The sequence below is a fragment of the Ochotona curzoniae genome, unplaced genomic scaffold (genome assembly GCF_017591425.1).
Source record: "Ochotona curzoniae isolate NIBS_2020 unplaced genomic scaffold, NIBS_Ocur_1.0 contig_46, whole genome shotgun sequence".
NCBI lineage: Eukaryota > Metazoa > Chordata > Mammalia > Lagomorpha > Ochotonidae > Ochotona > Ochotona curzoniae.
Genome location: NW_024466340.1, coordinates 3,363,383 through 3,435,471, shown reverse-complemented (window position 1 = coordinate 3,435,471; position 72,089 = coordinate 3,363,383).

The window sequence follows — 72,089 nt, the reverse complement described above, 5'->3', positions numbered from 1 at the left end:
TAGGATGGGGCATTGAATTGGGTAAAGAAGAGGAGTTTTGAGACATGACCAAACCGAGTCCAAATCCCAAAGTGTTAGGATCTCTCCTGAAGTGTTGAGGGTCTCTCCAATATGGTCTTATCTGTGAGATGCGGTAAAAAGACCCACCTAAAGGGATTGACTTGAAGACTGAATGAGAATGATTGCAACAGGAACAAGCTTTCTGACCATCGTGTTGGAGGGTGGACATGGAATAAGCATGGGTTGAACTCATGAGCTCATCTGAGTAATATTAGATCCCCAAGGCATTTCTTCCCCTGCCTCACTTCCTTTACCATCTTGCTAAGCCAAGCTAGAGATGGCATAGCATAGAGTTCAGAACACGGGGCAAGGTTGGTCTTGCTCCTATGGCTCCATGGGTGACTTCATGGAGGCTGTCCCATTGTGGGGGTGGGTAGAAATAACAACTGCTGCCCAGCCTACTATAGAATGGGTCATCTTGGAAGGCTCTTCCAACAGTTCCTAGAATAATCAGTCTGGTTTTTCTTACCACTGCTCTATTCAGACATGGTAGGCCAATCTGGGCAGCACTCTGCTCCTATTCTTGCTGGCATCTCCCACCCCTTGTTCAGAAGAGTCAAAGTTTTGATATTTGAAGATCTGGGAATATCTCTTTTCTAACTAAATCCTCAGTGGCTCCCTGTGGCTCTTGACTCTTAACATAGCCCATAGGGTTAGGTGGCTGATGGCTGACTTCTCCAGCCACTTTCATATTGGAACCACTCTCATATTCCCTCAACTGGTTTGTTGGATTGTTCCAAAGAGTCATGTTCCCTACTGCTACAGGGGCTTGACACATGCTGTCTCCACCCCTTGGCTTATTTTTCCTGCCTTACACGTTAGTTCTTTGGGGCAACCTTCTATGGCAATCAAGTTTGAGGCTGTCCTATTGAGTATAAACATGAAGCACCTGCTCCTTGAATAAGCATTTCAAAACAGATAATACCCCTTTTTGGATGTTTGCCCATTTCAATGCTTAAGTCCATGCAGGGAGGCTCTACCTCTTGCTTGACCCTGGTCTTAAAATCGTTTGTCCACAAACAAGGAAACTGGACAGTTAACCTGGAGCAGCTTCAGCCAGTGGATGGTGGGAGCTGCCAGCTGGATAGAACCCCCAGCTCATCTGCCCATTGAATAGGATGACTGGCATTTGGGCCCCAAAATTTCTCTGGGGAGGTGTTGAAACTTCATCTCAGCCATGGGAAGCTGGTACTTAATAGTATAATCACCTTTCCATGCCTCATCTCACTTCCCTACTTTTCTATGAATATTTCTATCACTTAATATGTAACTTTCAAACCTTCATCCCAGCATCCATTTCTGGGGGAATCCAAAACTAATCCAATGAATGACTATATGAATGTATACATGAGTTGAACTTCACGATTTTTATTTTTGCCTGGGTTTCTCCTAAATGTCAAATGCAGCCATTGGGAGTTCAGGGACAGTGTGGGAGGCTCCTAATTGGACTGTTTGTTCCAGGGGCCCAGCTTTGTCTTCCCACAGAGGATATTTGTCAGTTTGGGGAGACATCTTTTTGTTATTACAGCTGAGGCGAGTGGGAGGGGCCGTCCTAACGGTATCGGGCTGCTAGAGGCCAGGGATGTTGTGCAGTGCAGCCCCCACAACTGGGGATCCTCTCAGCCCAAGATGTCAACAGAGCTAACACTGGGAGATCTCCTGTAGGTCTAAAGAGGTTTAGTAATACAGAGCCCAGGTCTTCCACCCTAGATGCTAGCTTGTAAAGCACTGAGCTTTACAGGTGCTCAGTAACTGACTCATCTATTCAGTGTATGCTTCTCACACATTTGACTCAAAACATGAGCATGTGTGTCTTGCCATCGCTGGTGCACCATCATGGTTTTACTGAAGAAGTCTTATGTGTGGGGTTCACTTTGCTTGGATGTGTACTTCATGGGAAGTACTGCACAGTAGAGCACAGGGCTGCACAGGGGCCCTGGAGGTACTGTGGACACCTTAGGAATCGATCTACGCTTGACCAGCTTGCTTCGTTTTCCCACTGGAAATTCTAATACGCAAAAAAGGCACTGTATTTTCCTTGTTCTGACACAAATCCTTATTTGGCTAACTGTACCCGCCAACAAAGCTCAACACTCCCATAGTCTGCCCAACTTAAATAGAATTTGGGCTCTTGAGATGATCTCCCCCAGAAACCTAAGATACAAGCTGGTCTATGTATTCACCACCTAAGTCTGGCTCTGGTAACTTGGGCTTGTCTGGTCATCTGATAGGAAAGGCCACACAGCACCCTCATGAGGATCCGATGGAGGGGTTTACCTAATCTCCCGCTTCTGACCCAGCTTCCTACAAATGTGCACCATGGAAAGAAGCAGACAGCTGGAGGAGTTGGGTTCCTGCCATCCACATGCGGGAGACCTGGATGGAGTTCTAGCTTCCTGGAGTTGGATCAGTCCTTGTTATTAACAAGCATGTTAGGAGTAAACCAGCAGACCTGTTCTTTTCTGTTTTACAAAAACAATGAATTTTTAAATGTAAATTTTCAGTACAGCATTTTCTGTGTTCTCTCCTTTGAATCTGTTCAACGATTTTGACACCACACTGTAGACATCAGCATAGGGCAAGAAGCAACTGTTTTCAGGGTTGAAATTCTAGGAGTGGGAAACAGAAAACAAAACTCAGATGTATCAGGGGACTGGTATGATAGAGGCGAGGAGGGAAAAGCTGATTTTGGCAGTGACAGAGCTGGGCTTGCATTGCATTTCTCGTATTCCGAGATCAGGAGTCCCTCCATAAGGCTCCAAGGGTGGGAGGGAGGCTGGAGGAGAGCCATTGCAGCCAACAGAAGACATTGCAGGTACAAAGATGAAGTCGCAGCCAGAAGGCAGCTGTGACTGGGTCACAGGGACAGTGGCTTGAAGTGCCCTGACTCAGACGGACTGGCAATTCTCTGGACTGGGGAGGGACATTATCGGGTGCCTCTAATTCCTCATACAAGGACTCTTGCCTTGTACGCACTTTGTTTCTGTCCCTTTTGGTTCCCCCACTGCTTTCTATTCCAGCCCCTGCCCAGCGCTGGACAGAGCTGACACAGAGCAAAGGAAGAAAAAAATCCTGTAAGTTGAGCAAATGAACACCCCTGGCTCAAGCAAGACCAACCAATGAAAATCTACCCTCCACTCGGCAACTTTGGCCAAGGCATTTAGCATCTTGAGCCTCAGTTTTCTTAGCTGCAAAATGAGGGGTCAAGATCCCTTGGTGTCTTTTGTTAAGGACAAGACATGCTAGCAGCATTCTAACGTAACCCCGACCCCGTGCAACAGGCTCTTGGCATCTTAGCGATTTGTCCAAGGTCCAATGCTACTAAGTGGTGGAGTTGGTTAAGGCGATTATTGACACAACACAAACGAATAAACAGCCCACAAAGGGTTGCAGTGGCTATCTTTGACCTTCATTGGCTGGAGTTACTAGTAATGGCTACTCCAGGTGTGATGCCTGGGAACAGCTGGGCAACCATGCCCCTGTTGGAGGATGGGTGAAGACCCCTCCATATTGGAGCTCTGAACAAAGAAAGCAGGGGTAACTGCCTGCTGTACCTCCCGAGGGCCCAGCCTGGCTTAGAGTGGGCAAGTGGATAGAGAAATGCTGAGGAGAAATCTGCCCTCTCCACCCCCAGCCTCGTAAGCCAGGCAAACCACACACCCCCAGCTGAGGAATCGCATATCCATGGCAGCTGTCCAGAGCTGAAGAGGCCCGCACCTGTTTGCAATGTAATTTAGCTATTATCAGCCATCACATGGAGCTGAAATTCAAAGACTGCAGAATGGGGGGGGTGGGTAAGCGTGGGGGCCACTGCCTGGGTTGGGGGAGGGGGTTGGCTAGGAAGCTGGAAAGGTAAGAGGATCAAATGTCCTAAATTGCCTTCACTTGAATGCCTTCTAGAAAAATTTCCTGTAACGCATGTTACCATAAATAAGCAATTGCTGAACAAGTCCAGAGCAAGATGGTTTTCTTGCTGAACTCTCCCAGAGGGACCGCTGAGAGCCAGCCTGGTTCTGCCCAACCTCTAAAATGATCTTGATCAAATGATCAGAAAACCTAGCTCTTGGAGACCTGGGTTTCCCGAGCTGAGCTCAGCTACATCTTGTGTTTTGCACAGGACCAACTGCAGATTCACCAATCAGGGGAGTGGGGACCCCAAACTACTGGGCCGCATCTTTGCTTAAAGATCAGTGAGCAGATGGGGCTTGTGAAACCTCTGCCCTGGAGTTCTCACCAGCCAGCCTACCTTCATCCAAATCTAAATTGACCTGTCAGGGCTGGCAGAGACCGACGGTCTAATCCTTGATGCTGGCCCCAAGGAAGTTAGCCAGATATTAGGGTCAGTGGGGCACAGTTTGACAGTTCTTGAGGAAAAGTGTGCAGGATGCACCTGGCCAATTGGTCCCAGTTTCTCTCCAGGGAAAGATGGAAGAGGTAATTTCCTTGTTAAGAATCAGATGCCACTGCTGGTTTACTGTGGGCCTGCTGATTACCCAGGAATTGCCTTGGAGTCTAAGTAGTGATAACCATGAGGATGATAACAGGAGCAAGAGCAACACTACGAGTGTTCACTGCACACTCTTTGCGTATACTGTACAATGCTCACAACAACCCGGAGAGCCAGATACACTTATCACAGATGAGAATGAACTGAACATGGCTGCAGCTTGTCCAAACTCACATGTTCCATGACTTTGTCTCGCTCCAACCCCTGGGCATCCATGTGGATGCTGCCCAATGGACAAGTGCTTTCCAGCGGCAAGCACCGCTCTGGGCCACTTGGTTATGCAAGTGAAATGATGGCCAAGGTCTCTTGGCCACATGCAGCTCAGATCTTCACTAAATTTCTTCAGACAGAAGTTACATGGAGCTTTCCTGCACTGTGATCCTAAACTCATTCAGGCATTGGGACAATTCTGTGCGCTGGAAAGTGACCTGGCCTACTGAGGACAGTGTAGTCATGTTTACTCACTTTGGGCTACGGACAGGCTGTCGTTTTTCTTGGGCACTTCATCTTGCAGCAACTTCATTAGAATGTAAAACAAGGAAAGAAGTCCATCTCCCTCCACCACCTCTCATCCATTTCGAAGTTTTGCCCGGAGTGTGTGACTGGAAGAGCTTGGGTCACCTCTCAGTTCCCTGCTTACAAGCGATGTTGGAACAGCAAGAACTTGCCATTTAGCTGCTGTGGAAGTAAGGTGGTCTCTGCTTTTTCTCAGAATTCCTAATAACCAGAAGATGAGAAGGCCTTGTGTGCATACAGGGAAGCAAAATCAAACTTGGAAATAAATGGAGTGTTAGGTCTACCAAGAGGTGGCTTTGGGGCCTGGCGCGATAGCAGAGTCCTCGCCTTGAACCTACCAGGATCTCATATGGGTGACGGTTCTAATCCCAGTGGCCCTGTTTCCCCTCTGGTTCCCTGCTTGTGGCCTGGGAAAGCAGTCAAGGACGGCCCAAAGCTCTGGGACCCGGCACCCATGTGGGAGACCCAGAAGCTCCTGGCTTTGGATTGGCTCAGCTTCAGCCATTGCAGCCGCTTGGGGAGTAAACCATCGAATGGAAGATCTTCCTGTCTTTCCTCTGTATATCTGACTTTGCAATAAAAATCTTAAAGGTAGCTTTGATCCTCCTTGTCTTGCCTCTGAAGTTCTCTGCCATCCACACTCCTCTGCTGTAAGGGCAAACCCCAGGCCTGATGACAATACACAGCTGGGTGAATGAACACTGTCTCCTGCACTCCATGTATGCTGAGCAGGGGAGCCCAGCAGTGCCAACCTGAGGCCACTTCCCTGTGCATGAGCAGGAAGTCCTGGGGACAGATCTATGATACATTGCCATCTATCTGTTCATCAATTCCTCAAACTGAACCCTGCCCTGCAACAGGCTTGGCTGAGGCATGGGCATGCTCTAGCCTGGCCTTCACGAGGCACTTGGCCCACAGAGAGTAAGTGGCGGCACTGTTGTGGCAGCATGGACATGGTTGTATGTGCTCCTGCATGTTAGTGCCTGAGTTTAAGACCCAGCTCTGCTCTTTGCTAGGAAGGGGGCTTTGGCCCAAGAATTCCCCTCTCCAGGCCTGTCTCCTTGTTGGTGAAATTGTTAATCACTAATAAATCACTCATTAATGAAACTGATACGGCCCACCTGCTGAGAGGAGCACAAGGACTTCTGGAGAAAGCACAAACTTGAGCAACCAGGCACCAAATGCATTCAATAAATGTCATTAGTATCTAATGGAAGAGGGAAGCCTAGAAGACTGTCACGTGTGGTTTAAAGATTTTTATTGGAAAAGCAGGCTACAAGAATGATCTTTCATTTGGTTTATTCCCCACATGGCCACAATAGCCGGAGCTGAGCTGATCTGAAGCCAGGTGCCAGCAGCTGCTTCTGAGTGTCCCATGCAGATGCAGAGTCCCAAAACCTTAGACCATCCTACTGCTTTCCCAGGCCTTAAGCAGGGAGCTGGATGGGAAGTGGAACAGCTGAGATACGAACCAGTGCCCATAGGGGAGGCTCCTGGCATGTGTAAGGAAAGGATTTAGCCACTGGGCTACTGTAGCAAGCCCTGCTTTTTGGTTTCTGCAGTTCTCACTTTGAGAAAATGTCTTTTTCATCGTGCAAGTCAGAAGGCAGATACACAGGGTTAAAGTGAGAGGGCGGAGATCTCATCCAACGGTTCTCTCCCCAGATGCCCAGAGCAGCCAGAGCTGGGCCAGGCTCAAGTCAGAAATCCAGGACTCCATTCGGGTATCCCATTTGGATGGCATGTTGAAACACCCAAGCCATCATGTTTCCTGCAAGGATGCACTAGTGAAGCTCAATTGGGATTTAGACTGGCATTGCCGTACAGGATGGGGGCATTACAAACAGAAAATAGCTGTGCTGCACCATCCCTACCATGCAGGCTTTTAATTGACTTTTTCTATTGCAAAGTCAGATACAGAGGAGGGACAGAGGAAGATCTTTCAATGACCCACAGCCCAAGAAACCACAATGGCCAGTGCTGTGCTGATCGGAAGCCAGGAGCCAGGAACTTCTTCCAGGTTTCTCACGTGGGTGCAGGGTCCCCTGCTTTCCCAGGCCACAGGCAGGGAGCTGGATGGGAAGTTGGGCCGCTGGGATTAGAACCGGCATCCATATGGGATCCCAGCGCATTCAAGGCGAGGACTTCAGCTGCTAGGCCACCACGCCAGGCCCCCTACCATACAGTTTTCACTCGCCACACCCTGCCAGGGCATGCCTTGTCTAGGGACAGTGAGGCTAAGAAATGTGTTAAAACATTAGTCACACAATAGCTCTAATCATTGAACCCTTGAGATCATGCCCCAGGCTGAACTTCGCTTAAAGTCTTTAGTAAGTCAGGTTCCCTGACCCAGCAGTATCTGCATCCCCCAGAATCTCAGACCTCAGCCAAGACCCAACCATCTTCCAACATCCTGGAAAATGGACGTTTCTAGGCCACTTGCACCCTTTGACAACGAAGAAAAGTGGATTCTGGCAGGTGAATATACAATGGTTTACGGAGACTTAAGGCATTTCTTGTAGCTGTAAGTGTAGGCATATTAGACCAGAAATACAAAGTAACACTTGACCCTCTAGTGCATAGTAGGTACTCAACAAACACATGCTGAATACATCAAACAGGTATTTGACCAAACGGACAAAAGCCAAGCTGAGCATCCCTGAGAATTGCCCTCTAGTATGGAAGCCAGACTCAAATCAGCAAGTTGCTCAGCCATCAAAATAATTTACAGCAGCTGTTCCCAACTGCTGGTTGTGAACACAAAGGAGCAGGATCCATCCATTAACACACAGAGCTGTAGGTTCCTGTGCTGTACACACAATTGATTTTTTTTTTCCCCTTCTATCTACAGTGCAGTTTATTATGACTGCTTCACTGTAACAATAGCACACCAAATGGTGGTCGTGACGTTTCTATTGATTTCCAGTAATTTATCGGCCACTTCACGGTTGAAACACTCCCACTGGAAGAGCTGCTCATAGGGAAAATTGTCAGAGGTGAGCCCTGCTCCAATTCCTTTTCCCGCTGGGAACAGTCGGTCTGCCGCACGACGAAGCTGGCTTCATCCGTCTTTAGAGATCAGAGAGACTCATCCTTTGAGGAAAGCCAGGCTGGGCTGCAGGAGAGGGGCTCTGCATGATCTCAGCGTGAGGCTCCATTGTCCCCAGAGAGCGGGGCTGCCCTTTTAACCAGCGCTTCATCTTTGGTGTCTGCAGCACAGACAGTTGGCGCCCGTTCTGCCATCCCTTTCTTGGGCAGCTCTGAGAGGGGCATCCTTCTGGATCAAGACTTTGAGCTCTAGGAAGCTCATGGGCTACCCCTGTTTAGTGATGATCTTGTATTTACTAACGTGGGAGGCACCGTGGAAGGGAGAGATGGGCAGAGGGAGAAGGGAAGGAGGAAAATAAAGGAAACCAGGGGATAAAAGGAAGTGGGGAAGGATAGCTCTCCAGGCTTACCTGTATGTTACTTGGTCTGGCCTGTGTCTCAGAACTTCCCAGGCCTTACACAGTGGAGGGCATTGGTAGGAAATGGGATGGTGGGGTCTGTCTCCCTCACCACCCCCCTAAGTGATTGGACCTCATCTTTGGCTCCTCCTACCAGAGTACCCCCCCCCGCCCCCCCGCCGATGGTCCCATCTCCTTCCATGCAGGTGTCTTTTTGGTCCTGGTTCATTCCAGAGGGTTCTGGACTCTAGGAACACCACTTGTTCCTCTGAATCTTCAGGGCCAAGGGCAGAAGTGGCTGCTTGATGCTGCTTGCGTTTCAGTTAACATCACCATTTCTTTGATTTCTGCATTTGATCCACTGTGATCGATAAGACTATTAGAATCTTTCTGTTGGGAAATCCTAGGATGGTTTTGCCCATTGTCTAGCTGGCTAGATCTGGACTGGGTGAATAATTTCAGTAACAACTTAAACTATGAGGTAGTCGGTCTGCCATGTGAGTTTCCTACATGCATCATTCCATCACCTGGAGACTCCAATTCTGAGCCACTTTTCCTCCTGAAATGAGCCCTGCTCTTGGGGCAAGTGTTCGGCTTCATGGCTAAGGCATGGCTTGGAAGGCCTACACCCCAGGCCAGGCTAAGGCATGGCTTGGAAGGCCTACACTCGAGGCTACAGTTCCCTGGGTTCTACTTCCTACTTTAGCTTGCAGTGAATGCACACCCTGGGAGGCCAAGCACTGACTTGGGATCTGAGTCCAGAGGGTCTGGCTCCAGGACTAGTACTTCTGGCATTGATCACAAGCTTCAATGTGTCCCAAAGTCCTGGCTGTAGAAGATGGTGAGAAGTTGGGTTCCAGGTGTAAGATCCTGAGCAAGTTGCATGTCCTGCTTATACCCGATTCCTCCCCTGCAACAGGGGAATCAAACAGCTGCCACCCCGTAGTGTTACCACCAGAACCTCACAAGGAATGAAGCAGATGAGGATTTCTTACTCCCGAGCCCCTCAGTCCATCTCTTGAGTTGACTTATTGCTACAGTGGACAGCCTGCTGACTGGTACCACTTTGAGGGGAACTATGCTAAGTAGCATCTAGGGAACCCGACACCTGCCATGCCATATAAGAATAAAACAGGCTAATCACAGCAGCAACTGGCACTGAAGACATCATACTTGTTGAGGCAGGCACTCAACTTGGTGGGTAAGATGCTGGTTTGGATGCAGGGCCATACCGCAAAGCCTAGGTCTGATACCCGATTCTGCTGATACTGGAGTTTAATACCTGATACTGTAGCCCATGAGAGACGATAGTGATAGTTCTAACACTCAGGGTCTTGTCACTCACATGGAAGACCTAGATTGAGTTTGTACTTCCCAGCTTTGATCTCGCCAAGTCCCAGCCGTTGCAGGTGTTTGGGGAGTGAGTCAGTAGGTGGGAGTTCATTCTGCTTATCTGCCTCTCTACCCCAAATATTAAATTTCCAAACATTCTTAGAAACGTACTTCTAACAGTCGGGTGATTTCAGGTTCACCCACTGAACGCAGCTGCTGTTGCTCCAGCTTCCTTATTCATCTCTAAACCAGACCTCCAAGAATACAAGCACACATTAATACCGTACTTTATTTGAACGGCAGAGACACAGATCTTTCATCTTCTGGTTTACTCTCCAAAAGCCTCAATTCAGGCAACTCCATGTCACCCATTTGAGTTGCAGGCACCTAAGTGCTTGAGCCAACACTGCTGCCTTGCATGTGTGCAGTCACAAAGCTTCACTGCGAAGTAGACCTGGGGCTCAGACCCGGGCACGCGGAGATGCAGGGGCCTGAGTGGCTGCTTAACCGTTGACCCAAACACCTGCCTCTCATCACCCTTTAAGGCCTCATGGGACTTGAGGGTCTGAGACTCTCTAACACTGATCACCATATTAAGGTATCGCTGCCCTGGCTTAAGGCTGTGATTTCACGCTTATGCACATCGTGTTTACCACATGGGATCTCACCATAAAATAACATTAAGTATTTTTGGTGTAAAAAAATTCTAGGCTTCTTGATGGACCTCTAAATGAAAGGGGGATCCCAGGGTGTGCAGGAATGCCATTTACCTGTTGTCATTGGATGCCCAGCTTGGAAAGACATCTATGCAAACATGGTCTTGAGGCTCCGCCCCCTTTTGGTGCTCTGTGGGGAGCACGTGGTGGAGCAATGGCCATGCTGGTCCTGTCCCTGCAGCCTGACCTGTGACGTGGGAGTAAGTCACGAGAGAATGCATACCCAGGGACAGAACCGCGGGACTGACCCTCGCCCTCCTTCTCAGCCTGGTCCGGGGCAGACCTGCTGAATGGGGCTTTCATTTCTCTGACCCCGGGGTCATCTGTTTTCAGAACATGAAATATGGCCTCCTGGCAGAGGACAGAAGCCCGGGAGATAAGCGCCAGGGAGGAGCCGCCCATGCAACAAGCCGTGACTAATGATGATTAGGCTGTGTTTGGCGGGGCAGAATTTATTTGGCTCCTGGCTCCCTGGGGATTAACTCTTTGTGGGCTCCCCAGCACCAGGCCCTCTGGTGCCTGACTTTCAGGCTTAGTGGCTTCGGCCTCTGTACCCAAGTGTGGAGCTTGGGGTAGAGTGGCTAACTTGTATTTGTGAAAGGAGAGAAAGCCGAGATGAGTTGAGGATATACTTAACCCATGTCCTTAATCCATCAGTACAGAGTAGCTCATATTTGGCTCTACAGGAAACAGACATGGAGTGAGTGCTCCGCATATACCTCCTGTAACCTCAACAAATCTAGAAAGCAGCTGTTGTCATTCCAGCCCATGGGACAGGCAAGAACTCCATAGGATCTTGGATAAGGAAGTAGAACTCGAAGCAGTAACATGGCAAGACCGGGTCCTAAACTGAGTTGGCATTTCTGGTTTCTGTTCCTGAGCTCTCCAAGACTGTTTCAAGCTATGTTCTGGCATAAATATTGAGGTGTTTACCCGTTTTTTCAATCTAGATTTTAAAATTTGCCTGCATGTAACAAACGACCTCAAATCTCAGTGTGCCACCACAAATATTTTCACGCTCCTGGGTCTGCAGGGTGGCTGTGGTTTGGTAGTCTGGGCTTCCTGTTGGGCTCAGGCCCGCCTGTTCTAGAGGTCCTGGTTGTGGGGCAGCAGTTACTTCGGTCTTCTTGCAGTGGAGCAGAGGAAAATGAGCCCACCCAAGTGGACCCCTGGGAAACTGTGCGCCTGTCCATATCCTCTAGCTTCCCATTGGTCAAAGCCAGTCATGTGGTTAAAGCCACAGGGTGGGACCATGAAGCCTGGGCATGGAGAGTTAGAGGCACATTAACTCTTCTATAGACAGATGACAGGCACAATGTCAAGACAGTTAAATGAAGCAGGAAGGATCACAATGTGAGGGGACAGCACCCACCCCGCCCACCTAGTCTGACACTCGGTGCACACACACCCCAGCACGTAACTGCACACCTGAATAACTAGTCACATCAAAGTCCACCTACATCAATGGCCACTTTTACCCTGAGGGACATTTGGCAATGCCAGGGACATTTTTTAGAATTCATTAAAGGCAGAATACAGAGGAGAGACAGAGGAAGATCTATCTGATGGCTCACTTCACAAGTACCCGCAAGGGCTGGAGCTGCGTGGATCCAAGGCCAGGCGCTTCTTCCAGATCTCCACACGGGTGCTAGTTCCCAAGGCTCTGGGCCATCCTCGACTGCTTCCCCAGGCCACAAGCAGGGAGCTAGATGGGAAGTGGGGCCTCCAGGATTAGAACCAGCCCTCATGGGATCCCAGTGTGTTCAAAGCGAGGACTTGAATTGCCATGCTATTGTGCCAGGCCCAAGGGACATTCTTGGTGGTCACAACTTGGTGGTGCTGGTGTCCTCTGGATGCCCTGTGGGTGAGTAGAGACCTCCCTATGAAGCAGGTGAGGACTCAACAGACGTGGCCAGTGCTGAATGTCAACAAAGCCAGGTAGAAGAATCCTGATCTGTGATACTCTAACCAGGTGGCTAAGCAAACTGCTAAAACCAGACCTGGTTAGCATGTGGCTCAACATACTAATCCTATACTGTTAAAACCATACCTGGTAAGCATGTGGCTCAACATACTAATCCTACACCTAGAAGCTGCGCCATTCCATGAGGGCCAGTTTGGTCCTAGCTGCTCCACTTCGAATTCAGCTCTTTGTAGTCTGGGAAAGCAGTGAGGGGTGGTCCAAGTTCTTGGGGCTCTGCCACCCACACAGGAGACCCAGATGAAGCTCCTGGCTTGGGCTCGGCTCTGGCCATTGTGGCTATTTTGAGGAGTGAACCAGAGGATGGAAGATAATTTTTCTGTCTTTCCTCGTGTGAATCAGCCTCTGCAACAAATGAAAACCCACATATTTCCTGGCAGCTTTGCAGAAGGGCTATGACTGAGCCTTGGAATCTATATTTCCAACTAGCAACTTAGTGGACTTGGAGTTACCAATCACAGACTAGAAGCTGCTTTTAGTCATGGTTATGCCCAAAGTCCCAAAGGCTCCTGGGGAACTGAACAGAGCAGTCTTCCTTGGAGACCTCACCAGACATCCGGCAGAGGCTGCGTTTCAACCTTGGGGTTCACTGATCCCTAAATGGCTCAGGCAATCTCCAATTTCTCTCCCTCCTCTGCCTTTCACTTTTAAAACCAGGAGGAATCTGAGCAAAATGTAACCCATATGTTTGGGGAATCATTTACACTTAAATCATGAAAGTCCTGCCGTGGTTTTTAAGAGCCATTTGATGTCCAAAACACCTTACGAAGATCTTAAAAACAAGTGTTTTAAAGTCTTTACTTACAGTTGGATTTTCTTTGGAGTAAGTGATTTCGAAGGATATGAAGCCAGGGCGGGGAGGGCGGGGTGTTGGGAGGCAAGGGTGGAGGAGCAGGAGGCTGCAGGAAAAGCCAAGCCATGAATCTGAAGGAAATCCGACACCCACCAAATCAGTTCTTCTGCTCTCACCTCCAGCATCCCTTGAGATACTTCCATTTCATGCAATAAAGTGGATCTTATGTTCCCAATGATTATAAACTCGAGCAGACACTTGGTTGAGTCTTCGGGCATCTTCCTTCTCTCTTGGCTGTTCAGTGTTTCTCACATTCCATGCTAACAGCACTTTGAATCATGGGAGATGGAAATTCAATTCCTGCTTCTGATGGGTTTGTTATACCGCCAATATCGCATTTTACTGTCCTGTCTCCACCCCCAGGGAGACCCAGGTGCAAGCCTGAATTCCGGATTTGATCGTACTTGGGTATTTGCTCCCATGATGAACATGCGGGCATGTTCGGGAAGATAATTTGGCAGAATAGTTACTGTAAGACCTGCTCATCCATACCAGTTGCTTCTGAGAATCAAGCCCAAGCAGTAAGTGTGAAATAAGATGGCTTCATGCCCACATACTTTCCACACCTGTTGAAATACAGAAACGCCAAAAACAACTTGAATGATAATAGCAGAATGACATTCAGTGGTGGCTTATGTTTCAGTGACCACGTGAGCCCAGGTGGGCACCAAGGTCTCTGCACCATAAGAAAGGTGAAGAAAATGATTCAAAGAATTCTTTAAGAGGCAGAAAGAGATGAAAGCTCAAGTCTCCCAATATTGATTCACCCCTCCAATGGCTGCAATGGTCACAGGTCAGGAACTTCATCTCCCACAAGAGTAGCAAGGACCCAAGTCTTTGCAGCAGCATTACTGCCCTCCCAGACAAATTCCAGGATGCTGGCTTGGAAGCGCAGCAGCCAAGACTGGAACTGACCATATGGCTGGAGAAGTCAGCATCCAAGTGCTAACTTAACTCACTGTACCCCAATGCTAACTTCACTTCAGAATTTTTTTACTTTTAAAAACATGGAAAAAACATTTGCACATGGGCTCCAATGTGACCTTTCTGTGCATGTATACAATGTGAGGCAATTCAACTGGGACAATGTTCATTTTTGGAGCCCCTCTCTTCTCGTTGCTTAAATAGATGTGGGGCCACTGAACTGTGGCCACCACCCCCACATACTATGGAGCACTGCTGACTGACTCCTAACTCTAATCTGATATGTATTATCTAACCTTCCTCCATCCTTTTCCCTCCCAGCCTTCAGTAATCACTATTCTATGTTCAGATGGAGTTTTTCTGGCTCCTATATGTGAGAGAGAACAGACAGTGTAAGCCTTTTTGCATCTGGCTTATTTCACTTGACATTCACACCCACCCCCTCCACCTCCTATTGCATCCATTTGGCTTCAAGTGAAAACAGCAAGTGAAAACCCACTACTGGGTATTTATCCAAAAGACATGAGGTCTGGGTAGCGGTACTGTAACACCGTGTGCATAGCATAACCCTAGATATGGAATCAACTCAGGTGTCCAGCAACCGGTGAAAGACCAAAGAAAACTAGGTATGTTGACACTCTGGCATACTATCTAGCCCTCCAAAAGAACAAAATCCTACTCACTGCAAACATGGATGAAATAGGAATTCTAGAAGGGATAAGGAATTCCAGCAGGTAGGAAAAGGGAAACAAAGCAAGGAGGTGAGTGGAGAGCTGCAAGTTGATGGGAGCTGCTGGAACTCGAGCCAGGTGGGAGGAGAGTGTGGAGAACTGGAGTATTGAGTTGGACAGCCTGACCTTAGCCTGGAAGCAGTGGGGGAGCAATTCAAGGGGTTGGGACACAGAAAAGGCAAATCTTTACATTTGCAAGATGGTAAATAAAGGAGAAGTAAGAGCAAGGCAAGATCAGGGAGACTAAACAAGGCGTATCCAAATAGGATATTGGAAGACTGGACATATTCAAGTAGCCACTGTGTTGGTAATGGAGGTAAGGTTTGTCACAGACCAGCCTAGAAGGGGTTGTGGCAGAATTGAATTTATTGGATATAGAGAAATAAAGGAAATCAGATGTGTGTAGGGAACTTGCGGACATGGATAGGCAATGTCCCTGGAAGAGAAGCTGTTCAGAGAATTACAGCAGAAAGAGGCCCAGGGTGGTGAGGAGAGGGAAATAGGACTTCATGAATATAAGCATAAAACAAAGGGGAAGGAGAGCCAGGTTCAGGAGCCTTTAATACCAGGGTGGTGAGTAGGCTGTGGGTGTAGCCAGCTTGTCCATCTGCAGTGAAAGGTCCCCCCCAGTCCCTACCTCAGGAGCCCAACAGAGCCCAGTGGGGAGTCCATCCCCTTGTCATCCCCATTTGGAGATCTGGTTGTCCCAAATCTAAAAGCAGTGGCCCCGTAGAGTCTTGTCCTCTTATAGCAATGGAAAAGGAGCAAGGCTGGGGTCTGATGAAAGAATTGAGACTGCTAGTGAAACCATGGGAAAATAGCAGGCAGTAAGTGGCTCCTGCCCAGAGAAATTCTAAGTGGCACTGGTAAATGCTGAACAAGGGATGCCGTGGGGTAGATCGTATCTGAGAACCGGAGAGCCTAGCCTATGCAATCCTTCCTCTTGTACCCTGTGCTTGGTGCATAAGTCAGCACACAGTTAGTTGGCTACTGTGGTCATCCTATCCTTGACATATCCAATCTAAAATTCCCAGTAGGACCAGCAGACTTCACCAACAGGGAGTTGTAGAAACACTGCACCCAATCCTACAAATGCCAAAAGCGTTCAGAGAAGACAAATCCAGATGGCAGCCGGGGCCGGCTCTAAGACCGTTTTATTACCGGGTACATTGAATAGAACACATCCAGGAGTGGGCTCTGCCCATGTCCTCATTCATGACGTTGGCGCTTAGGCTGTCAGCCCCTAGGTCTGGCTTCCCACCTGTGTGATCTCAGGCACGTTGCCGAGGCTCTCTGCTTTGATCTCATTAGCCAGGAAATAAGGCTGCTAATACTCATTCTTTGGGGTGATTGTGTTGATAACGTAGGCAGCGCAGCCACAGCTGCAAAACATGGGAAGGCTTAGTAGGTGACTTCTGCTCCCACTCTTGTCAGGCTCGGCCACAAAGTCAGGTTTTGCATTCCAGGCAGGCACCTGCACCATGTACAGAGATCTGATCTCTTCCCAGCATGTTGCCCTGGGATCTGGGCTGCCACCTTTTGGTGTGCTGAGTGGCTGGCTTTGTGCGTACCTGGTGACAACCTGAACTTTACTACTGAGATTGAAGGAGGAGTGACTGAGGGACAGCTTTGCTGCAGCTCAGGAGTGTCCACTGGCACAACATCCTATGTGCTGACCTGTGGTGCTGGAGAGGAACCTTAGATGCTCCTCAACTCACCTGGAGCTCCCACGTGCGGCTCCAGACTGGCCCCACAGAATTGGAGTGGGGCCGTATCTTTCCAATCGGCTCCCAGGGATAGAGCAGATTTCACTGTTGGTCCAGGGACATTACACCAAGAGATAATACACCAAGTACATCCAGCTTCTAAGCCTTGGGCGACTGCAGGTGGAGATAGAGCAGAAGCCCCAGAGGAAACCTCCAAACAGAACGGCTTCCCCAGGTGAGGACACCAGGAGTGGGCAGGGAACCCCTACATGACATAACTCACATAGCACACTGAAGGTCAGGTGTAAGCAGATCCATGACACAGGCCCAAGGTCCCAGTCACACAGCTGCATATGCGAAGGCTGGGGTATATGTCCCAAGTCAGTGGTTCTAGAACCCACACACTATAGAGAAGCCTTCCTGTTGTCACTTGCATTAAATTTTTCCTCAATATTGGTCCCCTTATTCCTCCAATAACGACACATAGAGTATTTCAAAGGGTTTGTGGAAAGTGGAATTAAAACTAATTTTGGTGCAAAAGGATTTTGAAATGCTGCTTTTAAAAAGATTTCTTATTGGAAAGTCACAGGAGAGGGGAAGATTTTTCATTTACTGGTTCACTCGCCAAATGGCTGCAATAGCTGGAACTGAGCCAATCTGAAGCCAGGAACCTTTTCTAGGTCCCCCATGTGGATGCAGGATCCCAAAGCTTTGGGCCATCTTTGACTGCTTTTCTCAACCACAAGCAGAGAAATGGATGGGAAGTGGAGCATCCATGACATGAACCAGCACCCATATGGGAACCCGGCACATGCAAGGCAGGGACTTTAGCTGCTAGGCTACTACACTAGGCCATGTTGTTGTTGCCATAGGACACATTTTCATAAACTTGTAAATGACCTTATCAATGACCTGTTGGAGTCTGAGGAGTTCCAGAATTTGGGGGGTGGGAGTGATGGTGCATAAGGCCCTTAAATTGGACACAAAGGATTGTACAGCGATCCACATGCACGAGTGAATGTGCACATATTTCCAAGGACCATTCTATTTCATAGTTTCAAAGAAACTCATGCAGGAAATGAGCTAAATCTCTACTGTCTCTGAAGCAAGGAGGTTGGCTCCAGTTGGGTGTGACTGAGAAACTTGGGAAATAAGACCTTGGAGGGATTCTGTCTTCCTTGGCTGGGACCTGGATCCTTCTGGTGTTGAGGCCTGTGGGCTGCCTGGACCCACAGCAGCAGTGCCTGTCCTCCCTTTTTGATCAGAAGGGTCCTCATTCCTTGACTGAGGGCCATGGGGTTTACTCATTCTCATTCTTATGGGGGACATCAAGGTCTGGGGATGCAGAGTCCTATTTGATGCCTGCAGTAGGAGGAGGCACAGTGGGAGTCAGACCCCCAGCCTCCCACCCGGGTGCCTTACCTCTCTAAGGCCAGCATCACGTTGACTCCAGGGGCCCTTCTTGCAATGAGGCCATTCCACCATGGGCCCTGGCTGTGACCCAGCAGGTTTGAATGTTCTGTGAGCAGCTTTTCTTTAAAAAAAAAAAAGTCCCCAAAACTGTCTCTACAGTGTCGCCCGCTGGCCGTTTGAAAGGTTTTATCTGCCAGCACTTAGGTGGGGGAAAAAGAAAAGATACTGCTGCTCTAGAAGAATCCAAGGCCCCCGGAATCTTAACAAGGCAGCTCTGTTTCTTATCATCTTCAAAAAGACTTTATTAAGCTTCCCTAGGCTCATGTGGCCGAGCCAGGCACTTTACAGTCAGATCAATCAGCAGTTCGTTGGCAAACGTGCACCACAAACCTACTGTGCGAAGCTGCCATGTGGGAGGTATGGGGGCATGAGGCATGACCCCGACCCCTGGGTAAGGATGCCCAAGGAGTGCCGCCCAGGGTGCAGGAAAAGGCCACCACCTCCCAGGAGGGAGGGCATGGAGATGACAAGCGCTCCAGGAACAAATGTTCTCAGCTCCCATTTCGCCCTCTGGTTTCCTGGGTGTGGAAACATGCTGGGTGGCAAAGGGACCCCAGTAAGTCAGTAGACACCTGCTACTCGGACATGTCCCCAAGGCCGACAGTTCAGCTGCATCCTGAGGGTGCCCAGGCTTGTAGTCAAGGTGTTGACTGGGCCATCTGGAGACTTGCACATGGGACATTTGGCTTCACGGAGGTGCCTGTAAGAGTTCACCCCCTTGGAGCATGTAACTTGTGGCAGCTTGTCTCAAGGCCTACAGGACCCAAGGACTCGCCTTCAGGGAGGACCTAGTCTCATGGGAGAGACTTCCATCACTATCCCCATGAATTCCAACACCGGCTAATCTAGCAGGCTTATCTGCAAAATGTGTCTTTGCCACATTCTGTTAGCTGGAAACAAGTCAATGGTTACACCCAAGTGGAGGAGCTTATACAAGGTGTGAAGACCAAGGCTAGAGAATCGTGGGGGCACCCTTGTCTCAGTGCCAAAAATGCCTGAGAGGGCTGGCACCATAATAGCAAGCTGGGCTACCACTGAGGCCAGCGTCTCATAGCAGAACGCCAGTTTGAATGCCACTCCACTTCCATGCCTGAGAAATGTGCCTGAGAAAGCACCAGATGACTCGAGCACTTGGGTCCCTGTCTCCCATGTGGGAGACCAGGGTGGCACTCTTGGCCAGCCCTTTTGGGGAATGAACCAATGGATGGGAGATCTCTCCACTTGTGTATCTCACCTTTCTCTGCCTTTCAAATATTTTTTGAAATAAAGCTACTGAATAGGTGAGTGAGTGAACGAACGTATAAATGAGTCTGATTGCTAGACACAAATGTGAACTAGACCATTCTGACTTAGCCATGGTTCTTTGACATCTCCCCAATTTCCCCCTCTGGAGACACCTGCCAGGGTTGGGATGCCAAGTTGTGACTTGGCATCTAGTGCCTGCTACCTCAGCCACTAGGCGCCTACAAGCAGGGAACAAAAGAAGCCCAAAGTAACCACGAAGAGGCAGGAAGCCCGTATATCATGCGGCCGCAATGGTGTTGGAAGGCCTGTTGAAGTGCCGACAGCATTTTTATGTTTGGAGAATCGCGGTAATAGGGACCACATTTTTAATAAGTCGATGCAGCATCAGGGTGTCTGGTAGCGGCGATTGCCTCACACTCACACAGTAGGTATTGATTACCGACCTGAAGCCGGGTCTCCCAGGAACTCTAAGTTATGTCCTTCCTGGCTTTCTGAAAACCACCCCAAGCCACGGTGTGGTTGTCAGTTCTTTCGACGAGAAGATTTCAAGGGATTTTTTTTTTCTTGGATTGTATGGGGGAGGAGGCGAAATGTTGGCTCAAAGTGGAAAAGAGACCAGCATGCTGACCAAGCAGATCTGATTAATCAATGATGAATCCCACAGATGTGATCAATGGATATTAACTAGTAGCCTATGTAAATCTTGTAGAGTATAATCCTTATCAACCCTACCGCAGCACGTGGCATACCAGAGATGTCTAAACACGGTGTTTTTAGAGCTAGGGAAACTTGGTGTTGAGCCTCACATTGCAGCAACATTATGCCAAGGTTTCCAAGAACAGTTGTGAAGCTTCCAGTGCTGTGGTGCAGCGAGTTAACCTGCTTGTAATGCCGGCATCCCATATCAGTATTCAAGTCCCAGCTGTTCTGCTTCCAATCCAGTTCTCTGCTAATGTGGTTGGGAAAGCATCTCTGAGACCAAGACCGGGTTTCTGGGTCCTGGCTTCAGCCAGAGTGCCAGCCATGGCTCTAAGGCCATTTGGGGGATGGATCTGTACATCAAAGATCTGTTTTTTTCAAATATTTTTCAAAAGACAGAGGTACAAAGATGTTGACTTCTGAGGCCATGCACTTGCAAAGTAGGGGTGTCAAGAGCCAAACCATGCCATCTAGAAACTGTCCCCTGTGACTGGTTGATACCGTGCTGTCTGCTGCTGTGGTAGAAGAACCTGCGTGGAACACAGGCTGCAGATTGAGCAAGCCTGGGTCGGCTCCTCCATCAAGTAGTTGCATTGCTTCTGCATAACCTGACTCCATCTCCACATCTGTAAAATGGGGATGCTGCCACGAAGGCCTTGTGTACATGTGGTTCACATCTTTAATCAGCTGATCATGAATCAAGAGTTCCCCTTAGGTGTGTGAAGCCTCAACTAATCAGTTTAAAGGTTTTCAGAGTAAAACCTGAGGTTTCCAGTAAGGCTATCTCAAGACTACAGATAAGTTCCTGACAGGAGGAGCTAACGCCCAGGGGCATTACCCGCCTCCCCCACCAGCCGCATGGTGGCCGGGGTTCCCCAGGCCCAGCCACTTCTTGTCCCGGTAGGTAACCAAACAGTCTCCACGCTCACTCGGGGGACTGCTTCGGGCGGCCAGTGCACCAGTTGGCACCAGGCTTTGCCTGCTGGCCGCCCGGCCAGGGAGCCCTGAGAACTTGGTTCTCTGAGTGCTGCTCAGACAGCTCCATGCCGAAACTGCAGTGTTTTGGGGACATCAAGCAACCCTAAAGATTTCCAATGTCTGTAAATCTTCCTCACATGAACCTGTAGCTAATATGGTCTCACCCCATATGTTCTGAATGATTGAAATTCCCAATATACTGCCAACTCCTTATGATACACAGTAACTGGGTGGGAACACAGAGAAATCTCTCATCTCCTTTGAAAAAGCTAGGAATCCGTGTAGTGTAACTTAGAGGAACTGGATAGGTATCTTAAAGTAGATTCAGATCAGCATTAGACAATAGCAAAAACTACAATGACACACAGGGGGAATTAGGAACGACCCAAACAATCTATTAACAGGTGGTCATATGCACGGAATAAGGGAGAACCCCAGAGCAGAACAGCGGGACAGGAGGAGGCTTATATCCTACCCACAAGGACTCCCGGACTCCCACCAAGGTCTATCAGAACGGACACCAAGAACGACACCACAACTGCCAAAGAGAACACGGGGATCTGAAATGCCTCCGGATGCCGAGAACCCAGAAGACAGACATCCCCCCTCTTTGGACAAACTACACGAGATAGAAGCCCGAGACCTTCCACGTAGGAACTAACGACATCAGAACAACAGCCAGGAACCACGATCGATCATCAGAACCAGATCAATAAACTTCCTGCGGGACAATGGGAGAGGAACCTTCTCCAGTCCTTACCTAGTTCCAGCTCTGGGCCTCCACCCTCTATAATGACCAACAAGGTTCCTCCTAAACCCCCTCCACCCCTACAAACACACACACACACACACACACTCATATACACACACTAATAGGAATAGATAAGCTGAGAACAATAAAGATAGGCCATCAAGGACTCACACATGTCCTATTAGACGGAACACAAAGAACAAGTACCCATCAGCAAGGTATGAGAGATCTCTCTGCAACAACCCCCAAACTCGTTGTGCACCTCAATTGATGAGGTGTCATTGAAATAGGCGCAGGAGGTTGTCAAGAACTTTCATGTAATTTTAACATTGTCTACTCAATACTATGTCAGATACCACATGTTTGCTGTGATTTAACCTGTAATTTTTGCTTGGTTGTTATTTTTTGAACCTGTCATTGATACTGTCTCAACCCGGATGTTTTGAAGAATTGAACTTGCATTATTTTTGACATATTGTTTACTCAATACTATGTCAATTAATTCCATGGCATTGTATGTTGATGCTGATGTTTTGTTGGGGATTTTAACTGACCGAAACTTTACTCTGTTAGCTCTACCTTCAGACCAGAGAAGGTCTCCCCAAGAGGCCACTGAACTTATCTGGTCAATAAGATGCTAGACTTTATGCTAGGTATATGCTTGCAATGAGGGAATCTCAACTGAACTTGAGCTGCGGTTATGCAACAAGGTGGAGGAATCCACTATGGGAGGAGGGGTGTGGGAGGGGTGGGGGGATCCCCAGTGCCTATAAAGCTGTATCACATAATACAATGTTAATAACAATTTAAAAAAAAAGTTCCTGACAGGAGTTTTCTCCTTGTGCTAAAAGACTTCAGTCTTGCCAACCTCATAACTTGTGTGAGCATTCCTTGATGTAACTATGTTGATAGATACTATGTTGTAATTCTTGCTACAGGAAATGATACAACATAATGACACAGGTCATGGATGGATAGAAAACTTGATATGCAAAAAGGCAGATCCATGGGTGGATAATGTGTAAGTAAGTAGATGGAAAAGCAGATGGATGGGCGACTAGCTAGGTAGAAAGACAGAAGGTAACTATATAGGCAAGCAAACAGGAAGATAACCAGCAATCCTGCCACCAGCACCTGAAAACGGTGGCGCCTTGGACAAGTTGCTTCACCCTCTTCGGAATCCAGTGGCCTCCTAGGTGAAACAAAGATGGAAACGTTCAGCTCCAGGGTCCCTTAGTCCCACAGGCCTTGGCAGGACGCTGGGAGGGGGGTACCTAGGGATGCTTTGTGGGGTCACTTGGTATTTCCTTCGTTATTGCTGTCTTCATTAGCATATTGGAGGGGGTTGGGAGTGAATAATAGAAAGTGACTCAACCAAAATACAGGAGGGAAGAAATCTGGGGCACAGAATCATGGCAGTAGGGTCATCAGGAAGGCTGGCACAGTGGGCTGGGGCCGCAAGCAGGAATGAGGACATCTGGACAGTAGAGCACTTCACACCCATCTCTGTACACCAAACACCCTCCGTACGCATCCTTACTCCTCACCCCGCCACCCGCCCCTGAAGAGGAGTCTTCCCATCTCTGGAGATAAGACCAATAGGTCTGCCTTAAATATTTCTATTACTTAAAAGTTCATAAATCTATTGGTTTAAAACTGTCAGCACGAGAGAGAAGCTCCGGGATGGAGCCATGCTTATCGCCAGCCAAGGAATTTGCCTGCAGCGGGGGCAGCATGCTGAGTGAAGGATGGTGGCAGTGCCCAGGAATGAGCTGGCTTCCGAGGCCCCTCTTGTGACTCCTGCCCTCAGTCTTCATAGCCAGATGTCACAGGAAACTGACACCTGGGCTGCCACAAACTTTTCTCTCTGACCATCACAGCCTTGGCCTGGCGTGACAGGGGGTCAGGACCGGATGCCCCTACCCCCTGACCCTCCCACGAAGAGGGACGTTTCTGGGAACATCAGTGGTTTCCACTCACCACCCCTTCCATGCAGAGAGCTACAGAGAGCCAAAGACGTGAAGGGTTCTAGGCCATGATTCCTTGCAGGGGGATGGGGGCTTGGGGCCCTCGTTGCTAATGTTTGTCCATTTTCCTGTGGGAATAGTCCCCCCACTGATGACCTGTTAGAATGAGATGTCAGACGCCTTCCACACAGAGCAGGTGCAAGCATCCTCACGAACGTGCCAGGGGATATGACTAGAGTGTTTACTGCCTCTGCTGTTAACAGTTTATTTAACTGACTTACATGACTTCATTCTTCATCACGGCTGTGTTCAACAACTGGTTCATGAAATGGCTGAAAACCGAACAGGTGGCTCAGGCAAACCGGTACAAGCCAGCTCCAGCAGAGACCTGGGACCCTTCCCACCCCACATCAAGATGCTGTTATAAGGCCCAGCCCTGCCACTGTCAACCTGAGTGACTTTGGGCAATGTGCAGAGAACATGCACTAAAGTCAGGTGCCCTTCTGAGTTTCACTCAGTCTCTGCAAGAACTTGTAAGAAACCAGTGTTGCCTGCTGAGAGCCCATGTGACTGGTGCCAGGGCTCAGTTGGTCAGGGCAGAGCTGGTATCAGTCCAGGCCATAGGGCAGCACTGGCTGTTCTAATCACTGCCCTGCAAGGCCTCTCTGTGCTGCTCAGCGGGGCTCATTCTCCGGCTATCAGATGCAGGTGCTTCTGTATCTGCTTTCGGGTGGCTGTGAGGCTCCGCTGACCAGACACGCTGCCGGCACCTAGAAGCTCACATCCATGTCATCCAAGGGGAGTTGCAGGACTGTGGGAATTCTTGCTACCCAGGGCTGTGGGTGAGGACAGCTGTTCTGCCCAAGTGAAAGGCAAAGGCTGGCCCCAGCGCTATCAGTGGGCAGCAAGAAGCACGGGTGATTCGTCAGCTGCTGCTTTATTCTCGTGCTGGTTTCATGCCATTTACCTCTTACTGGCATCCATTCTGTAAAATCGGGCTCCCTGCTCCTGGTGAAGCTCCATGCACAGGGGTGTGGGTTCAGGATAGAGCCAAAGTTTGAAACTTCCAGAAGGTGCCTTCCCATTCACCCAGGTGCCTTACAGCCTACAGCAAAAGTCTCCTGTGGGGCAGTGGCCCTCACTGTGGGATGACTGCAAGGCTTGGCTGCAGGAAACCTGAGCTGGCCCCTGTGGACCTCAGGCTGGGAGTTCTCCCATGGCCTTCATTCCCCTTGTCTGTGTTTGCAGAGTGACTCCATTAGCCTGTCTTCCTGTTGGTTGTCCCTACGAGTGCAGAGGTCCGGGTGGTCACTGCCAGGGTTCTTCTGTGCCAGCCCTGTGTGGACTTGACTGTGGCTGCTTTCCTCCATTAAGGAAGCTTCCTCTGCTTTGCGTGTTCTTACTACCCGTTCTTTCCAAGTTCTGGAAGCCTTGATCATCTCATCCCTTTGGGTCTCAAGGTGACTGATTTTTTTTTGCCCCTTTGGCTAACCTCAGGTGGTTCCACCTTTACTGTCAGTTATACACCATTGTAAGTAACCCTTTACTTATCTCTCCATCAGTCCTTCTAAGTAAGAAGAGGGAAAAATAATTCTCTGGACCTCAGTATATCCATCCATGAAATGGGTCTCCCTCCCTTATTCCCATTTCACCTTGCAGAGGTTACCTTTAGGGCAAAAGCCAAAACTGAGATGGGAAAACTATCAGGGGAGACGGGGGGGGGGGGCACAAAAGTTCAAAGTGCCACCCAGGAGGGATGGGTGTGGGTGTTATTAATAAAAGCCAGATATGTCCCCTAGGTTTGCCTGCGCCTCCCTCCTCGAAGGCTCCTCCCCACCACGCCTCCTGACCTCCTCTGCATGTCTCGGACTTGACGGCCTGCTAAGCGGCTGATGTTCCCACTAAAGCCATCTTCATCCCCCGCCCCCTCTCACCCTGCCCCTCCATGTCTGTGGAGGGAGTAAGTGCCCGGCTAATATAAGCGTGTTTACGTTAAAATATAAGGACAATTACACCAGCCGATCTAATAGTCGGCTCTGTATATGTTACCAAGTACTTAGAGCTCTCCTCGGGAAAGCCATTATGCCCATGTGATTCCCCTCAAAGCCTTTCTTGAGGATTTTGTTTTGACAGGAGGGCATTAAGGGGTTGAAACTGATAGCATAAGCATCCCACTTACACACTTTGATCAAATCGGTCCATAATTCTCCTGAAGAAAGTCTTGTATATATTAGGAAGGAAATTAATTTTATTGCTGCTGTGGCTCTGCTGGTTAATGGCCCAGCAAGGCAGCCAGCCCCAGAAGGCGAGCTGTGGGAGGCACGTTCAAGGCTTCCCATCCCTGTCCATGGGCACAAGGGCGGGAGGATGAGCCAATGGGCCCCGGGCACTAAGAACTACAGCCTGCTGGTGCCTCTGGCTGCTTGTGTCCCCAGGATGGTCCTGGTTGACATGCACTTGGGCTGTTTGCGTGATTGGTCCAAGCCCAAACACATGTCCCAAACTACCCCTGTCAGAAGTCAAGAGTTGAAAGTGGAAAATCTAGAAGATCCTCAAAATGCTTCTCCAACCTTGCAATGTCCTCACGAGCCTCAGTAAACTCTCCCTCCTCCATGCCCTCATCCACATACCAATGGACAAATTGCCGCTTGGCATACATGAGGTCAAACTTGTGGTTCAGCCGAGCCCAGGCTTGGGCAATGGCTGTGGTATTGTTGAGCACGCAGGCAGCTCGCGGGACCCTGGCCAAGTCTCCACTGGGCACCACAGTGAGGCTGAGAGTTAATCCCTACTTTAAATCCCGTGGGGCACCAGTCCACAAACTTGATGCTCCACTTGGTCTTTATCTTCTCAATGACAGCGTTGCCGTCTTTGGGAACTACATCCCCACGGTACAATAGGCAGTGAGTGAGGGTCTACCAAGCAAGAGACAAAGTTGGGGGGCATCTCAGCAGTGGAGGTGCTCTCATTGCTCTTAGCACTTGCTCCAAAGTTGGTCCAAGATGCTGTGGGGCCTTGGTTTCTGCCGGGTTCCTGTGAGTCCAGAGGTCAAGATCATGGTGTTGTGGGCTACCAGGTGCCTCCAAATCACTTGAAATAAACCAAGGGTGCTTTCAGGAGCATCAGGCACGTGCATGGGTTTTTGCCTTTCTCGCCAATGCTAGAACTAACCTGCTCCACAAAAGGCAATTGCCTGTTAAGTCAACCCAAACATATTGCAAAACCCAAACCTATGAGAACCATCCTCACCATCAGCCTTGTGGGGCAGGTGAAGAGCAGGGGCAAGGGATCGCTCAAACCAGATAGCACTCTGCTACAGGATGCTGACCTGGCAAGCTTTGGTTTAACCTAATGTTGAAAAGCACCAACCCCATGTGGTGTCTGATGGCCAGTCAGTCTCCTTTGACGGTCAGGCAGTGAGGATGCTGGCCTCAAGCTGCCCAGAGCCTAGGAAAGCCACGCCTGAAGAAGGCTGCACGTGGACAAGGAGAAAGACTCAGGTCCTGGATCCAGACACTGCTGCATCCATTGCTATCTCACCCATTCATTACCTGGTGCTTATGCCACTTGGAGGCATTCTACCACTTGAGGGGAAACTCCTAATGGATGCCACGATGGATTTCTGTCTATCATGTATCCGTGTTAGCAGCAACTTTTTTCCCTATTACAATGTCTTTTGGGGATGGTGTCTGCAGGGATCCATTGTTCTAGGAAGACTTTACCCACCAAGCTCAGTAATTTGTATTAAATGTGATGTCTTGTCATCGGTGTCCTTGCCACATCATAAACATGCCTATCATGGTTGTCTAACATGGCTGAGGAAGGAGGGAGACTTTGTGCTGCCAGGCAAGTTGTCAAAATATCCAGCTGCTTGCCAGGGACCCCTGGTGTATGAACGAGACTGGAATCCCTGCTTTGAGGTCTGGAGATCTTTGAATGCTTTTGAATTCCAACAAGGCAACAACAGGGGCAAGAGACCCTGGACCAGGCTGTGCTACTAAGGGATCCAAACATTTTTGTCCGTTTTACACATCTGAATGGAGTGAGATGGTAATCGCCCTGAAGCTTAAGGATTCTAGGGGTTGGGAAGATACATGCAGTCTAGTGAGTACATCGGCCAGCTTTTTGTCACATGAATGAAAATATAGAAGAGCATCTTGAGAGGAAAAGGCTTATTTCAACAGATAGTTTAGAGATTAGAGTTCAGCCCCATTAGTCTGGCACCTGGGGGAGGCTGACGCACAGCAGGAAGCAGACGAGACCAGTCCAAACTTGGTTTAAATGACCAGCTCTGAGTATACACCCAGGGCAGAGGACCTGAAGTCCCCACCTCTGAGGCCATTGTTAGATCAAGTCTCCATCTTCAGCCTATTAACTGTTCACTTGAAGATTTCAGCGTTTTAACATCTGCTTGACTTCGGGGAGCCAAGTCCCGCTCAATCTAACTGGGCAATGCATCTCTGTCTACAGCAGGTGTGGGAGCAGCTTGGAACATACATGGCTAGCAATGACTTGAGCAGCAGAAACTGGAATCAGCAGGAAGCAGCCTGAGCCTCTGTCACATGCCTGGGCTGGCTGTGGAGTGCTGGCAGTGGTGGGCTGAGCTGGGACTGTCAACAGTGGCTACCTTGCATGGCCTCTGCCTGGAGCCTGGGCTTCTTCCAGTGTGGAAGCTGGCTTCCAAGAAGGGAGTATGCTGAGAGGGAGCATCTGGAGAGGTGTTGCATAATTGTCTCTAATCTAACCTCAGAATCATACTGTTGCTTCTGTCTACATCCTCCTGGTTTCTTGTGAATCACTAAGGCAATCCCGGGTTTGATGGCAGGAATTTTAGACTCCTGGCCCATGGAGAAGTGGCCAGGTAATGTTGCAGAAGAGCATAGAGAACAAGATACTACAGGCATCTTTGGAAAGCACTATGGGCTCTGGTGTACAGGCACTCCCTCTGCACCAAGGATAGACATGACTTCTCTGCCTCTATAGAGCATATGATAGGTCAAACTCAGCAGATAATCATTTCCTCCAATAATTGAGTCAGTTACCAACTTGCTACTCCTGTGCCAATGGAGAAAATGAAGACTCTGGCAAGGTGAGGGACTTGACCGAGGTTGCCCCAGCCTTCAGAGGAGGAAGATTACTCACACCAGGCCTGTAAAGGCAGCCCAGTCTCGGTGCTAAGCTGTTTGTTCCACAACTTTCTCTTTGCCCTCCTGCCCCACTTCCTCTCTACTCTTCCCTGAGAGATGTCATCTTTCAGGAGAGAGCCTGCTTGTCTTGTTACCCGATTTCACCAAGACACATAGATCTAGAGCACTGTCTGTCCTCACCTATGTAATGTGGGGGAACATTTTCCTGCAACTTGCCAGAAAAGCTCCAAGAGAAAGTGACTTGCTCAAGTTGCACTGGCTCAAATTAGCCAGCTGTTAATGGATCACACATCACCCTTAAACCATCGCCTCCCCAGGCCTCTGTTATACATGGTGGGGGGAGGATAGCCACTGTCCTTTGGCCCTGCCATGGCTGGCCCTGCTTGTCCACCCCTTGCCCCACTGCAGGATTGCCTGTCTCCAGCCAGGCTGCTCCCATGGCTGTCAGGCACAGAAATGATGGATTTCCTTGGCCCCCGTTTCTTCCCACCTCTATCCAATCTCCCTTCCCTCCACCCAACTCTAGCTTGGGCCTCCCAGGCTATCTCTCCGTCTCCTCTGTGGGGGACTGAGGCACATCCAGAGAGCATCCAGCCCTGAGAAATGTTTACACTAGAGATTAGCATTTATCTCTATACTTTCAACCTCTCCCCAGGCCCAGCACTGCTGTCTGCGTGGAGGAAGGAGCAATGGCTCTCAGAAGTCAGCCAGGCAGGCCCTCCCACTGCCCTGCTCCCTGGCCTCTGGGTTCTCTACTGCCTCCTCCTCTTACCAGGCTGGAGTTCATGAGCCTGTGCTGTTCTTACTTAACTTCAAATAATTCAGGGGTTTCTGAATGAAGGCCAGAGGCTTCCTCCCTCAACAATAACAACAAATAAAACCACTACAAGTCTACACACATTTTTACAAGAGGGAAAACCTTAACTTATGGATGTTTTGGCTATGGGAGTCCCTTTGGTCCCCAAATGTTCTTTCTAGGAAACTTGCTCATCAGCCACTTGCACACACATGTGTGAAAGTGTAAGCATGTTCATGGCAATCTTTTATAGACAGAAGACAGGGAAGTCTGTGACAAGAGAATCGCCTAAATAAACTTTGCCCTAGTCATGTGCAAGGTCAATGGGCAGCTGTTCACAGCAGTGTGGGCCACCTGGATGATCTACACTGGTAAGATGCTCGCAGCTCCGGGTTCTCTTTAGGGTCCCAGCAGGTACTGGATGCCTCACTTAAGCTGAGTCCTTCACGATTCAAATGGAGGGGCTATCCTAGATGTGTGCACAGAATCTAAAGCAGCCAGCAAGGGACAGTACAGTCCTTTGGGGAGGAGCACAAAAGCACAGAACTGTTGACTATGCTAGAACTAAGGGACAAGAGGGCTGGGTGTCCCATTGAGCAAGCCTAGACAGAAACCAGAGGCTAGGAAGTCGAATGGAACAGGGTTTGGGGGGGGGCCCTGAGCAAAATAGAGAAGGCTAGAAATAGCATCCATGGCCAAAGCAATGAGCTTAGTGAAGAAAACAAGAGGGCCACAAGGATACTATGCTTTCCTTAATGCCAACCTGTGGACACAGGGAGACCAGTCAAAACTGGATCTGCCTACATGAGAATCCTTAAAATTTCTTGTGAAACTTGGAAGACGACAGGAAATCCGAGAGCCTATGGAAATACATCATAAAACAATTTCAAAACCTATGCAGTTCTTGCATTACAAAAATTTTCTTGTGAAACAGCATTAAGAGCTTTTTTGGTGCTAAAAAGAAATTTGCGTGTCTACTCAAGTACACGGCCTTCAAATAGTTAATGGAAAATGCTTACACTTACACTGTACATTCCAATTTCTTAGAAAAGATAAGTTCATGGAAAAAAAACGGATCAAAATGAACTTTCAGGAACACTCTTGTCTAAATTGTAGAGTCCTGGAAAAATGACAAATTGGTAATAGTTGCTTTTTGGATATTCCAGGGGATTCCAGGAATTCAAAGTCCCCAAGTTTCATATATTCCTTGTAATTTTTTAATAAAATGCACGTCTGTATTTATTGTACATCTTAGAGAAAATAAAAGGTACTCCCATTTCTCTCTTGTTCCCAGATCCTTGATGGATGTGCGTCCCCAGCTGCAAGTGGCTATAGTAATCAAGAGGTCCTTCAGCAGCCTTAGGATGAGGCTGTATGGAAACTCACTTGGCTCAGAAAGAGCTGGAGTCCTGGACATAGACTTGGAACGCCCTGCTTTAATTCCAAGCTGCACAACCTACTAGGAAATTTGCCTTAGGCCACTGGATTCCATCTTTGCTTTGTAATAGCAGTGCTCATGTGGAAATGTTTATAAAGACTACTTGGAAATGGTAGAAATGTGAAGTCTCTAGAAGATGTTTTACTGCAGTTCTTCTAGGTTTAAAGAAGGAAAGGCATCCAGGGCGGGCTGTTAGCAATACAAAGCCCATCCCTTCCCCCCCTTGGTGGCTATGCTCTTCCAGAGCACTGAAGCCCTCCAGGTCACTGATGAATTCAAAGGCTAGTGGGGAGAGGTTCACCATGGAGCATGCCCTAGTCCTCAGCCATCTGATGGGACCCAGCTGTCCAGGAGAGGAGAAAGCCAGTGAGATAAGACAGTCAAACAAAACCTACACTTTGTATATTTGATTTGTCTGACCCAGTTCCCAGGCCTCCCAGGGCCAGGTTCAGAGCTGGGGGCTGGGGTGAGGAAGAGGGCATGATTTTCCCCTCTCAGGAGAGTCCAGCCTTTTCTAGACCCATGACCATCTTGCTGGGGACACCCAGTTTCAGGCTGGCAGATTTCAGGATCCGTGGGACAGGAGATGTGCTGCTATTTCTGATGCCCACTTTCCTCATTCTGCAAAAAACGGTCCCCACAATGCCTATTTTGGAGCATCAAGACCTTTTTGTAAGCAAGGCATGTTTGGTGCCAACTTCAATAGGTTCTTCACCAACCTCCAGTCTCACTTGGAGCGACATGGGGATATTTGGTTCTCTGGGGTCTGTAATACTTCCTACAGCTCTAGGGTGCCAAGCTAAGCCAGGCTGGCAGCTCACGGACTGGGAGCTGTGCCCTCTTCACCCAATGTCCCAGTAGGCATGTCAGGATGCCAGATATGACCTGAACCAGGTGAGAATGAAGACCCTTGTCTTAGTGCTGAGGGTTTCCTCCCTTGACTCAATCGGGTTTTACATACAATTATAAAACCATAAGCACAAATGTCATGGATAGGAAGAGAAATTCCTCAAGACAAACATTAGCCCCAGTTTTGTCAGGCATGAAATTAGATGAAAGTAGCTCAGAAAACATAGGTGTATACTTGAAAAATGCATTTATATTTAGCAAATTTTGGCAGCATATCAAATGATGCCTCTTGCAAAGTTATGTCAAAACAGCCTTTATTTTGATATTTGGAATTAACTCAGAAGTAGATGAATGATATCCAGAACAGATGGATGTAGCACCTGAACAACAATGTTAAACAACAAAACGCTGAACCCCTACAGCACACTTCAAAGTTGTGAACACCATGAAAGAGTAATCCTATAATCTTTCTGTTAATCTGTATTAAATGAATTTATCATTTGTAGGATCCTCACCTTGTATAGTCTATGTATGGTCTAGTGATGGTGCCCAATACTTGGACAGGTTCCAAATCTCATGTTCACCCTTGTTAAGCCAGCACCTTGGACAGTGCCTGATACACTAGAGTTGCTCAACATTTTTACGTAAATGAGGTCATCTGTTCATGAGTCCCTTTATCAACTTTCTGCTGGCTTTCTGGTACCATGGATATGAAAGTGGAATGGTGTCTACCACACATCTCTGCGATGTGAGAATACCTTCATGAGTTGGATTCTGTTGTATGCATATACCATCCTTTACAAAGATCACAGTAAACATATAATCTGAGAAATGATCTATGGAACGCAAATGATAAACCTTCCATAGGTGTCCAAAGTGCCTGTCCCATCTCATCCGCTGACTGTCATGCTCCCATTGGGAAACTACCTCTTTGATCTCTACACCCAACTTTGTTTAATCACAGAACCCTGCACCTTGCGATATTAGTTTTCCTGCTTTGTACTTGACACGTGTAGAAACATTCTGCATGCAGTCCTGAGATGTTGGGCATAGCATTTGTTCTCTGAGAACACTACATTTGGAAGCACGCAGCTATAATTCACTTATTTCTCACTGTTGATCAGCGTTCCTGTATGCGAATATCAAACTTGAATGATCCACTCCCCTGAGGACGGACCTTTGGATTGACTCCTAGTTGTTGAGTTTCAAAGGATGCTGCTATGAGCATTGCCATATGTCTCCCAGGATACAGCTAGAAGCCTCCAAGCACGTTCCCAGGCTTTGGGATTGCTAGCTTACAGGACAGATGCATTCTCCTTGTTAGATGAGGCTGCATCATCTCCCAAAGTGCATGGCATCAGTCTACACTGCTGCCAGCCCTGGGTAATCCTATTGTTCCACAGTGTCAATAGTTCCTGCAATTAGAGCCAGAATTAAAATTCAGAATTGTCACATCCAACTTAAGAGATTTCCCGAGACAGTGAGGGAAATTGTTTCTATAAAAATAAGCTTAGCCCAAGTCACAAATGTTAGGAAACTGTATAGAAACATTCTGAAACTGCATGCAACAGGCATTCAAGACTTAAAAAGCATTAAAGAATGATAGGCTGTTGTGATGGCACGACCAGCAAACCCTCCACTCTGTAGTGCTGGCATCCCATATGAGCATCAGTTTATATTTCAGCTGCTCCACTTCCCATCCAGCCCCCTGCTTACATCCTGGGAAAGCAGCAGATGGCGGCCCAAGTCCTTGAGCCCCTGCACCCATGTGGGAGACTCAGAAGAAGTTCCTGACTTCAAATCAGTCCAGCTCTACCATTGCATCTATTTGGAGGTTGAACCAGAGAAGACCTTCTCTAGCCTTCCTTCTCTCTAAAATTTGTTTTTCAAATAGATATTTTTTTTCTTCCTAAAATTGAATAAGCAGGGAGGATCTCATTGGAGATCGAGTGATGAATAGGCAGTAACATGCTCTAGCATCCCAGAAAAGACTCACTGCTTCCAGTAGCACCCCAAGGGAGTGATGCATCTTAGTCCCCCATTTCAGCTCAAATGGGAAAAAACCACCAATGGTTGCTGAATTGAAGATGAATATTGCCTAAAGTGTTGCCTCCTGAAGCAGTTAATCAGGGTATACCTGTCATGGGCACCAAGGCACTTGGCCTAACTGCATTACATTTTCTTCCAATGAAAGTGTTGGGTTGCCCTACTACTGTCTGGACAGCAGAGACCTTGGCTCTGAATGCTGTGCTGCTTGTGATCCTGGGAGTGCTGGTGGCAGACGGCCTTTGCTATTAGCCCCTTCGAGGACCACAGCAGCTGTAGAAAACTGCAGAACCACAGTCCCAATCTTCTGGGACTTGAGTATCCACTGGACATAAGAGTGCTTACCTCATTGGTTTGATTCCTCCTCTGTGGTAGGAGGGTTTATGTTGAATGGTAGTATTTTCCAGAGGTCCTAATAATATCTGGGCATTACTCATATCCACGTGTGACAGATTCCATGTGCCTGTTGGGTCCATTTGCTACCCTTCTCAGCCTGGTTCTGTGCCCAGGAAGCAGGCCTGTGAGGACCAGGCCAATGGACTTTGGAGATCCTAGCTTGTGACTCAGCCTAGTCACTGAGGAATCCGAGCAGGAGGTAGGAAGGCTGAGTTAGGTTGAGATGTTTATTGTGAACTAGATGTCACATCAAAGATCACAGAACCTTTCAGGAAGCCGTATCTATTTGAAATTCTTCCTTCAGTGCCAGTCACCTCTTTCTAAACCTGGAGTATTTTTCCTCAAATTTACGTACTATTCACAACACCTTCTCTACCAATAGTATCCCTATAGCCTACAGTTTTATAAATAGTCTCTTTATTAAATTCCCCTCAAGTTAGCTAATATGTGGCACCATTTTTTCCCTCTGGGACCCTGAATGAAATATTTTTCATCCAATAAACTTTGTTTAGCCCATGTTGCAAGCCAAAGAGTATGTTGGGCACCTCTGAGAGCTGGAATTAACTCAGTCTTTGAATGTGTTAGCAAAGATAATCCCTGGATCCCTGTGGCTTGAGTTAAAGGGCAAGTTCACTTACCTAGGAATTTGGGATCTGATAGTCCAATTCACGTGGAGAGGCAAATGGACTAACCACACCCTGCTTCTTTCAAAGGCATTTCCATTCCCAACTCTGCTAGGAAAACCGAAGTGATCTTGTTCTTGGCTTCGTCTCCAAGTACTGTGCAAAATTTAGAAGTTGAAACCCAGTCAACATAAATTGTAACTCCAATTATTTTTATAGGGCCAGCTGTTCTTTCCCCATAAAATGAGGGCTGGGGAGGAACCAAGGTAATGCCTAAATCAGTGCTGTTGGTTTCTTGCTCTTGGAATGTTCAGTGTAATCTGTGGGTTGGAAAAGCATTTTGTTGTAGTACATGGTCTTTCCACACAGCCCAACTTGCTGCTGCTCTTCCCCAATACCAGTAGGGAAGGAGAGTTCTGAAACTGCCAAAAAGCAGTCAGTGGCATAGATCCCCAGCCTATTCGTTTTGAAGCATGACGTTTATTAATCCTAGTTGAAGAAGCCAACCTAATCCATCCTTCGAAAGGCCCGAAACAGCCTGTTCCTTTCCCCTCAGGGAAAACCTCTTCTGTCCAAGTTCCAACTTCCTGCAAAACAAAGTTGTACTAGAAAAGCATCAACCCTCTTCATTTGCTCAGACAGGGGCACTGGCATTAGGTAGAGGAGTGAACCCAGCCTGAGATCCAGATTTGGCATTGGGGAACATAGCTGTAGCTGCATAGTCAGGCTGGTAGTATTGGTAGCATGCAGGGTCTGTTTCATTGTCCCATAGGACTGTCTATCAACATCTCCCTAAATCCACCCCAAACACGTAGAACTTGAGAATAAGTGGGAACATAGTTGATATCATGATACAAGCTCAACTGCTGTAGCAATTTCCAAAATGGTGCTTAAACAAGACACATGTTTATTTCCCTTATAGTCTGAGCACATGTGATCCAAGCTGTTGGGTAGCTCTTGGGAACAGGAGACTGGGGCTGCTGGCATTGGGTTTCCCTGTCAGCCTTACTGATGGCTGGCTTCTCCATAGTCTAGAAAAGCTTCTGTTTTTTCTCGGGAAGGGAAAAGAAGAAATGGAGAGGACATTTCCAACTTTGGTGGCATAAATAGGAGGTTGCTTTTATCATGCCCTCACATCCTGTTGATCAGAAGCTGGCCACATAGCATTAGACAGCTGAAAAGCACACTGGGAAATGTAGGTTTGACCCAAGCAAAAGATTGGGATTCAATGACACTGCCAGTGGAAAGATATCATCGTTGCAAGTGTAGATTTTGGAGTCGGGCAGTCTGGGGTTTGGCTTCAGTTCCCCAACTTTGAGACAGAACTCTCCACAGTGATCCCTGGTGTCAGGAGAAAAGATAGGTAGAAGAGTGGGAAGGGCAGGGTTTTGATGAGAGAGGATACAATTGAACTACAGAAGACTGTGAATGCCTGGCAAGAATCTTCAGAGCACTGGAGAGCCATCCGGTGTTTTGAGCAAGAGGCAGAACCTACAACAGGTCTGATAGGAAAGGGGTGGTTTTAGTGATGGCATTTCCTGCCCTAGGTGTGGTCCTTGTGACGCTTCTTAAACTATGTAGGCAAGACATTGACCAAACTCATAGGCACTTGACCTGTCATGAGCCCACTTTGAGGAATCCATGGTATAGAACAGAGCTCCACTTCTGCAAAGAGACAGAATATTTTAAGCTGTGCATGTTGAACTACTTGGGCTGGAACTACTCAACCTTGCTGTTGAGGGACAGTAGCTGTAGACAGTATCCAAAGAAATGAGCGTGGTCATGTTGCAATAAAACTTTATAAAGACAAACAGCAGGCAAAATTTGGCCCATAAGACAATTTCTACAATTCTTGGCATAACAATGTTTTATTTTACATCCAAGTAGACTGATATTTCAAAGTTCGATCCAATGCAATGCTTGGGAACATCTCCTGGTCTTCGCTGTGGTTATTTCATCCCAGGGCTGGGAAAAATTCTGGGCTAATGGGGCCTGAAATCCAAGCCATTCAAGGGGTTAGATTCAGGAAAACAAAACTAGGATTGTAAAATTAACTATAAGTGAATGTTAGCATGAAGAGGGATCACCACTGACAGATTTCATAACTGGCATGAGAGCCACTAAAATACTATTACTACACAATGTGTCAAACAGTTAATAAAAATATTTTTCTTTGCATTTTTTGGAGAACAGTCTTTCCCTAGAACAATTGCTTTAAAAAATGTTCACAAGTACATTTGTAGCAAGTTTTTTACCCTCCATTTCCCAGGTATTACTGGTACTGGATGACTTAGCAAATGTTCACGCCGTCAACCTGGGCAGTGGGCACAGTCCTGAAGCCAGTAAGGTGGCCTGGCAACAAGTGTGCTGTACACAGAAAACTGCAAACCACAAAATATACCACTAAGCCCAAGCGAAACATGTTATTAGCTCAAGTTCCTCTTAGATGGAGCTCAAAAAAGGTATGAGACCACAACTGCCAGGAGACAGAAGTGTAATGGGGAGGAAGTTGGAGTAGGAAAGGAAAAAAGCCCCAATACTTCTTAATTTTGTGAAAACATAATGGCTGTGTGCACACTCACACGGCTGGGCCTTCCCTAGCAGGAAGAGGGAGTCAGGGTGTGAGGGACTCCCAAGACCAGGCAGCATGGACCTATTTTCCCCACTCCCAAGCCACATGGTCTATGTACTAAAGAACGGCTAGAGTGTCAGGGGAGCCCAACACTCCCAGACTCCTTTGCAACAGCTTTGTGCTCCACCCTGGAAGAGCATCTAGTTCCATGGCAGGCTTCATTTCCCCCAAGGAAATTAAATCTGAGCAGCCCACACTTTGCAATAAAGCCAGGGTTATGCACCAAAAAGTCATTCTGCATTGGCTTCCAGCAGTCCCTGTGGAAAATATACATGTGCCCGTTTTTAAAGAAGAAAAATTAATAAGCCAAATCATCTCACTAAAACTTCAAAATGTATTCAAACAAACCTTTGCCAAGGTCAGCAGAGAGGTCTCAAGCCTGGGTTAGAACTTAGATGCTGTGTTTTTCTAACAAGATTTGAACATTGGAACCAAAAGCCCAAGCTTGCTCTTGGACTAGGAAGCATCCATGGATTCTGCTTCCTGACCTTCACAAGCAGGCGAGATAATTTATTACCACAAAAGTAGCAACCAAAGCCAGCATGCTTGCTTCAAAGAAGTCGGGGTTACAGGTACCTGGGAACAGAGAGCTGTCTTAATTCTGAATGCAGAAAGTCTCAGGAAGAAAAACACTTGAATTGCGATGTGTCAGGCCGAAATTGAGCTGGAGGGGGATGAGGGAGAAGGGATCATTTTCCATGAGTTGTTTAGCAAATCTGAGGATTTCTCAAGAGCTACCAGGGCCAGAAAGAGATGGGAGAAATTAGTATGGGATGTATAACAGCTGCATTAATTTGGCTTTGGGGCTAGCACATTGGCTCAACTGGCTAATCATCTACTTGCAAAAGTAGGTATCCTCTTATGGGTGCTGGATTCATGTCCTGAAAGCTTCGCTTCCCATCCAGCTCCCTGCTTGTGGCCTGGCAGAGCAGTCAAGGATGGCCCAAAGACTTGAGACCCTGCACTGATGTAAGACCCAGAAGCTCCTGGTTCCTGACTCCTGGTTTTGGATCAGCTCCACTTCAGCCACTGAGGTTATTTGGAGAGTGAACCAGTGGATGGAAGATTTTTTTTCTCTCTCCTCTTTGTAAATCTGCTTTTCCAATGAAAATAAACCTTTTTATAACTCTTACTTTATGGTACAGTTCCATAGGCTCTGGGATTTCCCCACCCCCTCTCAAACTCCTCCCCCCACAGACTTCCCCTCTAATATTACAATGAGTAATCCTTCATAAACAGTCATAAGCCCATAATTCCACTATTGAAGTGTTTCCTGACATTTTAGTCATGGACAACATCAGAGTCCAGCATCCTACAGTCAGGATACATTCAAGTTTCACCAGGAGTCCATTTTTGGTCTGGATGCGGAGATGGGTATTGCATTATGTATTCCCCATCTGGACATGTCTCCACTATCATACAACCCCTTAAATACAGAGAACACAGTCCACAACAGGGGGGAAAACAAAATCTACAACATGAAGTTAAACAACATGCTACAGAATGACCAATATATCACCAAAGTGATGAAAATCAAACCTTTTAGAAAATGATGCTAGTACATGATGCATGTGGTGCTGAAGACATCAAACTTTTTAAAGAAATGACAAACAATGTCAATGCCCACGAGACATAGCAAAAGCGGTGTTGAAAGGGACTTCCACAACATCAGGTGCCAACAATCAGAATGTCTCATATGAATGATCTATTAACCAATCACAAGGACTTAAAAAGACACAACTGAACAGGAAATGCAAAAGTAACAGTCACAGAAAATAATTGGATTTGAAACCAAAAAACTACAAATTAAAATGAGCCATTCACTAAGATGAGCGAAACAACCTCAACCCCAAGCCATATTAACAAAGAGCATCTCAAGACGAGAAAAATGGCTCCAACTTCTTGCTCTCTGAGTGGGTCATGACACTGTTACCATAGGCAATAGAGAAGGTCTAGTTGTTTGCTGTCTAGGCATATTTAAGTTTCATTGGGAGTCTAAATAAATTTTTGAAAATCAGGCTTTGTAACTGCGTAAGAAATAGGTAAGAGCCCCCTGTCACATGAACAGAGAGTCCCTGGGGCCAGTGTTGTGGACCTGCAAGTTAAGCTGTCTTGTGACACTGGAATCCCATACAAAAGACCCAGTTTATTCTGGCTACTCTGCTTCTGATCAGATCCCTTTTAATGTGCCTGGGGAAACAGCAGCAAAGGGCCCAAGTACCTGGACCCTGGCTACTCATGTGAAATACGCATGGAGTTCTTGGCTCCTTTAGTCTGGTCCAACCCTGCTGTTGTAGCCATCTGGGGGATGAACTAGTGGATGGGTGGAAGTCTTTCTTGTCTAACTTTCAAATCTGTTGAATTTAAACAGTTAAATACAATGACTGGAACATGGCAAGTTATTTATTTGTGGCAGTAGGATTCTGGACACATCGATAGTTCAATGGCTCAACATCAGGGATCCAGCTCAGTGCCATCCATGGCCCTGCCACCTGCAACACATGGTATCCATGATTCAGAACAGCTGTCAGGGCTCCTGATGTCCTGTCTGCATTGCAGCCAGTGGTAAGAGGGGAAAGACAGGGACAGATAATCCTTCCAAGACGGCACATGTTATTTCTATCTGGACTTGAACACATTGCCTCACCTAATTTCTTTTTTTAAAATTTCATTTAATTGGAAAGTTATATTTACAAAGAGGAGAGCAGAAAGATCTTCCATCTGCTGGTTCCATTCCATCTGTTTGCCAGAGCTGAGCTGATCTGAAGCCAGGAGCCTCTTCTGGGTCTCCCGTTCAGGTGAAGGGTCCTAAGGTTTTGGGCCATCCTTGAATGCTTTCCCAGGCCACAAGCAGGGAGTTGGATGGGAAGCAGAGCAGCCAGGATAGGAAACAGGACCCATATGGGATCCCGGCAGAATCGAGGCAAGGACGCTATCTAGTTACGCTTGCCGCATCTAGTTTCAAGAGTGACTGCAAAATGAGATGTAATGTCTTCATTGCACGAACTACATTGCAACATGAACTGTCAAGTGATTTTCCTGCAAGCTTCAGCTCATTTACCCAGGACTGGTTAGTGGTCTGTCTGATCTTTTGACTGTCAGCCCTTACTTCTCCAGCAGTTTTTGCGATAGTGTCAAGTCTAACAAATTCCTTCAACAGTGTTTCTACTATCCTGAGTGAATATGGATGGATACACACCATCTTGGCTAGCCTGAAGATGTTTATCCTATCTAATGTTTAAGGACTTAGAGACCAGCTCTCCTTTGTTGCTTTCTTCAGTACCTCATGGTTTGTCTTGTTCTTTATCCTACTGGAACTAAACTAATCAAAATATCTGGGGAAAGCCAGTTACCTTGCTGCATTCATGGGTTCTTCATCTATGCATTCAACCGACAATAGATCCAAAATACTCGGGGAAAAAAACCTGCATCTGTACTGTCCATCATTATCCCTAAACAACATACTTTGGCAACTACTTAAAATCACCGTATACTATGAGTTATCAGTTCAGAGATGATTTAAAATACATGAATAGGATTCCATAGACAATGTGTAAATATTGCAGTATGTCATATAAAGGAGTTAAGCACCCAAAGATTTTCAGTATCTCAGGAAAGTGTTACAAGCAAGCCATCAGGAATACCAAGAAATGTATGCAGACTATTCGTATGAAAAACACATGAACTAGCAATTACTTCAATGCTTATTAAAATGTTACCGCAGCTATCCACCGACCCCTTCCTTTTTTTCCCTTGGTAAGTCTCCAAAATTCTCTACAAAATGGTCATCCAACTAAAGACTACATTTCCCAGCCTGCCTTGTCATTAACTGTGATCATGTGACAAAACATGGACCAATGGGATGTGAAAAAGAACAAGCCTGCCACCGTGATAATAAAGCTGCCATTCTAGTCTTGGGTTGACCTACAGTCAACCTAAATTTGGCAAAGGGAAATAAACCGTCTGATTTAGACTGCTCTCTTGGATCTCTGTCAGCATTTAAACCATATCTAGATTAATTTAGATGCCAAAGCCAGGATGCTGTAGCTGAGCTAGAAGGCATCTGTGTGTTGGGAGTGGTGAGCTGGGGAAGTAGGGACTCCAGCTTTCGTTTCTGACTCGTCTGGTTTGGAATTCTCAGCCCCGGCTTCTTTCCCTCTGACACTGTAGCTTGTCCCTTTGTGAAAGGCAGCCTTCCTGCTGTCTGGGTGGCCTTGGCAGAGCAGTCATCAGCATCACCCAGGAGCAAGTCTTGCAGCCCCGTGATGGGCTCTAATGGGTACCAGCAAAACCCAAGTCGAGCCCTGAAATCAGACAACTTGTATTCCAATCCTGGCTCAGTCACGTAGTAACTTTAAAAGAGATTAGTGAGATCTGTTTGATCATAATTGAAAAAATGGTTCGAGAGCCAAAGAAGAAAGTGCTTTCAGATTCTCAAAGCAGGTTAAATGGCACAGATCTGTCTCCCGGGAGATGATGGCGTGTGTGACGAGTCCTTGGGTTGGTGGTCAAAGCCATCAACACCTTCCTCACTATTCTATTTATTGACTTCCACAAGATTCCAGTGAGCAGAGGAGGATGGAATTACTCCAAGATTTGAATCAGCCCTGGAGTCAAGTTCTGCCTTTCGTTAAAGAAGAACCCCTGCTCCCTGGCTATGCGAAGGCGGTGATTCAAAGCAGATACGTCGGAGAAGTGGCGGGACAAAGAGGGAAGTGGTCTCGGCTGGGGTTCTGGGGAGAGTAACCACAGAGGGAACTTCTGGTGTGTGGGAAAAGAACTTTCAGTAGGGCTGAGGTATGCGTTTCGTCAAGACTACAAGGAAGGGTTAACAAGGAGAAGGTTGTGGCGTCAGGCTCAAGGTGGACCTTGGGGAGCCGGGGGAGGGGGGAGAAGTATTGATTTCCTCCAAGTCACTTTGGACGGATTCATTAGTTCAGGCTCACTGAGAAGGTGGAAAATATGCAAGTTGTGCTCAGCTGTGTTTTTCATGCTCCCTGACTGGGACAACCCAGAATCTAAACCATGGCAGAGGAGTTAGGAGTACTAGGTGTGAGTGAGCTGTGACTGGGGGACAGTGAGCTTCAGATACACACGTCTCTGCCATCACTCTTCCGGTCGTGGCATGACACCAGGAATGCCCACTGAGTGCTGATCAGCCCTTTAACTCAACAAAACGGAAGAGACTCACAGGCCAGAATTCTTATAGCTTCATGCACTAGAACTCGACCTCAAACTTCTCAGCTCTAACCCACAAAGCAAATCGGGATTTAACAACTTTTAATCCATAGGCTCGTTCTTATGTAAGAGCAACAGTCGAGCATGGGCAAGAATTTGTCATTTGCTGTCAGTACATCCTTGAGCAAATTATTTAAACGTACTTAAGCTTCTTCCTGTACTTATGGCAGAAATGAACACAATGTCTTATGACTTGGGTAATGTAAGATTAAATGCCATCACCCATGAGGAGTACTTAGCCAAGAGCTCAGCTCACAGCAATGCTCAATGTTAACAAACTCATGATTGTTTTACATACACTTTGCATTATGTAACAGGCAGAATTCGAAGAATCCAGTGCAAAGAAGGGAAAGAAAAACGGAACTCCATTGGCACCAACTAGTCAAGATCAAAACTCTAACTACAAAAAACTCAACTCATAGTTTACATATCAACGGAAGGATTAAAGTACACTAAAACCAATTTTTCAACATGAAAGTAAAGGAGAAGCAACTGGGGGCCAGCCCACACACGTCACTGCTAACTTTTCAGACATTAATTGTTCTTTAACTTGTGTGACGGCGTGATATAGTCAGTTGGGCGGTGATAACCTTCTGGTCCGATCAGCTATGGCTGAGGGGTGACATGCTTAACTCGTATTGGATTATCAGGCCATGAAGAACACAAGCTGTGGAATTGCACAGACCTGTGCTTTGTCCAGGATCCATCAAAAACAGGCTGTGTGACCTGTGTCAAGTTACTTAACCTCTCTGAGCTTCCTCCCTCACCCAGAAAATGGGAGGAAACGGCCATTCCTGCCTTATCTGGTTGCTGCACACATGAAATGATAGAACAAATATGAAAAAGCTCCCCGCTTCACTCACCAATCTTGGACTGAATGTTGACTCTGGGAGATATTCTAGAAGCTGGAGAACATGGGGAAGGAACATCGCTGCCCTCAAGGGAAGAGGCAGACCATAAACAAACCCAAGTGAGGGATTCATAGGTTAGGAAACAGGCATGTGTGCAGAGGTGGTGTGGCCAGGGGTGCTACTGAACAGGACTCGCCTCACGCTGTCCTCGATGAATCCCACCCTGGACATAACCACCCCCCAGGGGAGAACGGAGGAGTGCCCAGACTGTGGGACCCTCCTACAGTCCTGGGTCCTGGGGAAAGGCCAGCCCTGCCGCCAGACTTTGCAAAAGCCCACTTTTCCTGACACCTGTAGTAATCCTTGGTGGAATGTATCTGAAAAGATGCAGGAGAAATTCTTAAAATATATTTCCCCTCGACCGCAATATATTCCATATGCTTGGAAGCTGTCAGGGAGGGAGCCTGGTGTGTGCAGCTTCCTCTGGTCAATGTTTCTCTCCCACACTGGGGAAATCCTTATCAGGGGGCTCCCTGACAGCTGGAAAGAATTTAAGAGAAAATGCAAAGTGTGGTTGTCGAAGAGGAATCAAAACCGCAAGAGGACTTGAGAGCTTCTCTCAAAGTGAAAGGGTTTAAGGAGGTTGGGGGGGGAGGGGGTGTTGAGAGACCCTTCCCCCACTGGGATTTGCTGTGCAACCTTGGGACGCTCACGTGCCCTCTCTGAGCCTCCGCTGCCCTGTTTGTAAGACGGCTGGAATCTGTTCAGAATTCTGTTTCCTACAGAGGACTGATACATGCGTCTGTTTTCTGCCCACCCCTGCGTGAGCTTTTCCTATGGGTGTGAAGAAGACGCCCTAAGCTGGTGCCCACTGGGAGGCAAGAGGAAGAAGTAAAGGAAGAAGGGGACAGTCTGCAACTGGGAAGGAACCTTCAGCTGACTTGAGACCTCTGCTTGTTGCAGCCACTGGGTGAGCATTGGAGTGCTCACGTCTCGGTCTCTGGAGTGAGGAAGTCGGGTGTTGACTTGTGACTTGCTTACTCCAGTTGCCACCTTTTCTCTTGAGCCTGGAAGTGATGGTTGGAGCAAGATGTAACTAAAACAACCTGCCTGGAACACTAGGTAGCATCTGGCAAGTTTGTCTCCACGCATCAGTTTGTAAAATGGACAGATGTCATGTACCCACTTGCTAGGCCTGGTTGTGGATTCACTGGGATGGATGCCTCGGCACGTGACTGGCACACGGGCACATATAGGGACATTGACACTGAAGGGTGATGGATGGGGATCCTCTCAAACGCTCCAAGAGACTGAGTAGTGGATCTTGTGCTCGAGTGTGCACAGGAGGACTCCTCAAAGCGCACTTACCTCCCTCCCAGCCCCAGAGCTCCTGACTCACAGGGTCTGGCGTGGGGCCTGAACACTTGCATTTCCCACCCACTGCCCAAGGATGCAGATGATACTGGCTTGGGGAACCAGACTTGGAAAGCCACTACCTCGGAGAGGACAAGGAAGGAGGCTTTCTTCACCCACAGCAGCGTAGGGCTTCCCCCTTCCCCAAACCTCTTCAAGTTGATGCTCCCCAGAGAGTCTGAGGATCTGGAGGTACCTAAGAGCTAGGAGCTCAGAGCCCAAACTGATCTGTATGACCAGACATCGCCTTGGGGATCTAGCCCCCTCCCTTTGTTTCGCACTTTGGAGCAATGGAAGTCCAGAGAGGGAGGGACATTTTGCTCCAAGTCACACAGCAAATCAGAAGCAAACCTAGCAAAGGAGGCATTACCCCTCCACTGCCCCAGTTATGAAGATGGCAGGGAGAGAAAGCCTGGAAGCCCTCCATACAGATCTGTAGCCACAGGAACTGGGGTCCTAGCACCATCAATGGCCACTGCCACACTTGCTGCAAGGGGACCACACACCTGAGGGAGTAACTGCAATAGTATGCTACATGGCAAGTGTTATTGCAAATCCATCGGCTAAAGTTGCAACAATGCGATGAACCTGGAGGAAGAGCAGGGACAGTATCGGGCATGATACGATGTGGGGTCTGTGTGCTCACACCTCAGCCACTGCCAGAGCGACAGTCCTCAGCTAAATTCTCCTGAAAGCAAACTGACAACACGGATTTGAAGAGGGAACAACATGGGGCTGGTGCTGTGGCATATCGGGTTAAGCCACCACCTAACGTGCTAGCATCCCATATGAGCACCAACTCATGTCCCTGCTGTTCCACTTCCCACCCAGCTCTCTGCTTACGGCTTGGGAAAGCAGCAGAGGACAGCATGAGTCCTTGGGTTCCTGAATACATCTGGGAAAGTCAGAAAAAGCTCCTAGCTGCCAGCTTCAGATCCTCTAGCTCTAACCGTTGTAACCATTTGGGGAGTGAAGCAGCAGAGGGAGTACCTCTTTTGTTGGAAATCCAGATTCACAGAGAGGAGGAACAGATCTCCCATCCGCTGGTTCACTCCCCATGTGGCCACATCAGCCACAACTGAGCTGATTCAAAGCTAGAAACTTCTTAATCTTCCATGTGGGTGAGTGCAGGGTCCCAAAGCCTTGAGCCATCATCTAGTGCTTTCCCAGGCCACAAGCGAGGAGCTGGAGTGGAAGTGGGGCAGTGGGGACACACAAACACCCATATGGGGTTCCAGTGCATGCAAGGTGAGGACGTTAGCCTCTAGGCTACCATACTGGGCCCATACACTTTTTAAAAAATCGTTCTAGCACCTCCTGAGTGATATAGCTATTTCCTGGAAGCTGCACAGTGCTGACAGAGTAAAGATTTGAACCCAGGCAAGTTGTATGTGAGATCCTAGCTTCTTAACTACTTTTTACAGGTGTGTTTTATTAATTTGAAAGACGGAGGGAAAGACAGAACTTCCTACTGGTTCATTCCCCAAATGCCTGCAATAGTTGGGATAGAGCCAGACTGAAGGCAGGAGCCAGGAATTCCATCCTCGACTCGCATCTGGATGGCAAGCACCCAAGTGCTGGGGCCATCCCTGCTGCTTTACCAGGGCGCGCACCAGCAGGAAGGTGGTATTGGAAGTAAAGCCGATGTGTATCCCGCACAGCATTCACCCATCAATCCCTGTGCATAAAACCCATCCCTTCACCACTTCACAGATCTAGTCACTTCATCATGTAGTCACTTCGGAGACTAGACTACCAAGTCAAGTGCAGAAATTGGGGTCACCTCCAGCCCTCTTGGACACATTGATTTTTTTTTTCCCTTTGATCTATTATTGGACTTTCTGTTGGCCATGCTGCCAGTCAGGAGATGCCCTATGCAGGCATTAAGAACACAGAGCTGCTGGGCAGACCCAGATTCATTGCTGGGCTCTAGTGCACCCTGGGCAAGCAACTGGGTCACCATTATTGAGGGCCAGAGGGAGCTGGAGGGAGCTACCATCCTGAGCCTGGCTTGTGGCACCAAGACTGGCACCTCTTCTACAGAGCATCTGCGGGCCTCTACTATGAATGTAGAGCAGGAACCTTCTGGAACATGGAGCCTTGCATCTCTGAGAAAGGCAGCTCCCACGGTGGGGCCTGTCACCATAAACTTCAGAGTCCAGGAGTTCGATGTGTTTCTCCACACAGCTGAAACAGCCCTGCTGGTCTTCCAAGGGACTGTGGGGGATGGGAACAACTCAACCCTCAGTTCAAGAATTCCAAGCTGGGAAGAGTGGCTCTTTGGAACCAAAATGGTCTAAGTCTGCTTAAAAATAAAAAACACAACTCAAGGGAGAACTGGATCCTTAAATCCATAGATCAATGGGATTTGAAGGCAAGACCTTGGGAAGGTGATTGGGATTAGCTGAGGTGGTGAGATTTATTCCCCCATGCTGACTTTCATGGCCCTGAAAAAGGGGAAGTCCAAGACAGCCTAGCAGATGCCAGTTCCCTGCCGTTGGCTGTGCCAGCTTCTTGAGTTGTCATGCAAATCAACCTTAGCAGGGGCACTTCCTAAAGCTTATAGCAAACACTGTGAATGAAAAGTTTGCATAGATCTCCAGACTTTTCTACACAAAATAAATACATCCTTTCCATTTTTGCCTGAACTTTCTGATGTGCCTTAAGCAAATGACTCAATGTACTACTCAGCCAGCACAGAAGAACATGGACAAACACATGGATCATTGACTACCAAAAAATAAAGGAGAAAAAGCATTAGAATGCATAATATTTTTTATTTTGGAAAAATAGAGCTCTCCCCACCCTGCCAGCCTATGAAATTTTTCCACATAATGGGAGATAAAAAAAAAACTTGCTGGAGCAGGCGTTTAGCCTAGCGGTTAAGATATTATATCCTGGGGTTGGCATAGGGGCCTTACAGATGAATTCTCTACCTCCAAACGCCGACAGCCCATATGGGCATTGGTTCATGTCCCGGCTCTTCCACTTGCCATCCAGCTCTCTGCTGATGGCCTGGGAAAGCAGAAGATGGCCCAAGTCCTTGGGACTCTGAACCTCCTTGGAAGACCTAGAAGAAGCTCCTTAGCTCCTGGCTTTGACTTCATTCAAGTCTGACCACTGCAGCCATTGCACTCATCAGTGAATGGAAGCTCTCCCTGATTCTCCCGTTCTGTAACATTGAAAAGTAACTAAAATTTGTCTTTAAAAATATGCATCTTTTGAAGATACATCCAGGGAAGATGCCTCCTGGGGCTGAGGGCTCAAGGATAATCCTACACAAGCAGAGGCATATTGGATTATGAAGGAAATAGCATGGGGTTTACAGTCAGACTGGATTTGCTCACTTGTATAATAAAAATAATGTTCCTAATGGAATTGTTAGGATGAAAGGGAGATATGTAAGTCTTCCATTCATAGTACTTTCTTAGTGATTCTTTTTGTTCTAAATTCTTAAGATGGATTTGAGAAGCAGGGTAACAGAATTTGAAACACAAGCGCACACAGAACAATCTTGCATTCACTGATGCACTCTCCAAATGGCCACAGCAGTCAGGTTCACTCAGGCAGAAACCAGGAGTCAAGAACTCCATCTGGGTCTCCCACCTGAATAACAAGGACCCAAGCACTTGAAGCCATCACTGCCGTCTTCCTAGGCACATTAGCAGGACTGGAAATGGAAGTGGATTGGAAGTAGAATAGCCTGGATTCGAACCTGTGCTCTGATATGGATATTGGCATCACAACTCGATAGCTTAATCCACTGTGCCGCAACACTGACCCCTCCTGCAGGAGCAGAGCTGTGAGCACCTGCAATGAGGAAATGAACAGTTCCAACTTGATCCCCAATGCCTTGAACAAAGATGGGTGTGAGGGGTAGGATCTTGAAGGGGGGTGAGACAACTGAACTCTGCCTGGCAAGAATGCCAATCCACGCATTTCCCACTCCCACTTGCAGCAACTCCCATAGCTCCCCAAACAGAAGAAACACACACAGCTTATATGGAGTGCATGTTTCCTCTTGAAAGAAAAAAATCCCCTTACAGTTTTGATTTGCCAGCATTTCAGTTCATTAGGACAGCAAACAGGCATATGAAGGAATCAAAATTCATGAAGATGTTCAACTCCCCTGCTTGGAGGTTAAACAGAGCATGACCCTGGCTGTGAACTCCCTAGCTGCACACACAACTTCCTATGATGCATGAACTTGGGTGCCAGAAGTCCCTTAAACGGTGATAAATCATGACTGCCTGTCACTCACCCACAGGCCTGCAGGGAAAAGCTAGCGTCTCGGATGTGCCCTGCTGTCTCCCAGCAAAGGCCCTCATGCAGGCTGCTGCCTCTGCCCTAGGCATCTGTCCATTGCAAGCTCCTTTCTCTGCCCCTTAGCTGCTGGGCAACTCATTGGATTTCCCTGCTCATCAGTAGTCTCCCAGCACCTCACAGACCAGGTTCAAACCATCCCCTAAAGGTGATTGAGTTTGTGAAAAATGGGATTAAAAGATGAGTTGATGGTGGTGCAAAAATAGATAAATCCAGAGCTGGCATTTTTGAGTAGTGGAGCTGCTGCCCAGGAAGCCCGGATCGAGTCCTGACTCCTCTACTTGCAATCTAACTTCCAGATCATACAGCTGATCACTCCAGTGGCTGAGCTCCTTCCACCCATGTGAGGGTCCTGGCTGAAGTCCCTGACTCCTGGCATCTTCGGCATCATTAAACTGCCTATTCCATCTTCATTCCCTGATGGACATTCTGTACCTCCAGCAGATAACGGGGTTTGTCACAAATTGCGGCTTCGTTTCTTTCCAGTCCCACCTGTGAGCAAGTGAGCTCCCTACCATCAAATTGAAAGCCCAGACTACAAAACCTTGCTGGCTCCAAACCCCTCTGAATAAGTTTCTGACAAGGAGCTAGGGTGAGGTTTTGACAGGTACCTGTTATGCTTGCCTTTTCCAAAATGCTCTTCGCTTGCCTGGATCTACTTTCACTATTTCCCTCGATTCCCGCTCTAATACCCAAACCGGGGAAAGCTCATAATTCACAGGAGTGATATTTCCAGATGAAAATCAAAGCAGCCACATTCTACAAGGAATACTGACATTGGGCGAGACGTCCCCGGCAGGGGGATGTGCGGACCTCGGAGGCCTCGTGTTCTCGCAGAAACGGAGCAGGGCAGCCAGTGCACAGCCTGCTTGGACGCCTTCCCACCTTCTGGAGTAGGGGAGAAACCAATAAAAACCTGGACGATGAGTGTGTGAACTCCTTGGTGTGTCAGGATGCAGCTCTTCCAGGGGCTTTTAAATTTTAAGACTTGAGATGTTTCCAGAACATTGATAAAAAAAAAAAAGCAGAGCTCTTCGAAGTTGACAGAAGTTGTGTGGTGGGGGCTCTAGCCAGGGAAAGCATGGGGAAGAAGCAGGTCTGAGCTACAGAGAATGGAGGAACTCGGTGTGTTCTACTCAAGTTAACACTCGCTCTGAAGCCTCATTAGTCAGCCTGGCCATTATCTCGCAGCATAGGCACTGGCAAGCAGTACCTGATATTTCAACAGGGTGTAAACTGTTTCCCTGCCAGATCCCTTACTCCCTGTTGAGTATTACAGATACTCAAGAGAATATTTTTGATACCAAATAAAAAATTTTGCCTATTATGCCCCCTCTAAATTGCCGTTAACATTTGAATACATGTCAAGCTGACTAGAGACACCATATTTGTACTGTTTCTACAAAAACTGGATGTCGTTGTGTATACCATTTTCATTCATTCTTGGCAAAAAAAAAAAAAAACCAAAAAAAAAAAAACCCAGTACGCTTGATCATGTTCTGAGTCAGCCTCCTGGTTCCTGTATAAATTGAAAGACATCTCTTAAATTCTGAGCTTCCACTTCCTCATTGGGGGAAGAAAAACAGTATATTCATCTCATTTGGTCATTTGAGAATAAGCTTGCATACACCAGGCAAATGCTTCGCACGTAAGGAGTACCACCAATATACTGATGTTTCCACACAATCTTAAAGCGCTGTACGATTTCATTCTATGGATGGATGGTTTGGTTCACCATCTTTGTGTCTGACACAGCCTCGTTAAGAGTATCTTCGGTGCTTTTGCCATTTTTGTCATTCTTTCACAGTAGAACTAGTGCCACAGAAAACAGCTCCTGCGCTCCTGCAAGAACCGAGGAGCGTTTTCTGCAAGGTCAGATGGAAGCACTCCTTGTCTTGGCAGGACAGTCTTCGCCCCAGCTATTCAACCCTGCAGAACTGAATGACCATACCAGGCTGGGCACTGCCAAAACTGTAAGGAAATGGGCAAGACTGTGTCCTAATAAAAAGTTGACTTAGAAAAGCAGGGGTTGGTGGGCAACCATTTCTGCCTCATACCTATGTCCTGAACATCAGACACTGTTCTTTCATGTGTATTTTTCCCTTTTACTGCTACTGATGGATACATAATCCATGTGATTCTGGAGTACAGCGTGATTTGATAAAAGTTTGCAAGATGTGGTGATAGAATCAGAGCAATTAACACTTCCTTACACATTCATCAAACCTTCATGTTGACTGCCTCCAAGGCCTCTTCCGCTCGTCCATAAACCGTGACACTGTGGCTGTGAGAGCCACCTGCTGGGCTGCAGAACCCCAGAAGCACCCCCTCTGCATTTAGGTGCCTGATATCTGACACCTCGTGGTGGTCCCTGCCCCATTCCCCTCCCAGGCTCTGGTGACCACTCTTTTCTAGATTTCTGCAAAATCTGCGCCTCTACTTCTGAGTGAGATCACACAGCCCTGTGGCTTCCAGGAAGTGTTGAGAAGCAGATCTGAATCATCTGACTTAACCCCACAGCAGCTGATATAAACACTCATCCCATTTCACACATGGGAAGACAGTCCAGGGTCAAACAACTAGGTTAGGGCTCTCACCTCTGGATTGCCATGTCCTGCCTGTTCTTTTTCTTCCTCCCAATTAAATCCCAACACCCATTCATTCCTAGCCCAGGGCATGTGAGTTCCTCACCATTCTTGATTTTTAAGGATAGGGGTGGGGACAGGTGAGTTTGGCCACTCCCCACTTTGCAGGATGTCTTGGCACACAGTCTCGGAAGCAGGGCTTGCTGAGGGAATTTTAACCTGCTTTTGTCCCTTTTCAGTAGCTTCATTATCCATTCCAGCAAGAAATCCCAACTTGGATTCTGCCATGGACCCAATCATGTCACCATGGTTTGCTTTTTCGGTGTCACGTTCTTGGCCTCGGAGATGCAAAGGCCCCAGGGATCCCCAGAGAACTTCCTGAAAGATTCATTCACTTCCAGTAGGAACTTAAAGCAAACCCAACCCCACACGGGCCCCTTGGCTCTCACCAATACTTTGAGCACTTCCCCCCAGCAGAGCAGGAAAGAGCCCTCCTGCCCGACTGAATTTATGGCTCAGGAAGGCAGGGTTAGGACATCAGGGAGGATTTCTTGCACGTAGCAGATCTGAGGGTTCCCAAGTTCCTACAAAGGGTCAAACAGCAGCTACAAAACTTTTTACATTTCAACAGTCGATGTGTTTCTGTCCTGGGAGGGAGAGAGGCACCATGGGGCACTTCTCTTCCGTCAGTCTGTCTGACAGGTGGGGATGTCCTATCTGAGTGGGCAGACAACAGGCCCAAACTTTAGGTTCACACAACTCAGTAGCCTTGAAACAAAGGAGGCATAACTGTTAGGAACAACCATCTAACTAGGGCATTCTCCCTCTGGTCCTCTGTCTTCAGTGTATATTAGAGGACATCTTTAACTTTGTCATGAGTTAATACCAAAATAGCTCCTTGTCTGCTGTTGAATGCATAAGGCGAGGCCTATTGAGCAATAGGAATTTCAATAATGTGAGCCAAATGATATTTTCAATCTGATGTAATGTTTTTGCCAAAAAAGTGTTTTATGGTCAGCTGAGCAAAACATGCTACATTTGTAAGCTTTCCCTTTCTTGGAAACTCACAAGGGACACAAGTCTACTCAATGCTCTGAGAAGTCCTGCAAGAAAAGGAAAACTTCTGTTGCCCTTTGGTTCAGCTAGCATTTTCTATGGCATAAACACAGAGCAAACATCAGCACACCACCACCCCCACCTCAGCAGAACACACAGTGGGAAGTTCCCCTTCAGAGCATGTCCTCCAGGACATGTCAGACTTGGCCATGGGAGCCCTGCTCCGGCTCAGGAATTTTCTAAGCCAGTTCCAGCTGTGGTTGACTTGGTAGGTTCTTGGTAGCTCACACTAGTGCAGAAATCTTGGCAAGAACTGGGCACTCCAGTCAGATGACCAATCCTGGATGTGAGACTTCAGGTCCCCACATGCCACCATCACCTGTGCCATCTCCCAGGCCCCCTGCAAGCTCACACACCAAGTCCCCCACAAGGGTGCCACCTGGTTGCCCATGGGTTTCCTCCAGCACCATTGTCACCTAGGGCTGCCTGAGACAGGGCTCTGCCAGACCCCTGCCCCCAGGGCTCATGGGCCTGACACCCCTGCACATCTCTTTAAAAATAGAATAGCAGCTCTCCAGCTGCTTTGGCCTCATCTGTTCAACTGGGCCAATGAGAGGGGTGACCCAGAGGTGGACACGAGTCTTTTCCAGCATTGGGAAGACTGCCACCTCCAGTCTTATCTCTTGGCTTAAGATAGCCTTTTGCAAGCCTAGAAAATCTGACCATGCAGAAACAGACCTTGAATGGATGATGTCATGGTGGCATCTACAGAAAGGATACTGGAGTCCCAGCCTCACATAGGGGTTTCTTTCTGGAAGGGGTTTCTTTCGAAGGATGCCAGCCTGAGGAATCGAGAGGAAAGGGCTCTGTGGGGGTAGGATTGAGAGATGGTTAAGCAGTGCCTATGTGTCCTAGCCCCCATGGAGCTCAGCTAAGCAAGGGCCTGATAGTTTGCAAGCAATGGCAGGCAGGCAGGCAGGAAGGCAGAAATGACCATGTATCAATCAACACTGTTTTGAAAAATGATCAAACCCACCGGGATGCAAAGATCCTCACATTAAAAGATAAAATCACGAATCATTCTCTAAATCATGCAAAGTAATGTTGCCATGGTGAAGAGTGTCTCAGTTTGTTCTCTGCTTGTTCCAGTGTGCAATGACACCTTTCCAGAAAGCCATTTGGCAATGACCTTCACGAGTTCTAGATCTGGTCGCTTTCTACTTTCAGCAGCAAACACTGCCAAATGCTAGCAAAGACCAGCTGCACATAGAGCTGTAGTTTCAAATTTACATTTTCTCCGTACTTAAAGATGAATTTCTTTTGCAATCTGAAGTAAAAGAATAAGTTTGTGGCTTGAGAAATAACTATTGCTCATAGCCATTCATCTCGGACTCCTTGAGATAACCTGAAATATGATGACAACTTTTACATAAGAATATTCATCTCTGGGCCATTTATAAAACCAGCAAATGTAAGCCCCTCTGGGCTCCATGGCAATGGAATACTATGAAGTCACTTGAAAAGCCAATGTTGGTGACATGTTAGTCATTTAAGGCCAAGTCAAAACTTAATTATATGAAGATGTGCTCCCCTAGTAACAGGCAGTGTGAGAATAAGTTAAGCCTAGGGCCTGGCTCAGTAGCCTAGTGGCTAAAGTCCTTGCCTTGCACCAGGATCCCATAGGGGCACTGGTTCTAATCCTAATGGCCCTGCTTCCCATCCAGCTCCCTGCTTGTGGCCTGGGAAAGCAGTGAAGGACGGCCCAAAGCCTTGGGACCCTGAATCTTCATGGGAGACCCAGAAGAGGCTACTGGCTTCGGATCAGCTCAGCTCCATCCATAGCAGCCACTTGCGGAGTGAACCAACAGATGGAAGATCTTCTCTCTCTCCTCATCTCTGTGTATCTGACTTTCCAATGATGAATAAATCTTTAGGAAAAATTTAAATAGTTAGGCCTCATGCTTAAAACCGCCAAATGCCACCTAGGAGTCCCTGGGTGTGGTTCCCCATAAAACCTGGATTCCAGTTTTCTATTACTGCAGGTTATGGGAGGTGGCAGCTATGACTCAAGCTCTTGGCTCCCTGTCACCCCCGTGGGACACCTAGACTCAATTCCAGCATGGAGGGGTCAGCGCTCTGGCCTACTGGGTAAAGCTGTTGCTGCAACCCTTACGGTGCCAACGTGAATCCGTGCTGCTCCACTTCTGTTCTAGCTCCTTGCTAATGCGCCTGAAAAAACAAGTGGAGAATGGCTGAAGTACTTCGACCCCTGTGCCCAAATGGGAGACCCAGAAGTTCCTGGCTTCAAACCAGCCCAGAGCTGGCCATTGCAGCCATTTGGGCATTGAGCCAAAAGATGGCAGATCTCTCTCTCTGCTTTTCAAAGATCTTTTTAAAAAAAACATTAAAGTATTGAGTGAGGTGATTGCTAGATAACCAATCTATATGTTCTATAGTGAATATCAACTAAGGGGAAAGTACGTTTTATGACTTACAATTTGACGTTGTATCTCAGGGAGGAGCTTGTGTCCTTGCATACCAAACAGTTTTCCCAGAGCTCTGTTGTGCCACAAGCACTCCATTGTGATAAGCTTGACAAGGATAAGGTGGCCAGGGATTCTTCAAAAGTCACTGGTCAGTCCAGATCCTTAGAGGATCCAGTTGCCATAGTTGGCAAGTGGAAATAGAAGACCTCCAGTCAGGTTTGAAAGTTAAACAATGAGTATTTTTAGCAGATAAGTATGTCCCATGCAATAGTTGATAGTACCAAAAGTAGGTGCTTCTTTACAATTTAAACGGGACTGTCTGTCTTGCCTGCAGGTGCAGAGAGGAGTGCATGAGTGGTGCTCTGGCAAAGCCAGTTCCCAGGTGGACAACTGCTGGTTTATATCACTGAAGTGATTATAGGCTGGGCACTGTTGCCAATGCAGTTCCTCTTCAGAGAGCAGGATTGTTTTAAAGATTTATTTTTATTGAAAATAGAGGAAGAGAGACAGGAAAATATTCCATCAGTTGATTAACTCCCCAAGTGGTCACAATGGCCAGAGCTGAAACTATCTAAAGCCAGCAGCCAGGAGCTTCTTCTGGGTCTCGCACGCAGGTACAGGGTTCCAAGGCTTTCCCAGGCCACAAGCAGGGAGCTGGATGGGAAGCAGGGTTGCTGGGACAGGTACGAAGCCCATATGGGATCCTGGTGCGTGCAAGGCAAGGATTTTAGGGTACTGCTACATGCCCAAGAGCAGAATTTTTATATCCTGGATCTTAACCTCATACTTAGTAGTTAATAGGCACTGAACCATTGGCACAAAGGTGGAGATAAGGTGACAAATTGGACAATGTGTTAAGGTGGATTTGATCACCTCAGGGTCTAGCCAGCCTTTCAGGACACATTTGTGCCCTCACCATGTCCAGGGACTCCCCATGTTTTACTCTTGCATATAGCCCGTGGTGGGGGAATGGAGGACAGCACTGAAATACAAGTTTAGCCACTGTTTGTGCCACCTGCATCCCATATTGAATGACCAGCTGGTCTACTACTGATCTAGCTTCCTGAGCAACTGCTAGCAAACAACTAGCCTGGCTGTTTGTGGCTGTTTGGAAAATGAACCAGCAAGTAGACGGTATATATTTTTCTGCCTTAAAAACTGAGTAGCCAAGAGGGTGTCCCTCATTTCCACCAACTGTCTGACGTACCTTCCACCCTGAATACCTGACATCCATTCTCCCACCCGTGCAAGTCCTTGCTCGTTGCAGTGATACTCCTCCAAATCTCCAAGTCCTTTGCATCCCAAGACATGAAATGTTACTAGGAACACTGCACATCACTTCCTCATCCTCTCTGCCGAACTTTTTACACAGGACTCCATTTATGTTAAAGGGAAGAGAGCAGGGGAGGGGCAGGGAGAATGACCACCCACCACAACCATTCACTCTCCAAAGGTCTACACCAACCAGGATCTCCCATGTGGGTAGCAATCACCCAAACACTTGACCTGCCACCTGCCGCTTCCCAGTATGTGCAACAGCAGAAAATCAAATTTGGGAGGAGAGCTGGAGCTGCAATTGAGGCATGTGGATACAGGATGAGCCACCCTAGGCAGCATCTTGACCATCAGCCTGAACACCCACATGTATTATGTATTAAGTTGAATGCTCAGAAGAACCCTGCAATGGAATGCTATCCTACAGATGAGTTGAACCAGAGATGAAAACCAAATCACTGGGTGATGCATATTAGTTTAGATATCTGTGGGAAGTCCCAAATGGTACTGAACACATAGTGAATGCCTTGTGAATGGGGTAATACTTGTTTTCAAGAGGACTCTTAGAGATGAAGATACAGAGCAAGAAGAACAAATTGTAATTGTAGCAGGAGTTAAATATATGGGGATGAGGGATCTAAGCATTTTTGAGATGTTATCCCATTTAACCACCCATCACTGAAGTCAGCAGCAAAGAGTCTTTGCATTTTACAGGCAGGGCAACCAAGGTATATAGCCATCAGGGAGTGTAGCCATTATTTTGGTGGGAGTAAAGAAGATGGTCAGGCTCAGAGTTAGAAGGCAGGTGGGGCAAGGCATAGTAAACATCATCCACACAGCAACATTGCTTCCTGTGGATTCTGCCATCACAGCTGGCCCCTCTGTGATGCCACGGGCTGTGTGCTGGGAAGCTAGCTAAGCTATTACTCAGACTGGCAAGAGGGCAGGGAGTGGGGGGATTGGGCATCTGTGCATGACTGTCCCGGGGCTCCCAGGTGAGGACAAGTCCCCTAGCCAGCCCAGACGACCCAGCTGCAAAGTGTAATGGATTAGTAGCTCACTTTCAATCCAGCTGAGTTATGAGCTCAGCGATTTGTGGGACATTTACATGAACCAGAAGATGTGTTATCTGATGAAAATTGCTTAATTTAATATCCTGGCTTGACAGGCACAGAACTGTGCCTCTGCACGACTATCTGCCAGGGGAGGTGATTTTTATTTCAAGTCCCCTGGCATGTTTAAGAAAAGCAACTGCTGTGCTCCTCTTACCCACTGAGGAACAGAATGTGGCTCCCAGGACCAGTAGGCAGTCTACCATGAGGCTGTGAGCCTGAGGGGCCTGGAAATATCTGCTTTCTCCACGGCCATCATTGAAAGCCCACTACAACCCCTGCCCCTGATGTGAGTGGTCTGGCTTTGAACTATAGGAGAGAGAACTGCTCCAGCACAGCTCTCCTGGGTGAGCAGGCCGGCCTATGAGCAAATAGAAGTGATGGCAAAAGATACCAAAGCAGAGGCTTCCCAAAGTGTCATGTTCCACAGGATTTTCACTTATTCACTCGGTTATCTGTTAAACTCAAAGCCGTGGAGGACCTCACACACGTGTCTCGGGCACTAGCTCCCATCACCATCAGCCAGAGCGTGTGATCACTTGCAGATGGCTGGGTCCTACCTTCAGGGTTTCTATGGGCCTGACAATGTGCATTTTAGACAAGTTCCTGGAACCCAAAGGAAGATAGCTCCAGGCTTCAGGGCCAGTGGATGCTGCATGAAGCTGTGTGGTCCTCTTACAGCCCCTGCTGTGGGGATGCAACTGGGGCACATCCCCTCACTAGACACCTGGGTTCAAGTCCTGGCCCCACTCCAGTGCCAGCTTCCTGCGTATGCATACCTGGTGAAAGGTGAACTTGGTTTTTTCCTCATGCGGGAGAATTTTCATACAGACCAGGCAGGGAGCAAAGTGAGATTTATTTAGGTCAGAACCTCCTATTTAGGAGGAAGACTCCAAAAGTGAGACCCCCCAGAGAATAGTGGAAGCCCTGTCCTTAGCATGACTGGGTGAGCAGAGTAGCAGCTACGAACCAACCAGAGGGTGGAGTAGAAACCACCAGAAGGTTGCTTTTGCAATCCTGTCTAGCCTGCCCCAGATAAACCAAACCAAGCACCCCTTCTGTTTTCATGGTAAGATTGGAACCTCACAGGGTGGAGTAGCACTTCTGTCTTGCTAAAAGCGATCTTTGAGGTTGAAGCAAACATTTTTGTCCACTCGTACAGGGATTTGCCCTTCTCTCATTCCGACAGGGATCCAAGCTGCTGGCCTGTTACATCCTCTAACAGTTCAAGTGCTTAGCTTTTCTGCCACCACATGGGAGACATCCTGATAGTTCCCAACTCGCAGCTTTATCCAACCTTGGCTGTTGTGTTCAGAAAGTGAACTAATGGGACCCTGTACAGTAGCCTAGTAGCTAAAGTCCTCACCTTACATGCGCCGGGATCCCATACGGGCGAGCCGGCAGCCCTGCTTCCCATCCAGCTCCTTGCTTGTGGCCTGGGAAAGCCGTTGAGGACGGCCCAAGGCCTTGGGACCCTGCACCTGTGTAGGAAACCCAGAAGAAGCTCCTGGCTTCAGCTCAGCTCAGCTCAGCTCTGGCCATTGTGGCCACTTGGGAAATGACTCAACAGATGGAAGCTTTTTCTCTCCTCCTCTCTGTATCTTTCCAATAAAAATAAATCTTTCTTTAGAGTAAACTTATGAAAGAGATCCTATCTATTGGTTAATAAGCAATTATGAAAAAATACAATGCTGCCTGACAGTAGCACTGTCATAGGGACTGTGTTTGGAGATGGAAAGAAAAATGAGACAAGTATGAATTTACCATCACTCTTGCAGTTGTTCATTGCAGAGCCCCAACCTTCCAAAGCAGCATTTGACCTAGCTACCCAAAAGCGGACCACGCATTGATGAATCAAAATGATGCAAAACAGTGACAACCTGGACTCTAGCTACCTTGGATTCAGAGCCCCGATCTTTGTTTCATTTCACTCTCTAGGAACTATGCCGCTCTCTGTCCTGATACCAAACTCAAACCAGTCCTTGGCTCACTAAGTCTAAGGATACACACACCTCTCCACCCCAGGAAACGATGGTGTATTGGAGATGGTCCGAATCACCAGAGTGGAAAGAGGGAAAGGACATCAGGAAACCAAAACAGCAGCTATTCACTTGTGTGTTAAAATATGGATTTTAAAGACTGTATCTGATAGGTTGTCATTCCCATCAGTCTCTTCAGGACATTGTGGGATGGTAGTTGGGAAAAAGGGCACTGAGCGTAGGATCCAGGGTTCATGTCCTAACTCCCCGACAGCGTCTGAGCAAATAGAACTACATAGCAGTGTCTACACCAGGACATTTGAACAATGACAAACCAATCAGCTGAAGCACATGGAAGGTAAACGCGGATCGCTTCACTGTTAATACTGAAGCCGTGTACACAATTTTATGTGTGTGCTATTCTTCCCAGTCAAGGAACTTAATCCTTGTTATCAGATTTTCCAAAGGATTTGTGAAGGAGAAAGAAAAGCCCTTCTCTTTGGAGACCATGTTCCTGGGATTTAAACTGGCTCTGATCATCTGGATGATTTGCGTTCTACGTGTCTCGGGCAGACTTCATTTGTCTTACAGTTTTTGTGGGCTGCTAACATCTTAGGGCTTATTTGCCAGGCAGCCTCGAGCACAGATGCAAAGCTTTATCACATACAACCTTGGGCTGTTTCTCAGAGCCGTCTGGGCACCCATTTCCCTCCAGTCTCCTTAGCTAGTTAGCATGGGACTGCTGTGTTGGATGCATCTTCAATTCCAGGGCTTAAGCAAGAGTCTGGCTCCAGACCTCTGAAGAAATAACTTTGCTGGGCATCAATCACCTTGTCAGACTCTGGGGAACCTGAAGCCCCAGCGCATATTTTGTGGTAGCCCACATTTGAGATCAGACTGTATAAGCACACGGCTAAGCAGCTCTTCAATTTCAATTAGACACTCTGTCCAGATAACTTGGCGACGGGAGAGTGAAGGAGAATGCCGTGAGGTGGGCATGCAGAGGCGGCTGCTGATGGAGTTGCAAGGTTTCCAAAATCTTTACCTCTCTGCCCTCTCCGCTGCCTCCCCCATCGCTTCTGACTTTCTCCCCCTGCTCCCAAAGATACCTCCCCTCCCTGCCCCTGCTGGCTCAGCGCTGTGTGCTCCCAACACCGGGCCTTTCTAAGAATGACCAAAGCTATACAGGATCCTTTGGCCGATGCAGGAGCATAGCACATTGCACCCAGGTCTTTCTTGGCTCCCTCCCAGCCTTGGAGTGATACAGCTGTATGCGCTTGTGATGCTGTGAGTCTTTGCTGTCTTTCCCAGTGCCTGTCACTGTGACTGCCACACTGCAGGCACACACAAAATGTGTGATGGAGGAATGAAGACACAGGAATGAGAAATAGACTCCACCTGGCATTCCATGTTGTGAGTCACACAGCTAGCACTCAGATGAGTCCAGGTTTGTCTGACTTCAAAGTCCATAATCTTCCCCCCAAGATGCCACATGACTGCTTATTGGAAAGTTTGCATTATCAGAATCTTGTTCCCCAAGTCAGGAGCCGCCAAAAGGCAGGGGGCACAATCCAATGGCATACCAAAAGAAAGCATTAGAACTGTTCTCTGCCATCTCTTAAGATGCATTGTATAATGTAGGTCTTTAGTTATAATGGTGCTGATACATTATATGCATGATGATGCCAAAAGATTTATCAATAACAGTGAATGATGGAACCAATCTAAGTAACCATCAATAACAGCAGGAATAAATTTATGTTCATATAGTAGAACACTATGGAGGTAATGAAAGATTATCACACTCAGCACTAAAGTGGAAATGGCCAGACATCAAACAGTATGTGATTCCATTGACCAATACTGATTCCTATGATGCCATTGATATGAAACCACAAACACAAAACCAGGCCCAATTGAATTCTGATATTGCAAGTTGCAATAATGGTTAACTTTGGGTAGGAAGGTGGGTGGTGACTGAGAAGGGACACTGGGGTAGTATGCAAGGAGCTGGTATTTCTTCTTGGTGGTCGGTACATGGACATGGGTAATTTGTGGGCAGATGAGGTTCAAGCTGACTCTTTGTGCCATGTGAATTATTACATAGATCCATTTTACATGTTCTATATCATGCTGTGTGTCACACATCAATGCAAAGTCAATACAGTAGACAAAGGTGGCTGTACCCTCTACAAGGGGTGGAGTCTAACTTCCCCTCCCCTTGGATCTGGGTTTGTCATAGTATCAGTTTGGGGGCCCCCTGAGGAGCAGATGTTAAGACGGGGTTAGGAAAGCAAGAGGCTCAATGGCACATACTAGAACAGTCAGGAAAGATGAGGAGAAAGGGAGTGGAGTTGGACAGAGCCAACACCATGGTGCACAGCTGTCAAAATGTTGGGCAACTCCAGGTGTACCTACAAAGCCAAGATGACATCAGAAGAGTTCTGCATGGGACCTAAATAGCAGCCCCAGGGAGCCCCCACCTCCAGTGCTGACACTGGCTGGGAGCCTCTGTGGCTGGAGTGCTGCTGTAACTTCTTCAGGCACTTCAGTAGGAGGTACTGAACCTTGCTAGATGGCAAGTTCTTTCTGGAAGGGAGTTCCATGCTGGCATACTTACCAGGGTGCCACACTTAACACCTTAGTTAATATTCTGGGATTCATAAGTAGCTTCCACCAGACAACATGGAAAAGAGGCTCAGGAGAAACCTGAAGTAGGCAATAAGTTTGGCTTCCCTGAGGTTTCATTTTGTGATGGAACCCAAGCTAGCCATGCAGAAGGGCATGTGTAGAGAGATCCCATGGGCAGCTCCAACTGTTAAAGCTGTTCTAGCCTAGACATGCGAGAGAAGAAACCAAAACCATATTGGATTTTCCAGTCCCAAAAGGCACCACACAGAAGAAAAAGGGATCCGAGAGCATGGCCTAGAACCTAGGTCTCAGACGCAAGGCTTCATGAGGGCAAGCTGTCCCAGCCATATCCACTGAGTCCCCAGTCACTGTGGAGCATGGATGACCCCTCTTGTCTGACCTACCAAATTATGACTGCAACAACCCAACTGTCTGTCTGCTTTGACTAAGTCTGGGAAGTAGTCCTTATGCAGCTATAGATAATTGGAATTGATTTTTCTTAAAGAAAAAACTTGGGGACCATGCCAACCTGAGCCACGTGGGGTGTGTCATGGAAGGTAGATTTAGAAAGTTCATGAGCTAATCAGGACTTCTGGGTGTTAGACTTAGCAAAATGGCTCATGATCATAAATAATAGCCTGCCCACTTGTTCTGTTTGCCAACTGTGTGGCCTGGAGCATGTGGCTTCACTTCTCTGGGCTTTAGTGAACTCATTAGTAAAAAGGGAAAAAAAATGAATGGGCTTGAATGAACCAAACCATCTGACACCCCTAACATGTTGCCTGGCACGGAGGACATGCTCAACAAGCATTCGTTATCATCAGCACCATCATCACCACCTTCTGTTCTTGCATCTGATGAAAAGAACTGTCCCTCCCACTCATCAAAGTAGAAAGGGATCGATGGGGTTTGGAGAGGTTCAGGAAACACAACCACAGGGCCTGGGCTTCCAGGGCAGAGTGTCACACTCCTCCTGACCCTTCTCCATCCTAGAGGTACTACCCCACATCTTACTCTGAGCCCCAGGCTTCAGACAACAAAGACAAATGAGGAAGGTCTGATTTCATACAGGGTCCTTGGAGCTGGCATGTTTCCCAGGCTGAGGTAGAGTTCTGGCTGGGGGAAGCTTGAACCCCTATCTCTCCCAGTCCAAGCACCTGTCAGGACCTATTAGCCCAATCTGATGCAGAACTGGTGTGCACGATTCCATACTGGGGTATCGAGCAGCATCAGAACCCTTGACATAGCAGAACTACAACAGGCCTTCAAGACAAGCTTCTCTGGCCGGATCACCCTTTCCTGAATTCAGCACAATCTCTCCAATGTGTCTCATACTTTTAGACCCCTCTGCTCTGGGGTTCTAGCTATGGAGAGCTATGTGTGGGAAAGCAAAAGGGAAAGAAACACCCTGACCTGTGAAATCCTTCAAACTACCCCACATTGACCTGCCCTTAGAGGACATCGGAGTTAAACACCACTCTGTGTTGTCTCATTTTTCTGGCTTTGAGAATGCAAGAATCTTAATTGATCCTCTCCACAAGGAAATGGGATTTGTCCCTAGCTTGTCACGTGAATGGCAGGCTCCCTTCTCTCCCAAAGTTTCAGAGTGGAGATGAGAAAGGTAGCTCATGTTGGTGATGATAGTGAAGGAGTAATAATGTTAGGAAGCCACCGCCCATGGAACCCAGCGCCAGGGTCTGTGCTTATGCTTCTTGCCTTTTTTCCTCTTCCTTCATCTTCGACCCCTCAAGATGCTGAGCCATAGCAGTGAGCCCAGTTCCCTATCACCCCACCACCACAGGGTAAAGCAACTGAGATCCTGTGCTGTGGGCTGTGTTGAGGAGCTGGGATACTTGGCAGGTGAGAGTATAGCATGCACTTCCAGCTGAAGGCATTTTCCACAGTCAAATGGGTGTATTAGCACAGAAGAACATTAAGTTGAACACCAGCATGAGGGTTTTTGTCATGACTCAGGATCATCAACCATGTGCAAAGCGATTGATGGACACGTAGGACTTGGGCAGTAAGACATAGTACATCCCACCCAGGACAGAGGGAGTGTGAGAGCTGACTTGGACTCACATGTGCCTTGTATCTTCATCCCAGAGACGGACCAATCCACCTAGCAGGCTTGGTAAACCTGGAGACATCCCTTCCAGGTCCCCCTCGTGAGAGAATTTTCTGTGCAGCTGCAGTGGGTACTGAACCCAATGGGGGTGGAGAGCATGGAGATGAACGTCCAACCAGGCTAGCCTAATGCCAGACAACCATGTGGCAAAATGCCCTCAAGGACCCCAATCAGGTTGGCTGGAGCTGTTTGGGCCTGTGTTTCAGGTTCTTTCCTTTTTTTCCCATTTTAATTTTGTGTCATTCCTTCTACACATAGTGATCTCCAATATCTTGCAGCTCAAACTCCTCAACGTCTGCTTCCAGAAAACCCAAGCTGTAACAGACACAAATCCTTCCAATCACCAACTGACCCCATTGCCTACTCAAAGCACCTCTGCTCCAACAAGGTCTTCACAATGCCATATAGCCACCACCTGTCTACCTGGAATATCAGTCCATCTTGCATATAAAATAAGTTGTGTCTACTCCTCATGGGAAGAATAGATTGTTTTCTTTTAAATGGATACTCACAGCTACAGAAATCCTTTCAAAACCTAATGTAAGCAAAAAATAAGTTAGCTTTGAGAGTGAGAAGTGTGACTTTGTCCAATTCCTTGGAGTTGGGGAAACTGACCCAGAGCATAGAGGTGACTTGTGGGGAGTCACCCATGGTTAACCTGCTACGTTTTGTGTTTGTAGGATGCTTAAGACTTGCTGACAAGCACAGATAATTGATGGATAATAAAATCAGTTAGCCCTGCCCTGAGTCCGGGTTTACAACCCTGACGCTAATGGGCCTCAGAGGTAAAGGGTGCCAGCAACCACTTTTCCCTTATGTCCCCCCAGCTAATGGCTTTATGGAGGTCATAAACTACTGAGTATTTCCATGATGAGAGTGGCCTTTGTAGCCCAGTGACCCAACCACGCCTTGATTGACATGCTGCCCAGCATCTCTTAGGGCAGCAATAGCTAGATTTTCTCTAGCAGGATCTGTATGTCCTACAAGGCTCTACCTCCCCCTCCCGGGGAATTTCCCAGATACCTTTGCGAATTATAAGCTTCTGTTCACCCATTCTGACTCGAGACAGGGATGGTTCCTGCTGGATCGTTCTGTAGGGAATGCAGAACCTCATTTAAACTCAATTCTCAGAGCAGCTTGGAAGTTACGGGGACTTGCCCTGGCTTTCTGTAGATCTCAGGTTATCACTCGTGTACTCATTTGATTAATGTAGTGCAGCCTTCAAAATGACCCCCCAGTGCACCCCATCTCCTGGACTTAATGCATTTGTGAAGGACCCTCCAACACTGAACAAGACTGGTCTGTGAAGTTTGTAACATTGTGGATGTAGCAGAGGAGGACTGCTGAAGTTTGGCCATGAAAGGGAGGGTGTACATCCACATTGCCCCTTTCTCTTAGATCAGCTGCCTGGGGAAAGCCAGCCACCATGTCATGAGATCATTCAAGCAGGTCAGTTGAGAAAGAAACCCAGGCGCCAAGGAACTGAGGTTTCCTGCCAAGAATTCTGTGACTGCCATCTTGGAAATGGAGCTTCTATCCCCAGTCAGTCCTCTGCAAGAGACCACAGACCCAGATGGCACACTGATTGGGCAATCTCCTTGAGCCAGAACCACAGGCTAACCCACCCCTGGCTTTCTGACTTATAAGCATTGAGAGGAAATAGTCAACGTTGATTGCTTAAAGCTGCTTAAGCTCATGGTATTTTATGCGGTGATCAAAAGACTGATGTAATAAGTGCCACTCTGTGCCAGTCCTTGAGGTGGGCACTGGAATGCAAAAATTAAACTGCAGTCTCCACCTCCCGCAGCAAGTAGTCCAGATCAAATCCTAGAGGGTCGAGCTAGTCTGGCAGGGCCAAAATGGGTACACCAGTGCAGGAAAGGTTCTAGTTTCTTTAGAAACGAAGATTAAGATGATCCTTCTCACTTAGAATTGCTCATGACCTAATTACATGCAGACACAGCCATGCCTGCATTACTTAACACATGCACATGTTTCAAGATCTCTACAGCACTGGGTGATTTCCTCACTGTGCACGTGTTAAAGTGCATGCACACAAACCTGGATGCTCTCTTGATGCCACCAAGAGACTTGGAAATGAGACCTCCAAGGCTGTGCCATCACAACTAGCATACGGTTCAAAGCAACAAAGTCAGCAAGGTTGAACTTTGCTGAGGTCAGACCTCCTGGCACAGTAGGTTAAGGCACAGATTTGGATGCCCACATCCCATGCTGGAGTGCTAGTTTGAGTCCTGGCTACATTATTGCTGATCCACTCCTTGCTAATGAACCTGGAAGGAAGTAAGCAATGGTTTGAGCATGTTGGATCCTGCCAGTTACATGGCTACATGGGAGATCCAGATGGAGTTCCTGACTCCTGGCATTAGCGTGGCTATTGGAACATTTGTGGAGTGGGATGAATTCTGTGGCTCTCCCTAGCCTCTCCTCTATCCCCTCTCCTTCTCTGTCACTGTGGCTTTTGAATCAATAAATCTTTAAAACTTTTTGGAGCTAGCATTGTGATGTGCAGATTAAGCTGCCACTTGTGGTAGCATCCTACACCAGAGCCAGTTCTAGTCCCAGATGTCCCACTTTTGCTCCAGCTCTGTGCTAATGAGCATGGGCAGGCAATGGGAGAGGGAAAGAGGGACCAAGTACATGAGCTGCTGCGCCCACATGGCAGACCTGGATATAGTTCCAGACTACTGGCCACATCCCGGCATAGCCCCAGCCAGTGTGCAGTAATATAGAGCAAGAACCAGCTAACAGAAGATCTCTTTTCCTCTTTCTGCCTTTCAAGCAAAGCATGAGCAAAGCACTCCTCAATAACATGACAGGAGCCAGTGTCCCCAGCCTCATTACAACCCTAGGAGACCAGTCTCAGATACTGTTGACCAGATGCCATTATTCAGCACGTGTCCCTATCTTGCTTCTAAAGTGATTTTAGAGAAAATTCCTCTTACTACTTAACATGAGTAGTTGATTCATCCTTTCGGAAAATTCTAGATACTGAAAAACTCTGCAAGTATTATGCTATCTGGCCCAGAAATCCCACTTCTATTAATTTATTAGAAAGACATATGCCAAAATGAATGGTCAAAGGAAAACAAAAGAGCACTCAACTGTACTGTTACTCATGAGTGCACAAAGCCACCAGGGATCTAAATGTCAACAATGCTAAGGTGGCTGAATCACCATTTAATCCTGGGCTCGCCGTACCTTGGAATCTCATGTAACAAATAAAAATGATGTCACCATACATCGTTCTTCTCAAAGAAATATGTCCCGACATATTGCTGAGTAAGAGACGGGTCATGTAGTAGTGTGTACTGTACAACTCTTTTAATAAGAAGCATATATTTATGCATAAAATTACTGGAAGGCTAAGCCACAGCATGCTAATGATGTTATGTCTAGGCAGAGGGATTAGAAATACATATATGTATTTTTTATTTCTTTTGGCTTGACCATATTTTTTCATTTTCATTCTAAAGATGGGATTACTTCAGGGCTATATGAAATTGCAAATACGTTTTTGTGAAGGCCTCCTAAAAGCTCATTTGTTATGCTTGTCTCTACTATCCTGAGATCCTTGTTCCTTCCCCAACCTGCTCAGGTAAGCAGCCTGCAAACACCCTCACCTGCCATTCCTTGAACAACAGCCCCTTTGGGGACCAGAGGAATCCTGAGATCCTTGCACCAAAGCAGGGGACATACCCTCTTCCCATCCCTCCCCCAGCGTGCTCCACACAGCCCCTCTACCTTCAGTGGAGAGGATCTGTCCCCCAGCAAGCCCCTGGCCTGTTGGCTGCCTCTGGCAAGCAGCTCCCATCTTTGGAAGGAAGTGATCTATTGCCCACCAAAGGCTCAGCTAGCTGAGAGCTAGCTGATGGTGTTCTCCACTCAGGAAGGTCCTTGCTCCGTAGGCAGGGTGCAGGTCCTCTGCCCGGCCTCTCCTGATCCCTCCAAAGAAGTCTGTTGGACGTGTCCCAAGCCAGCTTGGTTGTCCATCAGCTGGGTGCTGCCCTACCCACGGGGACTTGACTGAAACCTTCCCTGCCCTTCTCACCAGCCCATATGGAACGAGTTGCTCCTTTTTTTTTTCTTCTCCTTATCAGAAATGGAAATATTTCCCCCGTGTCTTTGTAGAGCATTTGTCTGTGCTGCAGGAATACTTAACCCTTATGCCTCCAAGGTGCTGCTGGGCTGCCAGCTCTCAGAAGGAGAAACCTTGGACTGCAGAATGCTCAGCTCACGTGAGGTTGAGGGAAGGGCTGACCCAGGGGACATTCAGTGGAGATCATTCATCCTGCTAGGAATCCCTCTACCTCCCTTTGACTTTAAGGGGCTGCCAAGGCAGCCACTCCTCCAGTTAACCATGATCGTGAGCCTGTGAGGGAGCAGTGATGGGAACCAGCGTGTTTTAGGGTGCTTGCAACGGTCCCTTTTAGCTCCTTGAACAGCTCACAGAGGTTGATGCAGTCATGATCTGGCCCCGGTTTACAGCTGAAATTCAGAAAAGTAAAGTACCTTGTCTAAGGTCACACAGCCTGTAGGCGTCCAAGCAGAGCCCTGAACCGCTGCTAGAATCCCTTGCCTGTTACTTGCAAGCATTCAGAGGAACACAAACGATCTAGGTTTCGTCTCCACCCAGCGAATCTTACAGATAGTTCACTGCTGTGGGAGCACCATCAACTTTGCTCATGGAATGAAGTTGCTCAGTGAGATAGTCGCTACAGAAGCAGGTGCAGCATAAGTTACTCACTTTCTCCCAGACACAAGGGGTTCAGGCCAGCTTATCCATAGAGGAGGAATAGGTAAAATTCTGATCCTAAGCTGGTGCATTCTGTAGGCACACAGAGCTGGGTCTGCATTCTGGTACCACCAGGCTGGAGCTGTGTAGCCAAGGGTGAATTGCTGCATCTGACAAAGGCTCAGTTTCTTTAACTTGCAATGGGACTAACAATAAAATCTCCCATAAAGGGTTGTGGTAGGGACTATTTGAGACTATAATGGCAAAGTGATTGGCATAAAATCTTGATCCTCAGTAAATAGCAACACCCATCAATAAGCAAGTTTTCAGATTTCTAAAGACAGAGGGTACGAAATTTTGTGGAACAACTATGGGCAGGACCTTGGGCCATGAGTTGTCAGTGATGCAAAGAAGAATCTGTTCTCAAAGGACTTTGTCATAAGTAAAGTTGAGCCTATCATGAGGCCAATGGTCATTTCAGCTAGAACAAAAGGCATGTGGGGCAACAGTTCTTAGATGCTGCAGGGATACCTGCAACTCATGTCTGAGAGCCAGGGCTCCAGGCCTAACCCTGCCTCTGATCCCAACTTGCTGCTAACATATGTCTAAGGGACAGCAGTGACAACCGATGATTCACTCCCCAAGCTGCTGAAGGTTCTATTACTAGCATGAAACAGAAGAGCCACATCAACGAGGCTAGCAGTGATGGTCACAGCTCACCTGCACTGAGTGTTTACTCTCATGCCTTTTCATGCTCACAACAATCCTATGCGATGGCTCCTCCTGTTAGATATTACTGCAAAGAAGCCTGAGTCACAAGTGCATAGGATGCAACCACAGGTACACAGCTGATAAACGGAAAGCAGAATCAGACTCAATGTAAAGAAGAAATATTGACCTTTTTGTGAATTATCTGATAAGCTCTAAGGGACCATTGAAGGTTTATAGCCACAAAGTTAAAAGCATCGTAACAGTCCCTCATTCAAGTCCCATTGCAACCACAATACACTGGATATGTCCATTTGGGCCACGTCTGGTTTATTCACTACTGTATATTCTCAGCCCCTGGAATAGCATCCGTCACATAGCAGAGGCTCAAAAAACATCTGTTGAATTGTTGCATTTTCACACTCAAAATACCATTCACCTCTTTAAGGTTTAAGCTACATCTCCCTCACTAGACTGTAAATTCCATCTCAAAATTCCATTGAGGGTGGGGCAGGAAGCATATCTAGTTCTAGCTTGGTGCCCAGAAAACAGTAAGCACTGGCTAAATGCCTGCTGAATGAATGAGCCATCATCCTGGTTGGTGAGAATGGGGAGGAAACAAAATGAAAAATGCACATGGATACTGATGACTGATGAGGCTCCAGATCCTGAACTCGAGGTTCAATGCTGAATCCTGTTCTCAGCTGGACCAACACTACGGGCTGGAACAGCGGCAACCATGACAGGCTTCTTGGACAGGCAATAATGGTGTATGGATTTTGAAAACTCAATCCTGTTTGAAGAATTGGTTGCAAATAGACTCAAATCAGAGTCATTAAAACTCTTTTGGGACATAAAATGGTTTTGGAATAAAGCAGGACTCATCTGGGATACCTGCCATGTTTCCCAAGTTGTATTGAATCTACTTTAAGGCACTTTGCTGTGATTGAACACATCTGGGGCCTGCTTCTGACAGTGGATGCTTATTGGTGAATGGTTGCCTGGGCTTCTGGCTCTTGGAAGAGGACTTTACACATGGACAACCTGTCCAAAAGCAATCTAATCCAAATCCTAATGGGCAAACCATACCCCAACACTGACAATCGGGCCACGGAGCCAGGGAAGTCACCCTTAGTGCTTGGCAAGATGAAACATACAAGTTTGTTTTCACAACTTGGTCAGACAAGGAAATTAATATTTCATTCCCTTTATTTGAGACGCAGACATGGAGAAAAAGGAGTGAAGCAGTGGTTGGGAGGTATCTAAATACCCAGCATGGTTGGAGCAAGGCCGAGGCTCAAACATGGAAGCCAAGACTGCTGTCTGGGTCTCCCACATAAACGGCAGGAGCCCAGATACTAGCCCATTACTATTGCCTGAAGTCTAGTGCAGGAGGCTACAGGCAGTTGGGGATCAAACTCGGGGATTCTATATGGGAGAGGAGATCTTAACCACTGGGCTAAACACTTGCTCTAGAAAACTTTCCTAGTGAGAATTCTCACAATCAGGACAGTAGCCATTATGACCAACTCACCCACCTGCCTGCCACCCGTGTGAGATGGGTGGCGGTAGTTCATCGCTGATAGCAAAGTGCCACGCTCGGTCTCCACCCCTTTCTTCCCTCTCTGGCTAAAGAGTCCCACACAGAGTTCCATCTGCATGCTCAGTCCCAGCCATCCTCACAGACTCACCTCTCCTGGAGTATGCCTTGAACTCCTGGCATTGGCTGTTGCGTCTGC